Source organism: Periophthalmus magnuspinnatus, chromosome 14, assembly GCF_009829125.3.
Source record: "Periophthalmus magnuspinnatus isolate fPerMag1 chromosome 14, fPerMag1.2.pri, whole genome shotgun sequence".
NCBI lineage: Eukaryota > Metazoa > Chordata > Actinopteri > Gobiiformes > Gobiidae > Periophthalmus > Periophthalmus magnuspinnatus.
Window position 1 is genome coordinate 16,504,545 of NC_047139.1, and position 72,089 is coordinate 16,576,633.

The window sequence follows — 72,089 nt, forward strand, 5'->3', positions numbered from 1 at the left end:
CCGGCCCAAACCCGGCCCAAACCCGGCCCAAACCCGGCCCAAAGCATTATGTGACAACATTTGGCCTCTAAATGCATCCAGCAGACAGTTGGAGAAGCAATGGTGTTTGTGAATAAGCCTAGCCCATCTCACCGTTCTACAGCGGTTTGGTCGCCTCCTTTAGGAAGAGTGCAGGCACTGTGTCGTGTAATACATTGGACCATCTAAAGGTAGTACATGTAACATATCATTCTGATCTGAAAAATACTGTACAATTGCAGGTTCAATTGGGATGCCATGAGTAGCCACTCAATGAGGAAGGTGAAGTAACCAGTGAAGAGCTCATTACATTTTCTGATTAGATAATTGCATAATGTATGAGTAAATTAAATTTTTGAACATGCTTTATATCTGAGGACACAGACAGCAAAGGTTCCTACATGTACTACCTTGAACATATACACCACATGTGCCCTATGTCTGAGCTTTAATGTCTACAGCTCTGGGACGAATCCAGACACTTCATGTTCTTGTGTCACTAATGCAGATGTGAAAGGCCTAACTGAGAAAACCCTTGAAGGATGTATGTCAATTATACACTTTTTATACTAATAATGCAGAGTGAGAATCCTGTGTTTAGCTCCACACTCCTGGGCAGATTCTCACTACACTATGTGGAACTGGACTAAACCAATCCCTCTCCCACTAACACTGTTACTGTGCACAATCGGACTAAACCACTCCTCCTCACACTAACATTCACTATGTTTACATGCACGCTAGAAAAAACAGATAATTGGCCTAGTCTAGTTTAAACAGATATATTAAAATGCTGTAATCCCGGGAACTACAATTGCGGTATTGTCAATCGAATCTCAAAGATCCCAATAACACATCTGTAGAAGCTGATACGTACTCGATACCTGCTGCATGAAATAGCGCTGTCCAGTTTACATTAGGAATGGACAAGGAGAGGTGTTCAGCTGCACGAGGTGCAGTTCCTTTGGGGTAAAGACTATTTGAATTTAGTTGTTTAACGCACTTTGGAGTTCTCTGCAGGAATGCACTGACCCAATACTGATATCGGTGCTGATGTGGGGAAAAAAATTCTGGATCAGATTTCAACTTGCAAATATTGATTTATCCATTATACTGATTAGACATATACATGTATGTAAAATGACAAAAAGTCTCAGTGGTTGAATTTGTATTTATACAAAGTTGTTTTTTAGTGATAAATAACAGCTACATAAGACATTTGGATCAGTTCTTTCATTATATTTTTAAAGTAAATAGATGCTGTTTTCTCTCTCTGCACTGGTATCAGTTCATATCGGTTATCGGCAGATATTTAAAGCTATGGTATTAGACTGAAAAAGCTGGATCGGTACATCCCTAGTTCCCTGTGCATGTAAACATAGTGAGTGTTACTGTGCATCTGGACTAAACCACTCCTCCCACTAACACTGTTACTGTGCAATGCTTATTTTAACACCTGACTTTCACTGTACCTCTTTTTATGTCTGAAGACTGAAGATGTCCTCGCAGCTAGAATGAGAGCAGGAGTCTGACTCCCCTGTCTGGGTCATTTTAAAGGTCCTGTAGTATGACCGTTTAATGTGGATATATTGTGCTCTTTTCAGGTACCCCAATATTGATATTTAATATTGGGGTACCTGATTGGTGATACACGTAGGATTCTGCTGTGTTGTGTAGTCATTTTGGTACATATAAAAAAAAAAAAAAAAAAATCTGCCACTCACTAGTGTCATGTCCAGGTCCAGTCAACAGTATGCTGCTCTTTGTTAATGACATTTACGGTGACTTCAGCTCACATTGGGCACTTGCGGGTTTCCAACCTTGATTTCAGTGGACTTGTTTCTTTTATTAAGTTTTTTTAAGATTAATATTATGATTTTAAAATGCCCAAATTATGCCATAATGATCCACAGATGTGATAGAGATAATAACTTTATAGCAGACAAAAGCACAGATATGTCTGCTTTAACTAGCAGCTATTTAGCCTCTTTCAACACTGCTTCACTCCTCAGTTATGAATGATACATACTATAGGACCTTTACACTGTATCTGACCTAAAATGGTGTGTTGGAAATGCTCTCCTCTTATGTCCATTGTTACACTTTGTATTGGAGATTGTCAGTGTAATGTAGCGGCTCTATATCCGGTAAGCCCTTGGTTAGTGGGCCTCGTCTCTGTCAGATTATTGTGGCCTACTGGAGTTTACAACAGTGCTTTACCAGTGTATGCTACTCGCTCATCGTGCCTTCTGTCATTCACACAATACCTTCTGCTGCCCCAGAGGACTCTCTTGTTCCCCAAGTACGTTCTACATATCTGTGCCACTGATGGCCAATAGGCTGCGTTCATCTGAAGCTTATAGTAAACATTTGCATTGGAGGGTCAATTTTAAAGACTTTTTGGAGCTTTTAACCATGTGATACTGTTGTTTCCTAATCAAAAACCTACCTGGAGTTGCATTTTGTTTCATTCACACTTGTTGCACAAATCTATTAATCTTAAAACATTTTCTCTGAGCCTCAAAAATGCTTTGATTGGATTTTGCCAGTTTTGTTGCATCATAGGTAAAAATCCAGACTTCTACGCTGGTTTTAAGCCCTTAATCTATATGGCCTGCATTTTTTTACTTTCTAATTGTTCGTTCTCGTGGCTGACAGCAGAGGGAGCTCCAACATCTAAATGCCTCATTGGAAACGGAAGTGAAGTTTATAAAGTATATTTTCAAATGCAGAGATTATTTTAAGTTGGAAAATGTGAAATACTGATTCCAAAGTGAAAAGAAAGAAAACTGAATCCACAAGAAAGCAACATATGTGTTCTTAAATGTAGAATCTGATGCTAAATATTTCAGTGCAGATGTTTCGACCTGGTTCATACAGCTTTAATCACTTGGCATGTTCACATGAAACAAAAAATGGCGCAAAGCAAAAAGTAACATTTTGTTTAAGTTAAATGTAGATTTTCAGTTTGAATTGTTTCTGTCAAAAGTGATTTTGACTTCTGCCCTCCATGTGAACAGTGCAAACTTGGAACGCAGCCTATTGTCTTATGGGACTAAAGGCCAGAGGTTAACACGCCTACTAAAGCATTACATCATGATATTGTCATGTTACTTTGTGTAAATATAAGTTTATTTATTTTTCTTAAATGTCCTTTCTATTCATTGTTGCCATGTGTCTATGCTAAAGCCATTAAGATTTGTAATTAGTAATTAAACAGTATTTTGCGTAACACTGGATCCTGTCTATTTCTTGTGCAGTCTTATAAAACCGCAGTCAGTTTTGTTCACTGCGGTTACTACATTTATTAGAGTAACTTTTACAAAGAAAATGTAGTTAAATGTATTTCTTGCACATCCTATATTTTACTAGTACTTGATGAATATTATTTTGAAGTAACACTACTACTTCACTACAACATGAAACAAATTCTCCAGTTTAATGAGGTATTGCAGGTGAGCCTTGTGGAAAAGTGTCTGGAGTGACTTCTGATCCAGCAGAGAAAGCAAAACCATTATAAATCCTTAATAAAACAAAAAAAAAATAACAAACAGGCAAGGATAATATTAGCTTTTTTTTTTTTTTTTATTAATTTCTAAATAGGTTCAGTTTAGTAAGTTTTGCATGGGAAATGTGCCACAACTCAAATAGTTTAGTTTATTACAAAATGACAAAATATACAGTAAAAACATTAAGCACAATTTAGCAAATACATTTTGTAAATGGGACACACTGAAGCAGTCTTTCGCTTATTAATGGGGCCCATAGTAATTAAAATACAGATGTTAGTTACTCAAAACCCACAAAAGGTTGAAAAACACTGAGGAAAGTTACACTTTGTGGTCCCTGCAGGAAGATTTGTTCCGCATTTGACCCATCCTTCAATGCCGCTGGGGCATCTCTAGATCTTGAGTTTGTCTTGGTTAGAACAACCTTAGCTGAGGATTTTACCTAAAACCTACTCCTTTTTATTTGTTCATTTGTTTGGAAGAGCATCTGGAAGAAAAATCTGCAACATCACAACATGACTTTTTTTTTACTCTTGCAACAAACAGAATGAAACTACTTGATTGTATAATTTCGAAAAACATACTACTAAAAGCATACAATTGTTGTGTCCTTGGGCAAGGACGAAATATTTTACTCACCTTGTTTACAGTATATGCATGCGGTGTGTGGTGGTGGGGTCTGGACTGCGGTGTACAGGAGTAGCAAGGAGTGAATTCAAAGTAAAAAACAATTCCACCAGTACTTCTTCCACCAAAATGGTGGAAGAAGTACTCAATAAAATGACAGATACAGGAACAAAGAAGTAAAAGCGTCACATAAAAAAAATCTACTTAAGTAGGCCTACATGCTTAAAAATGTACTTCAAGAGAAGAAAGCAAAAGTATTTTAGACAGATTTTCACAATTTAAATGCCAAATATCTTGATTTTGATGAAGACAAGTGAGCAAAATTCTTTCATAAAAACAACTGAATCTATTTCTCATTTTTCATGTGGTTTTATTTGTATATTTTTAGTACCTGTTACTTAAGTAAAGTACAGTACTGGCGATGCATTCGTGTTTTTTGGCTCCTCTCGCAGACACTCCCGTCTGCAGTCTGTTATTCCAGATTTGGGTTAAAAAAACATTCTTGAGTATTTTAAGTGTCCACAGTGAGTAGTACACAGTGAGTAGTCCACTGTGCGGGGCTGTGTGCAGAGCCGAATGTGTTACAGATGTGAGAAACCCGAGCTACTGTCCCAGTCACTTCCTGAGTTCTGTCCAACCATAACCATCACACGCACACACAGGCTCAGTTCACACTGCACTTTATTTGGTTCTCTTCAATGCAAAAATATATAAAAAAAAGAACATCACAGTCAGTTTTAATTTACACACAAACAAAACGATAAAAAAAACATCCAGGGTCAAACATGTTTAAATACATTTCAAATGCCCAGAGATAAAGTGGAGACTGTACAGAATGAGGAGGCAGGAGGACGCCTTGGTCCAGCTGCAATGGCACATGAAGCTGCCTCAGTGAAAGCACACCATCCAAACACAGGTCAAACACATCACAGTGAAACAGTATGTCCCCACTCCCCACGCACCTGAATGCACCACGGACCCAACAGAACCTGAACGCATCACTCATCTAACAGAGTCTGAACGCACCGTGGACCCACCAGAGCCTGAACGTATCACTCCTCTAACAGAGTCTGAATTCACCACGGACCAACCAGAGCCAGAGTGGACCCGACAGAGCCTGAATGCATCACTCATCTAACCATGCCTGAACGCAGAGTGGAGTGTGCTCAGGTCTGTTGAGCTCTGGACCACTGTGGCAGAGTGCTGTCCTGGGACCAATGGACCAATGATATGTCAGTGCTACAAAACACATGTAAGGACTTTTTGTGAACCCCTCAGAAGTACCTCTGGAGTACCTCAGGACAATGGCTCAAACTGACTGAGGGTGCATATGAATTTCAAAGGTATAAAGACAATACTTTCCCATTAGTATTATTTAACCTGCTGATAATGAGGGTTCAAGCACCCCTCTACAGTACTTCAGGAGTACCTCAGGAGTATCTCTGGAGTACACCTCCGGAGTACCCCTGTGGACTACCTCTGGAGTACTCCTTAGGCATACTCTAAGAAATAGCTCTGGAGGGTGGCGTGTTGCAGGGACAGCAGTTACAGGCCCAGTGCGTCACTGAGCTTCAGAACAAAAATCAAATTATTTACATTTTCAGTCTCGAACAATGAACAAAGGAACAGGAACAGGGGTAAGTGCCGCCAGACTGGTCAGTGCCCTCTTGTGGCCCTGTGGTCAGCTGCAGCTCCAGTGCAGAAAAGCATCATGGGAATGTGCTCCGACCCCATCACTGTGGACAGAGGACAGAGTCAGTACAGTCTGACTTGAGCCTCACACTGCTCGTATTGTCTTCTACAGAGCCTGTCTGGGGATGCTGGTCTGAGCATCACTAGACACACTGTGTAAAAGAAAAGCACACATGTGTATGGGTTAATTTAAGTACAGTATGTGTATTTCTTGTCTGGTCCTGAGGGGGCGCTGTACCTGTTCAGTGGGGGCCCTCTTGTCTCCGTTGACCGCTTTGAGCAGAACAGACTCTTCAGTCTTCATCTCCACCACAATGTCCTTAGTGTTGCCCTTCTCTTTGGTTCTGCACAAACACATGTTTATCTGTCAAGGCTGTTTGAGGTTCCATAGGTTTTATATATATGAGCCAGCAGAAGTAATATCAGCTGTAGTAGCAGTAGTTAATAGCATAGTAGTATGAGCAGTACTCACATGCTCTGTTTGCCTGAGCGGCCGCAGGGAAGTCGGTTCTTCTTGTGGAGGAAGTAGATGACACTACCCAGGATGGCGAGCAGCAGGAGGCCCAGGATGATGACCACGATGAAGACTCCACTGCCCTCAGCTGTAAACACACAAAGAGAAGAGCTCTACCCAAACAGATACAACAGAAAGGACTACTTATGACCACACATCTACCACACAACAAACTAGGTATAACCAACCAACAACCACACGAGAGTTACAACTCGCTCGGTAACTACCCTCTATTCTGTGGTAAGTTTTTGCTGTGATTGAAATATTGTTCTCTGGAAAGCCTATTGTAAAGGTGAAGGCTTACCTGGAGAGAAGGCAGCAGGAGCAGTCACCATGGGAACTGTGGACAGAAACAAACTGATAAGCTTTGCTCAGCTGTTTATATGCACATACCAAAATCTGATCATTATCTGACTTCTGGAGTAGTCAGTAACTTCCATCTAATGTGAATAATCTGATTTCCTTTTGGCTGCTCACACAGGTTCTGACAAGGTTCTGACTGGAAAAGTTATGTTCATGACTGAAAGAGTTATTTTAAAATTCAGCATTATCTGGTAGACAGCATGCGTTTTTGTAGCATGACTGTATGGTCCCTGCTTTGATGTGCGATTTGGTGGGATAATACTGAACCTGCTTTGACCTGTGTTTTGGTGAGAAAGTACTGAACCTGCTTTGATGCTGAAGACTCGCGCCTCAGAGCCTAGGTCGTTGGAGGCATTGCACACGGCACTGAAGTCTGCGCTGACCCGGATGGACACAACGCTGAGGGAAGAGTGAGAGAAGGAGCGAGAGACCACCTCCTCCCAGCTCTGGACAGCACAAGACACAGGCATCACACCACAGTTTAACTTTTCATCTATTAAAGTGCATGTTTTTCATGTTTTTTTAGTTATGACTTGGTTTGGTGGGTTAGTACCTGTCGTAAATATTTATCATAGCTTTACATCGTTTAAGTGACAGACAAAAAAAACAGAAGTTGCAGTGAGTTCGGAATACTTCTACCTGTCATCAACACAGAAAATTCAATCCAAAATGACAGTTTTCTTTTTTAAGGTTTAAAGGTGATGTCATTTATTTTATGTCATTAAATCATGAGACATGTTTTGGCCCTGTTAAAGTATTGCCTACACTTATGTCATATCTCCTACCTGTCTTATCAGGAAGAAAGATTATAAACTTCACCAAAATAAAAAAATAAAAAAATAAACTACAACAGATTTTTGGTAAAATGTTAAGTATAATTGTGGGAATTATTTTTCAGTGAAATGTGTGGACTAGGTCAGGTCAGAATACTTGGTGAAAGTTGCCTTTTCTGTCAAAATGCAGATGTTTCGACCTAGTTTATGGCAACTGTCTGTAACATTGACACAAGAACTGGTAAACTTATGGACCCCAGTACATTTGTGCATTTCTAGTTCCTTATAGCGATTAATGAATACCTAAATGAGTTATATAGGCCATCGCATGTACACGTTATAGAGGAATTACATGCATAACTTTTTTCCATTATCTCTGTAGAGCTTGGGTTGTCCATGGGTTCTGCTTGGGTTGCATGTGGGCTGTGCTGGGGTTGTGCTTGGGTTCTAGTGAGGTTGTGTTAAGTAACGGGTCATACCTGGGCTGCAGAGAGGCTCCAGGACAGTGTAGGAGGGGGGGATCCTTGGGCCTCACAGCTCAGGTTCAGCACTCGGCCTGTGGGCTGCTCCATGCGCACCTCCTGCTCTGGGGACTGCATCTGTGGAGCACCTGCCCACAACACATACAAATGAGACCACAAAACTAGCACCACAGTACCGTTTAAAAGGAACTGTATGCAGCCTGCACTCTTACGGCTTAAAAAAAACCAAACTGATATCACAATCTACAATCTGAAAACCACCTGTACATACTCCCAAATGGGGGCAAGCATCTGTATTAAATATTACTGGCTTATAGAATGTAGTGATGTCATCTGAGACGGACAGAGGACACATATGAGGTTTTCTCATTCTCAGTATATGGACAGGTCTCATGTGAAAGCTCAGAACCTCCAGAACTCACTGAGCTGCAGAGGCTGCACTAGCACTGACTAGTCCTTTAGTCCTCCTGACGAGTCCTTTTAGGTTTAAAGCAACTGGATTTTAGTAATGAAACTGGCAACACAAATGATGGCAAGATGCTCAAAGTTTTTGTAATTAAGAACAAATCAAGACCTAAACCAGAAGTATATCAGGCCTAACTTAATTCACTTAAATCTCTTTTTCCTGCAGTTTGTGGAACATTGTGGATCATTTATTACAGACTTTTCACTGGTTTGGTCCTGTTCAGCCTCCTATCCACATACAGGTAGCTATAATTAGGCATGGGACAATATTGAAATTTGGTGTCATGATTATCATTGTTAAAATAATTGAGAATCATAAAACCTGTCATATGCACTTTATGTTTCAAATGGATGACTGCTGTTCCCAACCTTAAATGTGTATGTGGATGGAGCATGTCTCACCGTGTACGATGATGTGCACCTTGCTCTGAGTTTGCAGAGCGGGTAGAACGGGCACCGTCACCTCACACACATACTCCCCCGCTGTGTGGTATGATGCATCCTGGAGGAGGAGACTGGATCCAGTTCCCACTATGCGCCCGTCCTGCAGAGAGGGGACAGACAGAGACACAGGGGGCAAAGGAGACATGGGGGATTTAAAAGTCAAGATTCTGTTCACAATGCACATTTTACACATATGCATTTAATATTAAACTACAGTGTTAGTGGGGTCTTACTCTGTGTGAAAGCTACTGAGACACAGGGAGGGCATCTGACACACAGAGAGTAGTAGGTCTTGAAGTACAGTGTTAGCAGCTTCATACATTAAATCTCATGGTGAAACAGGGACATTAAAGAAGATATATTATGCTTTTTTTTATTTAGTATTAAACTATAACATTTGTAGATCATCATTTTGCATTTTGTTCATCATAAACCACAATAATTACCTAAAACAGGTTAATAATACCTCATTATACCCTGGGCCATTATTAGTTTGGGGTCTTTTGTTTCAACTGTACCCAAGACTTCAAAAAATCCTTCTTTGAAACAAGATTTAGACAGAATTTTGTGAGAGGTGCTATAGTAATAGTATCATCTTGTATCGTTAGTGATCCCTTCCAGCCCAAAGAAGCCACCACTGTATTCCCTGTAGGGTTGTCAAAAGTATCAAAAATAATATACTAAAAAGTCCCATTCACAGGACAGAAATGAACCTTTCCTGAATAGCTTTAGAAAAATGTTGAGCTGTATCAGAAGTTAACGACCACATACACTTATATACGCCCACAGACCACTGTGTTGTAGAATGTTGAAAATCACATTCTAGTCTAAATAAAGAGTGTTTGTTTTGTTTTTTTAAATTATCATCATGGTATCGGAATCGGTATTGAGTATCCAATCTATTCCTTAGTATCGAAATTGGGTTTAAAAATGTAGCATCGTGACAACACTAATTCATGTTCATGTCATTGTTGGTAAGTGCATGTGGACCGCAGCAGCAGACCTTGTACCAGGCGGTGGTGGTTGGAAGGGAGGACAGGGCGTTGCATGTGGCCGTCAGAGCCTCTCCTCGGAACATGATCTCGGTCTCTGCTGGGACCACCACTGCAGCGTCGAGGTCTGGAACACAGGGGGCAGTAATGAGGGGCAGGGTGTGTATTTTAAAATCCTATCCACCTGCTTATAGTTTGGGTTCACGTGCCATCACATCCCAGAATCTCTATAGTTTAAAACTGATACCTTTGCAGCTGATCTTAACATTCCCTGGGGGTGTGATGCTAACTGTAGGCACTGCTCTGTCAGAAACTCTGTTAGACTTTAATATGAAATTTGTTTAACCGTAATCTGACCAGAAAGAACTGCATTATCTACAACTATAACAGGCAATATGATTTGTGTTGTTAAACAAGTCTCTCACCATTTGTTGAAAACCAAATGTCTAAATAGGACCATGAGTGCTCGTATTGATCACAGGCTCCTCAAAATGTGTTGTTTCAATCAATCTTGTATTTTCTCTTGAGCTTTAAAGAGATCGCTTATGACTGTGTGTCACCATTGTAACTATTGAACCTTCCCCTCATACACATATATGAAGGGGGCCTCCTATAAACTCTGCATTTTGTCCGGCTTAGCGTTCAATGTCAATCAAAGCAAACCAACTGCTGTGTGCTGTATTTTCTCTGGAGACTGAGTTCAGTTCATAATCAGCTGAGGGAATCACAGCAAATATTAAGCTTCAGCCACATTGACATATACAACTTCAACCACATTGATATATACAATTAACTAATACCTTTATTTATAACTTTTATCTTTTATCTAAGAAATTATAGCTCAGTTTTGCCAAGACAAACCTGTCCCAACACCCTTAGCGTACCTGTTCCTAAACCTAATCCTGATCCTAACCTTAACCAAGGAAAATACACACACACACACACACACGCACACACACCCACCCCCCCACACACACACAAGTGGCATGTGGTACTCACAGTGCACAGTGAGCTGCACTTCTCCCTTGGCCTCAGAGGAGCTATGTGGGTTTCCAGGGCGACACTGGTACAGGCCGCTGTCTTTACGGGACACAGAGGACAGGATCAACACATCCCCCCTGCTGTCCAGCGGGACGTCCGGCTGCTGCAGGACACATAAGGTTAAGTTAAAGTCAATGCAACACAACAAAACATGTACAATTAGGGATGGGCAATATGGTGAAAAAAAGCTAATTGTGATCTCATCCATGTGACAATCTGCTTTTTTGGTCATATCGTCAGATCGTGATTCAGTCATCTGTTTAATGCACCTCTATCCTCAAACACAGACACTTTTCCCCACCCACTCCTCCTATTGGTCAATATCCATAAGGCTCTGTGTGAGTGATAGGCGCAATCAACCAAAAGTATATTACAAAACAAGCAGATGACTTTACTTAAAGACATTATACTAAGTGAAAGAATTTTTAATTAAGATCTGTCTCAATGAAAATTATGATATTATTTTTGGCATATTGGCCCCTATGCACAGTACATAAATACATTTACACATGATTTTCTTTGAGACATGAATATGATTGAAGTTCACATGGGAGTGGAGTAGCCAGAAATTGTACTCAGTAAGAAAGAACCACCCAGCTTATCTAATAATATTGTTTTGTGTAGCATCATACTGTCCTGGATGAGCCAAAAATGAACTTGTATGTACTCAAGACAGATTATTATCCTGTGATTGATGTTTCATTATTTCTCTCAGAAGGGGTGAGGAGCCAGAGCAGAGGGCACAGGGCTCACACTGTGGGACTGTCCTCTCACAAAGGAGTGTGTGACAGTGGACCGGCCAACTCTGAGTGGGACCATGGGAACACATCCATCCTCATGTCCCCTCCATAGACTGTGTGTACCTCTGGATAAAGCTAACGCGCTAGCTGCTGTGATCCAAATAGGAAGTGACCATGGGTGCAAAGTGGTTCCGTCGAGGTCTGATTTCTATTGAAAAATGGAGGCCCTCTCTCTGTAACTGCTGCTGTCAGGATTCTCATTCTGGCCTTAAAATGTTCGCATTAATCCACGCTACATGATCCTGGTGTTTTGATTTTGCTACAGTATTTGGTAAATCAAGATATGAACCTCTTTGTCAAAGCTTGATCTCATCTGATCTCTGAAGCTAAGCAAGGTTAGGCATGGAGAGGTCTTGGATGGGAGACGGCGCCTCTTTCAAAAACTGTTGCTGTGAGTGTGAGTGTTGCTGATGGTCAGAGAGGCTGATGGTGCAGATTGGCAGCCTCACTTCCGGCAGTCTGTTCCAGGGCAGCTACGGCTACAATAGATCATCACTACCGAGTGTGGAGTGAATGAGCTTCTGGAAAAGTGCTGTATAAAACTAAAGCATAATGATGTGTTTGAGTGTTTGTATAATGCAGATAACAATGATCAAAATACCATTACACTTAATTTAACTGTAAACTAGTCATGATTACTCTGCCCTACTCAAGCCCTTCTCATCAAGCCCCTCTCACACACAACCTTGTACTCCCCCCTGATACCACCCTCACACACATCTCTCATGTCCCCCCATAACACTCTCTAATCCTCTGTGCTCCCACAACTCCCAACAACTACTACTCAAATGTTCCCTTTTACTGCTACAGAAACTAAAATAACTACTACTTGTGTTAAAATTCAGGTAGTACTTTTCAATCAGATTTAGTTTACTAAATTTGCATGATGTTTTGTCAACAAAATCTCCATAAAACTAAAGACTAATCATGAATGAGTGATGTAACAAGTGGCAACAAACTGCAATGAACAGCTCAAAAGCCTTTCTGTGGACCATGAGAACCACACCCCCTCCTGCGCTCTGTGTGCTCAGTGGGGCCGGGTGCAGAGGGGGCGGGTGGGGTGTGGGGGGCAGAGGAAGTTTGGGGTACAGAGGGGGTGCGGACGGGGTAGTATTTCCTCTGGAAGATCTTCTGCCATATTTGGCATAAAAAGTTGAAGCATCTCAGAGGTCCATGGCTAGCTGCTAAGCTAGGTTCTTGCACGGTCTCCATGGATACAGTACCGTTCATTTTACAGAATACCACTGTCCACAACTTCTGTCTTTTTAACTCCACAAGCTGCACAACTTAATTGGTTAAAATCCCAAAGAAGATTTTCAGATGCTCAGTGTGCACAGTGGGTTGGCGTATACACTGGGGGTGATGGGGTGCAGAGGGCGTGAGGGGGGCCGAGGGGGTGACAGAGGGCAGGGGGGGTATGGGGGAGCAGACGGGGTGTGGGAGTGCAGAGGGGCACAGGGGGAAGAATTCTTACTTGTTCTCTGGTGAAGACGAAGGTGGGTGGGGGGTGTCCGTCGCCCTGGCAGCGCAGTTCCACAGTGTCCCCCTCTCGGAGCAGCCCGGGGGGAGACTCCTTCCACAGCTCCACCATGGACGTGGGGTCTGGACAAAGCACCAGGGCATCAAGCACATTCTCAACACATGTCCTCTTCGATTAGTTACTAGACACCTTATGTGAGATTAACCCATTAGCTTGCATTAGGTAGAGTTTTGTTGTGATTGACTGATAGATGTTTGAGTAATCCTGTATTGTCCGGCATTTGAAGCTTCAATGCTTAGAAAATTTCACCTATCCTTTATCCCCACCCACTTGTGATTATTCAAAAAAATCTGACTCCATACATGTAGGGTTCAAAAATGTCACACAGCCAGTCTGTTGCTTGCTTTACAATTAACACAATGTAAAATCATGATCCATATATGTTAGTTTCATACTTAATACCTGAAAAGCCATATGTCTCATGTGAAAATGAAACTATTTGGAATATACTGAAGTGTGCAAAGATAGTATGTTATTTTTGGGTCACAATTGTAATTGATTCTGATTTATAATGGCATAAGAGAAACTTAAAAGAACACATATTATGCAAAGTTGACTTTTTTTAGTCATAACATTGTTCCCTCATCAAAAACATACCTGGAGTTGTATTTTACTTTATTTATGGTTGTTTGATGAATCTTTGTTTGTATGTCCACTTGTTCTAAGCCCTATAAACCCATACAATTTTGAATGTCCCAGTTTTGTGACGTCACAGGTAAAAGTCTGGAAGTCTCTTGCACTGTTTTTAAGTCCATAAATCAAAAGCATAGCATTTCTGTCTTCAAATCGTGTTCTTTGTAACTGCATTCTTTTGATAGCATGTCAAAAAGTGGAAAAGTAGCTAACCCTATTTATGGCTTGTTTATTGAAAAGTGATTCTCCCTACTGCCAGTAGTTGGCATCCTAACCCCAGTTCCCAGTATTAAAGTGCACCTGTAAAAACAAGGTCTCTATTGTCTGAAGATAAACATTTTAAGTTCCAAAACATGAAATGCCAAAGCAAAGGTACTCAAGAGCATGTTTAAAGGCCAATAACAACACTACTGTTGTATAATATTTGTTCTTTAATATGAAGGAATCTATAATTTCAGGTTGAGAATTACATTGCATGGTCTAAAAGAGTTTATTTTATCATTGTGGTATTTCAATCATCATCAAGTACTGAGCCATTTCCTTCTGTTTGAATATTTGGTACTGCCATGACATGTCCACCAGGACGCTGGACACAAAGACACAGTGACAGCCTATAGACACTACTATGTGGACACTCACAGTGGACAGTGACATTGACCGGGCTGGACTCCAGGCTGCGTACGTCCCCAGGCACAGAGAAGCTGACCCTGCATGAGAAGAGAGCGTCTCTGGTCTCCTTCTGGACACGCAGCAGCAGAGTGTTCTGGACAGTGAAGAGGCCCGAGGAGGAGCGCCAATGCAGGACCAGGAACTTCACCTCTATACAGCGCACACAGGGAGGGGTGGGACAGGGGGAGGAGGAGGAGCAGAAGTGAGGAGAGAGAGGGGGATGAGAGGAAGAGATTGGGAGAGAAGAGAGGAAGAGAGGAAAAGGGAGGAGAGGGAGAAAGGGGGAGGGAGAAGATGGAGAGAGGGGGGGCGAGGGGCAGGGAGGGGAAGGGAGGGGAAGGGAGGGGAAGAGAGGGGAAGGGAGGGGAAGAGAGGGGAAGGGAGGGGGAGAGAGGGGAAGGGTCAAATTTGTCATCTCCTGATAGCAGTGATCAGTGATGGGACATGATCTTATGCCAAGACCTAGTGAGATTTTATTATCTCATCTAATTACATTTTGCTTGGACAAAAAAAGAGTTATGTGCCAGTGAGCTCTTGAAACCTCTCTATGAAATAAACAATTGAGAGGCCAAAATTGTGAACATACCTGGCAAGTTCAGAATGATACATCTTTATATATTTTACATACAAATGTATTTGTAGAATAAATTGAAGTAGCAAATCAACATGGCTATGCTTCTTTTGTAGGGAGTATTATACCTCTGTTTTCACAGGATAAGAGAAAAATGATTGAGCTGGCAGTGTGGGGCTGGCACTGCACAGAACTTCTTATTTTTCTTTCTTTCTTATTTTTCATGTCCCTGATTGTGATTGAAATGTGTAATCTGTAGACATGTACACATGTACACAAGTACATGCAGGATACTCACGGCCTGGGCTGGACTCCAGTAGCTCTCCATTCTTGTACCATGTGATGTTGGGTTTGGGGAAACCATTCTGAGCCTCACACACAGCTATCTGCACTCAAAGTATAGAAGAATATATGAACATTCTCAAAAGACAGATAAGTGCAGGGTTAGAGGCACAGACAGACAGATGTGGGGTTAGAGGGTCCGACACACAGGTGCTGGGTTAGGGGGACAGACAGGTGATGGGTTAGATGGACCGACTGGGGGACAGACAGGTACCTTGGCTGGTTGCTCTTCAGTCACAGATATCCCATGAGGAACTGCCTCAATGACTGGAGCTTCTGGAGGAGCTGCTCATAGAGACACACAGGTTTGAGATGTGGAGGTTACAACAGAAAAGAGGTGATAGCTCCTCTGTGTTTTTAAAGTGGGACTAAATACCTAAACTCCTCCCACAACCACGTTTCAAATAGATCTGCTAAACTGGGCAGTAACAGAATCAGAATCAGAAGAATTTTATTGGCATCGTTTGTGAACATAGTTCACAAACTAGGAACGTATCTAGAGAGTTAAAGAAAACAATGAGGGGAGAGGATGGGTGGGGCCTGGGGGTATGAGGGACCATGCCATTGGTCTAACAGGTATCCACACTTCAAACTCCGCCCCTATAGCTAGGTGTTTGTAATCTGAAACACGTGGCTATAATCAGGGCAGTCCTGTGTGATGTCACGTAGGGCTGGGCACCATTTGATTTTTCTGAATACCAGTACCTTACACAAATATACCTGCTTTTCAATACGATTCTATTTTTGGTGCCTGTACTCTTTAAATGTAAATTAATGGCCAATATTATTTTACTACACGGTTACCTGGGCGGAGGAGGAGGGTTAGGATGAAGTTTATGCGAACTTGTTTGACTGCATCTTTACACACACACACACACTCCACAATGGATATATTTGCAGCACCACATTGATTTGTGAATTACACTTTTACTGGAACCAAGGCGAAGAAGGATTTTGGCAAAGTTATGGTTCATATTATCTGGTCAGCTTCAACTTGAAGTGGACAAGTGGACTTGGCTGAATCGTTACGCAAACGCACGCTACACACTGGATATCCACTACAATGTGGAGGAGGATTTTGGCAGAGTTTCGTTCATAATATCAGTTTGGCTTTGGTTTTACACAGGCACTGCAGAGTGTCACTGGATGTGGATTTGACACATGTAAGCTTATCAGTAGCTTTCAAGTTAACCACTACCTTTGAGTGCAATCTCTACCATTCAGTAAAGTTTAGTAATTCCAGTGTTGAAATCATCCAAATGATTCTAGTGAAGGTGTATGGAGCTGAAAAACACACAGGAGCACTTACTGTACTACCACATGACATCACAAGGTGGAGCAGAGTGTTTCCTGTTTGAGAGACAAACTCAGCCTAAATTTGTGGGGTCTGTGTGTTAAATATGTGTGAATGAAACAAAACACAACTCTAGGTATGTTTTTGATGAGGAAACAGCATTATAGCTTAGATCACAAAATAGCGTAATATGGGCCCTTTAAACTCCTCCTTACCGAAGACTCTGAGCACGGTCTTGCCCTCCGCGCTGCCCGCTGCCAGCCCATTGACCTGACAAAAGAACTCCCTCTGGTGGTCAGACAGCCTCACGTCCATAATGGTCAGCACGCTGCGATTTGTCTCGGAGATGACCTCTACACGCTCGCTGTACTCCGTGTTGTTGTCCACCAGCTGCTGACCGCTGTCCCCATAGAAGATCCGCGCCCGCGAGCTGTTCCCAGGAGACCGCTGCCATTGAGGAACAAGGTGATGTTATTTTATTTTTGTGAAAAATTTTGCTAATTTTTTTGGTTAAACAGTTGTATAATTCTGTCACCTGTCTCTCAGCCAATCTCAACCAACTCAATACTAGCGTTGCACAATATATTGCAATCAAATCAATATTCTGAATTTTTTTCACCAAATGTGGCAGTAAATGTGGCAGAAGCACTTCCATGGGAAACATTCTGAAATGTTCCAGAGGAAATACTGAGTGAACAGCTAAGAGTTAACTATTTATTTATTTATTTATTATTATTTATTTATTTTTAAATAGGGACAAAACACATTAATGAACATATACAAGATATGTAAATATGTTGTCATATTGTAGCCCAAGGCTAATTTCCATCTGCTGTCCCTAGACAGGTTGATGTAATCATAAAACAAATGCACACAGTAAAAACAATACACCAGAGAGACAATACAATAAAACAAACAGACATAAAGAGATGGACTAAGGAGTTAGCTATGCTACATACTTTTTACACCAAATGTGGTGAAAGACCTCCCAGAGGAGATAACAAGTGAAACCACAGCCCACGTTGGTTTATAGAACTACTTCTGCTAATGTTCAACAGCTTAATGCCCACAGCAGTGAAATCAGAGACTCTGATTGGGCTCTGTATTACCTTCACTACTTCTACTGTAGCACTGAATTGTGGTGGCTATGAAACACAATTTCATTTTTATGTACCATAGAAATGACAAACTTGTCTATTCTAATTATCAAATCCCAAAGGCTGGAATTAGTTTGACAACAGAATGTTCTCAAAAACAACACACGTAACTTTCTGGAGGTTGTGCGTCAGCTCCATGATTCCATGGAAATAGAAAGTTAAAATCATATTTTGGAAAATTCTTTGTGAAGATAGATAAGATTATAGCCAAAGGAACAACATTTTCAAAAAAACCAGGAGGGGGCTGTCCTCCAGGCCAAATCAGATGTATCTAACAGATAGTTTCAGTGTAGTAGCTTCAGACAGATATAGGGCAGTGACTTATCAAATTTGTGGTAAAGAAGGAGCTGAGCCGGAAGGCGAAGCTCTCGATTTACCGGTCAATCTACGTTCCTACCCTCACCTATGGTCATGAGCTCTGGGTAATGACTGAAAGGACAAGATGGCGGATACAAGCGGCTGAAATGGGCTTCCTTCGCAGAGTGGCCGGGCGCACCCTTAGGGATAGGGTGAGGAGCTCGGTCACACTGGAGGAGCTCGGAGTAGAGCCGCTGCTCCTACACGTTGAGAGGAACCAGTTGAGGTGGCTCGGGCATCTGCTCAGGATGCCTCCTGGACACCTCCCTAGGGAGGTGTTCTGGGCATGTCCCACCGGGAGGAGGCCCCGGGGAAGACCCAGGACACGCTGGAGGGACTATGTCTCTCGGCTGGCCTGGGAACGCCTTGGGGTCCCACCAGGGGAGCTGGAGGACGTGTCCGGGGTGAGGGAAGTCTGGGAGTCCCTGCTTAGACTGCTGCCCCCGCGACCCGGCCCCGGATAAGTGGAAGAAAATGGATGGATGGACTTATCAAAACCCTGTCATAACAGAGGAAGCCTCTTGGATGAGTGGTAAAACGCTTGTGTCCAGTTAACCGATTTGAATTCTCTTTTACAAAGTTTTGGCTTCAAAGTTACATATTATGGCTTTAAAATTCAAACCAGGCAGCACTGGATGTTTAAAAAAGAGAATATTAGGAGGATATCCAGTTTGAGTTGGGGTAATTAAATCAAATGGTGAAGGCTACAGATTTAGATCAGTGGTTTCCACTCGCTGTGTGAACTGTGTGTCTGCAGTGATAACCCCCCTCCCTCATCACACTCACCACAAACCACTGCAGCATGACGAAGGGGGGCTCCTGGCTGCTGGGGCCGAAGCCGTAGTGACAGGGGATGAGAGCAGGGGCCCCCAGTAGCACCTCCACACTGTCCTGCACACTCAGCTCCAACTTGGTCCACACTGCAACACAAGACACGTCAACATGGCAGGAACCAACGAGAGAAAGAAAAAAGTACAAAGTTTTGTTACTTCAGTAGAGAGGTGCGTCGAGTAGCCAAAAAAATGTGCTCAAGTAAGATTAATATCACTTAAAAATAATAAGTAAAATGTAGAAGTACAAAGTAGTGGTCCAAGAAATTACTCAAGTAAGTGTAAAAAAAGTATTTGGGGAAACTAAGTACGTGTACTAGTATGTGTACTTTTCAGTCACATACTCAAATGTGGCAAAGTAAAAAGTATACATTGTAAAATATAATAAAGTGAAGTACAGATACCTAAAAAGTACTTAAAAATGGGGTATTACACTTCTATGGGGTATTAACTGCACACATTAACATAAAATATTTAGATCACCATGTTACCTTTTGTTGTTTAGAAAATTCACCGAAAACAACGTATTAACATTTTTAGTTTCAGTTTTGTTTTTCACGCTCTGGGTCTCTCCTCCCTTTGCTCTCCACGCTAAGTCACTCTTCCTTCAGAGCCTGCATCTATAATGAAACTACAGCACATCGCTTTCACTTTACCATTTTTGTCACATTATTGTGCAGTTTTGAATCATGCTTTTGTATATTTATGGAGAATTGTCATATGGGAGCATGGGTGACGTAGGCTTGTGAGCTGAGCATTGTACAGTACAGTTAACTACAAGGAGGGTGCGAATAGGGCCCGGGAGAGATCGCTAAAATATTCAAAGATGCATGGATGACATCTAAAACCTCAACAGGCATGTTTTGATTATAATACTATAACATGGTCGAAACCTCAAAAAAGTTGATTTAGCAAAGCAATACCTTTGTTTGTCTTTCAACCACTCAAGCAGAATGGTGCATAAACTGCAATGATCTAAGTCTGAATCAAAGTGGGCTGTTTGAGACACAGGAAATGAGTGGTTTAAGCTTGAGTAGGCCGAAGTAATCACCATTAAATCTAGCTTTGTATTTGGCCCCACAACCAGAACACCGTCACCTCAACCGCACAAAACAGGTAAAACAGATGCATCCCCAGTAAGGTAGAAGGGGCCCCAGGTCACACACTGCTCCTGACGGGGGGGCCCCTTTGAGAAATGGGTCAAATGCAGACGACAAATTTCTTTTCCTCCCTCACCTGTCTGTCTGTACCACTATGGCTGTTAATCTGTGGACAAATAGTACTGTCACAATACTAAAAAGGAATATACTTCATACTCAATATCGATTCTGATACCACAATGATAATAAAAAAACACTCTTTAGACAACAGAATGAGATTTTCATTATTAAACCGTACCATACTTACTTTGATATTACCATGTGACCTTATACCTGTGTAAACCCTCAGTCGTACAGGTTCCATAGTGGTCCATGAGTGTATACTAGTCTATGTGGTCTGATAGAACTAGGCCTGTAGTGCTTTAGTCTTTTGGACTAATGATTTTATTTGCATTATAAGGATTTATATGGGACATGAGCAGAAAGGAGAATTTAGTGAACAAATGACTGAACAGGAGATATGGTATTTTTTGGTATTTATATGTAAAAAGACAGAGTTTAATCTCACCTGTCTGCCCTCCCGCACCCTCATCTGTCTACCCCCCTTCCCCTGTCTGCTTGTCGGGTCTTGCCGTGGCTCAGATGTGCTCCGTAGCCAGGCGTGCTGTGCTAATCTGGTCTGATCTATGAGTGCAGAGGATTTCCTGGACAAAGCCGGGCTCAGAGCCTCTTTTCTGCTGCTATTTAGTCTCCAGACCCTTTATCTGAGGAAGAGGACCCGACAGGAGCTCAAATACATGTGTGTGTACATAAAACACACATTTGATATAGCATATTCATAGCAGTGTTGCCACAATACTATAAATACAAACTTGATTTTGACATTAAGAAATGGACTCAATACTCATTACTGATTCCGATAAAAAAAGTTTTTATTTAGACAATAGAATGTGATTTTCAATATTAAATGGTAGTACTTTTCGTTTCTTTTACCATGTGGCCTTATATATGTGTAATCCCTCAGTCGTCCAGGTAGGTTCCATAGTGGTCCATGGTTGCAGACTAGTCTATGTGTCTTATTACACTATTTTGGCAATCTATGTTATAATGTTGTTTCCTCATCAAAACAGACCTGGAGTTTTGTTTTGTTTCACTCACACATGTTTAACACACAAACCCTGCTTCTCTAGTTCTTCTCTCAAACAAAAAACAGAAAAATAAGAAAACCGGAGAAATGGCATAGTCTAATTTAAACCAATTAATCAAAATGCGGTAAACCCATATGATTGAGATGTTGTTAATCAAATCTCAAAGATCCCAATAACACTGGAGAAATGAAGACACACTTGAATACCTGCTGCATGTAACAGTGCAGTCGATTTACATTAGTAACAGTCTAGGAGAGCAGTTCAACTGCACAAGGTCAGAAAAGTATTAGTCATGTATTTGTAGTTTACTCACTTATTTCAAATCTTCAGAGTTGATTAACTACAGTGAAGCAACCACAGACTAGCATACTTTTTTTTTTTAAATTTTGGTCCACAACATTTAAGTGAAAGTGAAACCTTCACGCTTCAATTTTATTTGTGCGGAAAGCAGTTTCTAGCATGTCTGAAAATTAAATGCTCAATGTAAATGAGATAACTTGATGATGGCTGCCAAAAGTGGTGGTATGTATGATAACTGTTTTTACTTGCAATTATAGCTGTAAAGTTTGAGTTTTAACGTTAAATACGAGAAACCCCTGAACAGATATGCCCTTGGCCCTGGTGTGAGGAGCACTGACACTGACAGCGTTGCAGAATCTGAGCTGGGCAGATATACTGCGCTTTCATCTCAGGATTCTTTTACATGTTTTTCAGATAAACTATAAATTTTTGATCTGCACGCTGAGTGAGCGGCCTTCGTTAGAGGAGGTACATTAATATTTCATGTGTATGAAATACACTGCCGGGCCCCCATCACTGGCCCCCACCAGTTCTGCCCCCTGCAGAGGTGAAGGGAGCTGCAGGACTCACTGAAGGTTAAACTGCTGAAATATAAGCAGAGGCTGAACTGTGGTTACATTAGACCAGAGTGGGCAAAGTTTGACACACGGGCCACAATGGGTTCTAAAATTTGGCAGAGGGGCCGGGCCAGGGTATATATATATATATGTATTACTATAGAGATTTGGCCTGTAACATGTAGCAAAGCATGAATATGCCAGACTCATTGTACAAATTAATTTATTAAATTTCAGTTAAATAAACAGAGCAGAAAAAACTTTGAACAAGGTTTAGCCTTACCTATTTTAATAATTAATTATTTGGTTACATTCGGCGGGCTGGATTAATGAGCCCAAAGGGCTGTGTGTGGCCCCCGGGCCGTGGTTTGCCCATGTTTGCATTTTTTCTCATTCTCAGTATATGGACAGGCCATGCCTCATGTGAAGCCTTAGGACCTCCAGATTTCACTCACTGAGCTGCAGACGCTGCACTAGCACTGATTAATGCAGGTGCAGGTGCAGGTGTTGGGATTTAGGTAGTGACAATTCAGATCAGAAAGAGTCCATTTAGGTTTAAATTCAGCATTGGAACTGGCAACCCATATGACAGACTTGTGAGGCTCATTCCGCTTTTTGATTGGATAATCATCTTGAGAACCAAATTATGACATAAACAACTTGGAGATTGTGTCCAGTGTTTTAGGCTATAATAGCTCATGTTTATGAAATTTAAAATATAAAATGTACACAGTTCCTTTACATAATGCACAAAATCAGGTATTTTTCAAAGGATATAGCCCGAGCTAAATCATATCTGAAGGAGCGCTGCAAGAAGAAAGAAATAAAATAATTTCATATTGTCAACATGAAGCTTTTGTCACTTGTAGATTTACTCACAATGGGAAGAGAAACCAAAACTTTAACTCAAGTAAGAGTACTGTTACACTGTACAATATATTACTTGAGTAGGAGTCAAACCACTCTGAGAAATGTAATTTTATTTAAAAATTACTCAAATAAATGTTGAGTATAACTTCCGAGTTTGCTTTTTCTCATGATAAAATGGGCTGATATTACGATGCAGACAGCACAAGTGTGGAGTAGATACTATCCAAAGTTAGCAAGCTCCCCGAGGCCCTTGATGTTGCTATGAAGGATTAGCCTGGTTAGCAGTTAGCGGCTCCAGTCCTGGTACGGCCAGAGCATAAAAGTGTCTCCTCCTCCACAACTTCAGAGCAGAGTGTTTGATCAGACTGGAGATGTGATCCCAGCTCAGAGACTAAGAGCCAAGGGAGAGCAGAGCCAAGGCTGCCCTCAAAGTGTGAGAGGGAGGAGAGGGGGAGGAAGAGGAGGAGGCAGAGAGGAGAAGGATAGAAGAGAGGAGAGAGGAGCAGGAGGAGGAGGAAGAGGGGAGAGGCAAGAAGAGGAGGAGGAGAATGAGGGATAAGAGCATAGGAGGGGGAGTGGGAGGGGAGGGAGCAGGAACGGAGGAGCGGAGGAAGAGGAGGAGAGGCAACGGGGGGGGCAGGAGTGGGTAAGAGGGGGAGGACAGAAGGAGAGGGGAAGGAGAAGGAGAGAAAAGAGGGGAGTGGGTCACGGGGATAAGGAGCAGGATTGGAGGAGAAAGAGGAAGAAGGAGAGGAGAGGGGGGAGTAGGAGAGGATGAGGTGGAGAGGGAGAGAGAGGAGAAGGAGAGTAGAGACAGGGAAGGGGAGGAGGAGCAGGAATGGCAAGAGTGGAGCTGAGGACAGGAGGGGCAGGAGGGGGAGCGAGAGTGGAGGAAGGAAGGAAAGAAGGAGGGTAGATAGAGGAGAGAAGAAGGAGGGGAGAGGGAGGAGGAGGAGAAAAGGAGGAGAGAAGGAGGAGAGGAAAGAGAGGAGGAGCAGGAAAGGAAGAGGAGAAAAGGAGGAGGAGAAGGAGAAAGAGGGCATTGATCATGGGTAAATGAAGTACTACCTCAGTGAAAAGTCATATATATGTTTGATACCTCCTGGTACAGCATTATTGTACGTAGAATTCACAAGCACAGACATGCTTTTAAAAGAGGGCGTATTACACTTCTGAGGGGTATTAGCTACTTACAGATAAAATATTTAGAATGCCATGTTACCTTTTATTATTTTGAAAAGGCTGTATTTGCCAGTGTTAAGTCACTCCCCCTTCAGAGCACTATCACAACACTGTCAGCGTAAAACTACTGCACATTCTAGGCTTGTGAGCTATGCATTGCAGCTAATCATAAGGAGGGTTCAAACAGTGGCTGGGAGAGATTGCTAAAATACTCATCTTCTAAACATCTAAAACCTCTTCAGACATGTTTTTGATTATAACATTATAACATGGTAGAAGGATAAAGTTGGTTTAGTAATAGTTGATTCAGTGTATTTTGTATAGCCCTAAATCACCACATGAGTCACCTCACAGGGCCTAAAGAGGGGGAATCACGCAAAATGGACATTTTGGAGCTCATGCTCCCTCATCAAAAACATACCTGAAGAGTTTAGATGTCATCCATGCATGTTTGAATTTTAGAGATCTCTCCATATTCATATTCAAGCTCTCCTTATGGTTAGATGTAAGATTCTGTGCAATGTTCAGCCCACAAGCCCATGTCACCCATGCTCTCCCCATACATATACAACAACATGATACAAAACTGTACACAGCAACTGAAAAAACCTGATGCAATGTGCAGTAGTTTCTGGTTGTGTACAGTTCAGTGCTCTGAAAGGGACAGTGAGAACAGCTCTATCTTAATTCTTTGGAATATAACAGTAATGTAGCCTCAAAGGTTTGTTAAGGCTTTTTGGAAGGAAAAAGTAGCATTTCTTCAATTCTGTTAATGTATTTCTGCTAAACCCTAAAATGCTCATCAAATATTTAATCTAACTAGGTCTGAAAATAATAAAAATAACTACTCTGTCTATTTCCATCATAAGGTGTACTGTGTTTTAAGAACAATTCTCAGTATCACCAGCAGAGGGTGCTTGGTGCTTTCACTGACAGTAGCTGACACCCGGGCAGAAGAAGTACAGTCAGTGAGTACAGCACAGACCAGGCATCATGCCATGTCCTGTATTGAGTTTTGTTATTATCTTTTGCAGAGCTCATTATTGTGAGAAGCATCTCCATAACACTGCAGGGACAAGTGTACAGTGAATATGACAGCATCATACTATGTGATTTGCATATCGTTACATCTGTGCTGCACAGTGCATAGATGGGAATGAGTAACAACAACAGTAACTTTACATGAAAACCTCTATTAGTTTTAATGTCAAGAAGGTTTCAGAGGTGGTCATCTGGACACTGTTTTTGCAATCACAAAATTCCGTCTCACATCCAGAAGGCATTTTTAATTTGATGGTACTACATTGAGTATCCTACAAGCATACTACAAGACTGTGTGTGACTAGCATGCAAATACCATACTTCCTGGTTCTTAAGACGATAAAATATAATAAGTAAGTATATGTAAGTATGAAGCATTAAACCCACAACTGCATCTGGGCCCTTCTTAAGCAAATAGCTCTAATATATTTGTGAGAGTACTTCACTACCAGCCTGTTGCAGTCCACTTACTGCCTTTATCTAGCTGACAGTCATTTTGTTGTAGGTCTGCGATGTGTCCAAAGTCACAGCAGCCATAGTACCTGCCAGGTATAAATAGGCAGTACAGTACAGCAGTATTTATACCTGAAGGCAGGTATAGTACAGTAGTATTTATACTAACCTTAACCCTATTACAGTAGCAAGTGTTCACGCATGTCCTGCATTGTCTCATTAGTGACCTGTGTTCTATTTGTGAAGCCATCCTCACTCCTGGGGTCCTCAGTGTTCCAGGGCCTGCTGAGGAGCATATGCCAGGCTTATCAGAGCACAGGAACCACCCTGGGGCCACTCCAGAGGGGGCAGCATTTTCTCCAGCACACAGGAAGCTAAATTAACACTGACTAAATGCTACGTAAGAGCTAACTGCTGCTTCTACTACAGAGAAGACAGACTATTTTTAAACAAAGTCAACCAAAGTGAGTTGCTTGAGTTTATGAAGTGCAAAGCAAGTGTCACTATAAGCAGCTCTCTTAATGCTATTGTCCCTGAGCAAGAATGTACCGGGGGGCATGACAGGAATTGCAACTGATGTAAAAACTCAAATCTGGCTGTGGCTGATTGTTGTGACTATTGACTACTGTTAAAATGTGATCCATTACTCACTATATAAACATGCACGCCAGGAAAATCTGTTTAAACTGGCCTACTCCAGTTTAAACAGATATATTAAAATACATGTAAACCCAGAACTATTTTTGAGGAGTCGTGAATCAATTCTCAAAAGATCCCATTAACACATCGGGAGAAACTGATACATACTCGATACCTTCTCCACGTAACAGCACAGTCTGATTTACATTAGGTGCAGAGAGGCGTTCAAGGTAAGAAACAGCCAGATTGCTTATTAGCAATTATAGCTGCAAAGTAGTTTAGACCTCAGATGCCCTCCTTGTATCTCCATGGGGTCTTATTCTGTGTAAACGCTGTAACTCCTTTAGTGTAGACCTTTACAAATGTTCTGAAATGCATGGGATTCTTGGGTTAGTTTAAATTTCATATTTCAGTCTTTTCTCAAATGCTTGAGAAATGAATGTAGATATTACAAATGTAACAGCAGTCAGCATGTTGGACCAGCTTTATACATCTCTTTAAATTGTAGTAGTGTCCCTGCGGTGGGAGCAGAGGGCTCTTCATTAGAGGATGAGTCTCAGGCCAGTGCTCAGTATTGATGCTGTAATCACATTAGAGAAGGACTGAGGGCTGCAGCTTCTGCCTAACACCATCACTCACACACACACTAACACACACGCATACACACACGCTAACACACCCCCATACACACACACACACACACACACACACACACACATGCACCATCACTCACATAAACATAAACACAAACACACATACACACACGCACAGAGACATGCATACACACACAAACATCTACATGCACCATCATACAAATACAGATGCATCACTTGCTCATACATAAACACACACACGCATGAACACAGTGGTTTACCTGTCTTATGGGGACATTACATTGACTTCCATTCATTCCCTGGAGACTGATGCTTACCTTAACCACAGACACTAATTGCATAGCCTTAACTAAACTCTAATCTTAACCTTAACTTATTTAACCAATATCTGAACTTCAAATCATATTGTTGATCCAATGATAAAGGGTTGGGATCTGATTTGTCCCCATAAGAGAGGTGGACCTCTATGATGTGAGTGTGTACAGACTTGAGTCCCCACAGTGTGATAAATATCCTCACACACACAGACTGGAGGGGGGACCAAGGGAATGTCCTGAGCTTTTGTCTGTGGATGACTCCTCCATGAGCTCATGTAAGTGACTCTGGAGCTACAGGGGACTGAAGGGCCAGCTATCTCAAAACTGCTGCTTTACAGCTCACCTCAAGAGCTCAGGTTCCACCACAGCCCGGCCCCCAGGGGCCCCAGTATTTATGTCCTGTCTGAGCTGAAAGACAAGCACACAGGAGCAGGGCCATCACAGTCCAAGCTCACTATGGAAGAGCTCTGTCCCACTGACACTTTCACGTCCACAGGACTGTCCCACAGAAAGTCTGCATGAGTGTCCCGCATGAGTGTCCCACATGAGTGTCCCGCATGAGTGTCCTGCATGAGTGTCCCACATGAGTGTCCCGCATGAGTGTCCTGCATGAGTGTCCCGCATGAGTGTCCCACAAGACTGAGTGTTTCAGAGGGCTGCATGTGACAGTAGACTAGAGGCTGAAGGGAGCAGAGGATGGGAGTGAAAAGGCGGGAAGCCCCGGAGCAGTTGGTGTAGTGTGTCTGCAGAGTGTCTGTGTAACTTGAGCTCAGACTAATCCTTCTTTGGCTCCTGAGCTCAGGGGCCCATAGAGAGGGGCCCCACAGAAGGGCCAGGTGTGAGCGGCTGCTGCCCGAGCGTGGACACAGATAAAAGCCAGTGTCAGAGCACGGCAGCATGTCAATGAAGAGTCCCACCAGCACCCACGGGCCCCACGCCAGCATCCACGGGCACGCTGCCAACACTCACACTGTACTCCAGAGCCATGTGTCCCACAGATGTCCCCCAAACATGAGGACAGGGACAGACGGAGGGTCCCGCTCATAGCCATCTGTACCAGCACTATCACTACACAATCAGCATACAGCATGAGCCTGTTTAATGGGTGTACAGGCAGGGGCTGTTTAAGGAAATACCACTCGAAAATTGAAGCATGTAACAATATCAATATCTAACAAATTAGTCTCTCCATAGTGTCTCCAAACATGTTCAGAAATGCCTGAGATTCTTGGATTAGTTTAAAGGCCAACGCATCAAAATGCTTTGATGGGCCTCCATTATTTTCTATGAGCCTGCACAAGCTGGGCGTAGGCATACAGCAGCACTTGACACTGTGCCTCGACTAAAACTTGTTGAATTTGGACGCAGCATCAGTGCTGAAAACACCTGAGGCTTTTGCACCTATCTGGTGAGTACAGACAGGTCTCTGCTCTGTGGCTGTCAGAAACACCATTGTAAACCATCACCTGTTTCTCTCAGTGCAGGAAACTCTGGTCTCTCACTAAACTCACTATAAGTGCTCGAACTACTTCCTCCCCTTTCACTGCCTCTGCTGTCTCTCACTTCATAAACAATCTGCAGAGAAAACTCCCATTTAAAACATAGCAATAGTTGTTTTAAATCTGTTTAAAAGCCATGACACACAACGTTAACTGTGTGTGTTGACATGTGTGCTGGTGTCTCTCTCAGATGTGAATGCTCCTGGATGGGTTTAAATGTGCTCAATTTCAAATGGTCTTCTATAGATCTTATGTTATCGGTACAGTTCTGGTACAGTGTCCCTTTGTTTCCTCTCAGCTCTGACAGGAGCAGGGGGGGCTGGGTAACAGAAGCAGAGGGCGCAGGGTGACAGGGTGGGCAGGGGGAGCTGTAGCTAGGTGACAGGGGCAGAGGGAGCTGGTGGCCGGAGCAGGGTGGGCCTGGTGACAGGAGCAGAGGGAGTTGAGTGACAGGAGCAAGGTGGGCAGGGTGACAGGAGCAGAGGGAGCTTGGTGACAAAAGCAGGGTGGGCAGGCTGACAGGACCTGGGTGACAGGAGCAGGGTAATGGGTGCAGAAGGAGCTGGTTGCCAGAGCAGGGTGAGCTGGGTGACAGGACCAGAGGGAGCAGGCTGACAGGAGCAGTGTGGGCAGGGTGACATGGGTGTGAGGGATTGTAACATGTGTCCTGTCCCATGACCGCACCTGTTGTCTGCTTGTCCACAGTCCACACAAAGGCCATAGAAGAGCCTATAGGAGAGCCCATAGGAGCCGGACATGACAGGGACAACTGTTGGGGCAGGGGCAGGGAGCGGGCCCTTTTGACAGACTCTCTCTGAATGTACAGAAGTGGTCACGGCTAACATTTCAGTGTCAAGTTTTAGGGTGAGAAAAATAGGATTGTAAAACATAAACTAGCAAATTGCTTTAACTATCATGAATGGAGTAGCCAACATTTGACCCACTGCAGCCCTCAAGTCACACATGAGTTCTTTATATGTACAGGAAAAACTCATTGGACAAAGTTCTTATTAAAATAATCACAATGGTGATTGAGGTTACCATGCCAAAGCAAAATCGACTTTTATTCAAGTTACAGTTGTTTCTCCTTCTCATTAACCCTCTGAAGTTGTGTTTAAAGCGATTCATGCCTGTTTGAGTAATCTTTATTCTCCTGTATTCATGATATCATTGCTCCATTTTCACCTACACGCCTAGTGCTCTGTACTTACATTGTTCTCCAATTTTATTTTCTTAATTAGTGATTCAAGAAGGATTCTGCAACATATATTTTGGCACAAGTGAAAAAAAATGCTGCTCGCTAAGGTGTGATCTGCAGTAATCCACAGGAGGTGCCAACAGCTACAAGGGTTTTTTTTTTTGTGATGAGGTTACAGTGACGTCAGCTCCCATTGGGCACCGCAGTTTTCTAACGCGGAAGTCAGCGGACTTCTGTGATTTAAATGTCTAATATAATTATCCATGACTGTCATAGATTATAACTATATAGCAGATACAAGCACAATATGTCTTACATTGTCTCATAATGAGTTGAATATTAATCTTTTTAAACAGAATTGTACCTAGTTATCCATTGTCTGACTATTGTCTGGTTGGACATCAGAGGTAATTCCAGTTCTGTTGCAACCATACTGTAGACAAAGCCCAAACATGTCTAATTTACACAATAATTATTGTTCGACAAATAAAAATGTAGGTTTAAACTGTTAGTAAAATCCGTTCCTTGTGCATACATTTTCTCTGCATTTGAATAGAGTTTTGTGTATTAATAGGAAGTGGGAGTTGTTTTTTTTAGAACTCAGCCCTATCTACTGTAATTTTCAACTTTTTTTTTCATTTAATTAAATACACTGAATATATTTTTAAATAATAAAAATGTAATAAGTACAAGAAGATGTAAGCCGTCTGCACTTCAGGTTTCATTACAGCGAGTGAGGCGTTTGTGGCACTGTGCCTCTTGGCAATGCACCATTAAGCAATCTGTTACCACGGCAGCGGGGGAAAATGTCTGCTGTGTGAGATCAGGGACAAGACACACAAGTGAGGAGGAATTAGATACTTTAAAGAGGGGGTATTATGCAAAATTGACTTTTTGGAGTTTTCTACCATGTTATAACGCTGTTCCCTCATCAAAAACATGTCAGAAGAGGGTTTAGGTGTCATCCATGCATGTTTGAGTAATCTAAAAATCTCTCCCGGGTAGGCTTAGCTGTACGATCCTGTACTGGGCTCTGCCCACAAGAATACATCACCCATGGTCGCACATGACAATTTTCCATAAATATACAAAAAAGATACAAAACAACACATTCAAACTTCACAAACGGATGCACACTGATTATGTTGTGATAGCATTGTGAGGGAGAAGTGATGAAAGTTAAATTTGTATAACATGTTAATTATACATTGTTTTTGGCGATAATAGTATTTCTGTTAATATTAATTAATTCATTCATTAATATTCAATTTCATTGAAGTAAAATACCCCCTCTTTAAAGAAATGTGACTGTTATAATAAAATAAAATAGTAAGTAAGCCAATGATTTGTGAATAGATTTGCAATTTATGTTGGTAATGTAATGTAGGATTTAGGGATGGGACAATATACGATAATATCATTAATCGCGATAAAAAAAGGTCCGCAATTAATCGTTCGTGGCATTTTTTAATAATCGCGATCATCGCGCACGATTATAATCGCCTTTACGGCACCACACTGCCTCATGTTTCCAGTTCCAATACAACGTTTAGATGTTAGTTCTGGTGTTTGCCCACTCTGACATAGCAATGACACTTGTTAGGTTCTGTGCTTATCTCTGTCTGAACTATATTCTGCCAAATATCAACAATAAACAAAGTCTGATCCGTAACTTTCCACAGGAACGTGCCAGTGCGCACCTCACCCGTGTGCACAGATGAGATGCTAATGTGTGCACATCTTATATTTTTACCTACAATAATGCAAACTGCAGAATAAAACAACACCTTTTAAACAATAGACAAATTAAGTCTAATTCATACAGCTGAACACAAATGTGCCAGAGCGCATGGTCCGAATGCGCACTATGTGCACAGAAGCAAAGCTAACAATTATACATGGTATATTTTACCTACAATTAAGTTAATAGCAGAATAAACCACGCTTACCGATCGAGAACAGCATCCAGTCCATCAAAAAATAAGGTCCTTTACTCCTGAGTCCACTGTGGGATCTTTACTCTTTGCCAGGTCAGAGATGCCTCTAGTTTAACTTGTACAAACATCCACAGTGTCCTCGATCACGTCCTTCCTTTGGTTTGTTCGTTTCGTCATGTTTAAAACGCAAAACAACAGTGCGTAAAATGCGCTATTATGCACAGATTTCTGCATCCACTCAGCTTCGGCCGTTTCCCAATTCACTAAACTACCTTAATTGCATCGTTTTAAGTGTTCGTCGACGGGCACTTGCGTCAAGGACTGGTCCATTTCGCCAGCATGGCATTGAGGAGTACACATGTTCTTCCGGGTACGTCTGTTTACGGAAAACCATGCCATGTGATACATCATCCTGTCCCGCTGCTCATTGGCTGTAAGGGGAAAACGTCACTAAAAGTGTGTGATGTAATTGGTTGATTCTACAAGGGGAAGAGTGGGGCGTAAACTTTCAGTCATCTGTAGCACTGATTCGCTGTCTGCGGCCTCAGAAACCCACAACCCCCACCTCCGTGTGTTTAGCACTGGGGAACAAAGTTGGCGCTGTCAGACGTTTATTATGCCTGAAATCGACAAAAGAAATGCAAAGAAGTGACGGAGCAGATTTCATATTTGGAGTACTTTCCTGCAGCAGATTGTACATGGAGGATCTTATTTTGTGAACATAATTTCTTGACTGGAATATATTCTCTGGACCGTTACGGAACAAATGAGACCAACTTTGTGTGAATATGTTGATGTTTGGCAGAACCAGAGCGCTCAATGGTAAGTGAAGTCCAGATTCACACTTTGTGACTTTTCTGTAAAAACGTCTTTCCTGTCAGCACTGTGGTGATTGCAGGTGAAAATGGTTTGCATATCCAGAAAGACAAGCGCCGCAGCTTTCATTTGATGTGTAGATTGTTTGTGTGGGTGACGAAGAAGTGTATATACATTGCTGTAAAATTGTAAAGTAGGCCTGGGCCGTCGGAATGTTGACAGGTTAATAATTATCGCGATAATATCGTTAATCGCAATTATTTTGGCCACAATAATCGTGAGTCTAAAATTTAATATCGTCCCATCCCTAGTAGGATTCGGTTAAAATTTCACATTTTTAACATAAGGTAAAAGATCATTAACATTTGAGGGAAGACTGACATGACATTTGTACAAATGTACAAACATTGCACAAATTTGTACTTGAGTAAAACATTTTCTTTCAATTAAATGTAAAAGATGAGCTCTTGTGTCTTTAGGCAAGACATTTGACCGTCTGTTCATGTAGTGTTGACCTCATACTGCAATATGCTCTAAAAACTGTTTAGCTTGTGCTTTGAGCCACTGTGTATAAATGTGTGTGATTAATTACTGGCTTCACTGATAAACAAAACACAATGAATCACTGCTGCTGGACACTAGAGTCACCTCTGCTTGTGTCTGCTATACAGTTAGAATCTACGACTTCCAGGGATCCGTATGTAATTTGAACATTTTAAATCACAATATGAGTCTAAAACAACTTAATAAAAGAAACAAGTCCACTTATTTCCGCATTAGAAAACTGTGGTGCCCAATGGGAGCTGACGCCATTGTCAACGTCATCACAACAAAGCGCCTCATGCTGTGGGCCCCTCCTATGGATAAATGCACATCACACTAGTGAGCAGCGTGTTTGTTTTGCATTTGTACCAAAATGCAATGTTGACCATTTCTACGCATATCACCAATAAAATTGGACAACAAAGTAAGTAGAGAGCAGAGGGTGTGTACCGGTAAAAACAGGGGTAGATCAGCTATATGGGGTCTTGAATACAAAAGAATAAAGATGAAACATGCATGAATCACTCCAAATACAATACATACTTCTGTGAGAAGAAACGACTACGTATAACATGGTTAAAAACTCTGAAGTCCATTTTGCAGAAGAGATCAACTTAATGCTTATTGTTTAGTTATACAATCGTGATTATTAATCAAACATCATTAAGAACTACAAACGTTCACAGAACACATTCATTAAGAAAACTTAAAGCCTCACCATGTAACTTTTTAACCAAAAAAATAGACTAAAATAAATAAGAATAAAACCATTTTGGTTGTCCTTGCTGTGAGCAGGCTTGCATCTCCACAAACCTGACTCTTAATTGGCCTGGAGGTGGGCCTCTTCCTGCCTCTATGGAAATCTTGTTCTTTTGGCTGTAATCTTCCACAGAATGGCATAAAACAATGGTGTATGGGTTTAACTTTCCACTTCCATGGAACAATGTAGTTGATGTGCCACCATCAGAAAGTTACACAGTATTGTTTTAACATTTGACAGAGACTGAAATCTGAATTTTAAATTAATCCAAGAATTTCATGTGTTTCAGAACATGTTTGTAGGGGTCTAAACTACAGGGTTAGCAGCTTTGACTCAGAATAAAACACCATGGAGACGCAGGGAGGTCATCTGACACATTTCTGACACCCAGGTCATCTGGGACATTTCAGAACATGTTTGTTGAGGTCTAAATTACAGGGTTACAAATTCTTTCTCAGAAAATAATGATATATTTTGTTGTTTGCAGAGTTCATCCTTGAATATAAATTACTGCAACCTTTGTCAAATGTTAATTGCACAAACTCAAATAGCAGTGTATTAGGCTTGTAGTTGACCAAAGAAATTCATGGTTGACTAAAGACTTGTCCTGCAAATCAATTAGTCGACTGAAAAAATGGTGGCAAAATTCTCAAAACTATTACATATCTCTATGTATCTGACCCAAACTGCACTCGCAAGACTAAACCTGCACAGGGAGTCCAGGCAAAAAAACAATTTATGCAGAAAAAGTACTAGGAAACCATATATTTATATAAAGCCAGATTAATTTTGTGAATCATTTAATCTGACTTTTTACATATAAATACACAAAATGCCAAATCTTCAGCTAAGCCCTCACTTCTGCTTTCTGCTGTCTCATATAAATCCTTATAATCTAAATAACATGATTAGTCGACTAATACAGATTTTGCTCTGCTAAGACTCTTACAGCCTTAGGCTTACAGCCCTACATTTTATACATTTTATTTCAATTATTTGTGCAGCTCTAATGTGCAGAAAGCGCATCCAGGTTTGCCAAACAAAGAGAGTAAAAAAAAAACAAAAAAAAAAAAAAAAGCAGCCAACAGTTCTTGTCCATACATAATAAAATATTCAACATAAAATCTCCAGCGGCGCCGTGAAGACAAATCTGTGATATACTGAGAAATCAAACCTACAGCCAGGATTTGGAGGTCTGAGTCAGAGAGCCCCTCCCCCTGTGTGTGCTGCTCTGGAGCCAGCCCCGAGGCAGCTGCTCTGGAGTTTGCAGTTTGATGCCCGGCCGGCCTGTTGGGAGCAGAACTCACTGATATCGACTACTGTTCAAAAAACACAAAATCTGCAGCTCAATGAAACTCAGAGACCAAACAGTACAAGGCTCCACCAACCCTGCGACTGCAGACAGCAATGAACTCAACAAGGTGAGTTCACTCAATGCACAATCTGGAATCCTAAGAATATTAGGAAATCCATTTTAGGCTTTTCACATTAGCATATTTTGAAGTGTGATATAGTGGTTCAGAATATAGCATAATAAATGATAATATTTAAACTACTGGGGTTGTCAAAAGTGTCAAAATCAGATAGTAATCAATGCCAAAAGTTGTATGAAAACTATATACTCATTTGAGCAGGTATAATACTAAAAAAGTCACACTCAAAGGATAGAAATGAACCTTTCCTGAAGTATAAGACACATAGACTAGTATACACTCATGGACCACTACGGAACCTACCTGGACGCCTGAGGGATCACACTGTGGGTGCTTTTATTTGTCAAAATTACCTTAAAAATATACATTATGCCAGTGAGCAGCATCACCATTCCACAGATCTGACCTGGTGATGTCACTTGCTGTTTTCTATTGAAATAGAAAAGTTTAATGCCATTTTATGGAATTTTTTTTCACCGATATCTTTTCTGCACTACCCAAGTCTATATGCCCATGTGTATCAGATTTGTCTTTGTGAACAGACTCAAGGGATAATATGAGTTTATATCCCAGATAAATACCTTTTGCTATTATTTTTACAAAAGCGAAAAGTTCATTTGTAAACATCAATATAACATTATAAATTTGGTCTGTACTTTATTTTTAAAAGTTTAAAATCTATATCTACAAATATCAGTTATCGGCCACAACAGTAAGACAAATATCATTTAGTGGTATCGGCTCAAAAAATCCCTATCAGTCCATCGCTAATCTCAATACCATATATTAAATGTGTATACATACATATATTAGGGTTGCAATTGAAATTGAAATCCAAACAAAATATACTGTTTTAAAAGCTCTGTACCTCATTTATTTCCCAGCTATTTGAGCAAAATTTGCCTTGGCCCAGTACAGATATATTGTATAAGCAGTTCTTAAGGTCAACATAAGTCCACTGTGTACTGTCTGCATCTAATTACTCTCTGAGAATCAGGAAGTGCACATACGCATGCTAATTGTTGTTAGCATTACAGTGACAGTAAAACTCCACTCTGGTCTCTGAAAGCTGTGAAATGTGCTTATAAACTCATTGCAATTACAATGTCCAGAATGCATAAGGTGAGTGAGGAATAACTTTGGACCACTGCAAACCCTTTAAAATGAACTAGTTCTGTTTTTCATATTTCTGAGACAGTAAAAACACAGGTACAGTGCCTTTAATGTAAATAAAAGCTGCTAGCCCTGTAGATTAGATCTCGACAAACATATTCTGAAATGTATGGGATTTGCTTGGGTTTGATTTCAGTCTTCAGATCAATTTTCCAAGCTGTAAAGAGATAAACCAGCTACACAGGCTGGAAAAAGTTGAAATAGGCTGTGTTAGACCTTAGTAGAGTCATCAAAAGTATCAAAAATCAGATACTAAACAATACTAAAACTAGTATCAAACTAGATACTAGATTTGAACAAGTATCGATCAAAAAAGTCGCATTCACAATCCAGAAATGAACCTTTCCTGAATAGCTTTAAAATGATCTTGAGCTGTATAAGAACAAGTATATGACCACATAGACTAGTATACACCCATGGACCACTATGGAACCTACCTGGATGACTGACAACTCCACATGGTAATATAAAAGAAAGTACTTGTTGAAAATCACATTCCATTGTCTAAACAAAGAGTGTTTTTATTATCATCATGGTATCGGAATCAGTATCGAGTCTATTCTTTAGTATCGAGTCTATGCTTTAGTACTGAATTTGAGTTTGAAATTTTAGTACCATGACAACACTACTCACATCCAAAGACCAGTGTACACAGACGCTGGAGGCAGAGCGTTGGAGTGCCTTGCCCAAGGACACAACAGCAGAGTGTGTAGGTGGCTGTACCTGCTCAGCTTCTGCCACCCACGTGGACCATATGTTTATGTATTAAGGGCTTCTCAACACAATGTCTTTAGAAGTCTATGAAGAACAATATGTTCCAGCGTGTTCGTCTCCAGGCGTTCCCTATTTTATCCATTGATACACTGGCAACCCCACTGTCCTTCTCCTACCTATAAGCTACTGTCTTATAAGGAAAGATATAATCATGTTTTGGTTAAAGAAGGGGTATTAGACAAAATAGTTTTTCTTGAGCTTTCTATCATGTTACAACATTGTTTCCTAATCAAAAACATGCCTGAAGAGGTTTTAGATGTCAGCCATGTATATTTGAGTTCAAACCCTCCTTACGTTTAGCTGTAAAATTCTGTGCAATGCTCAGCCCACAAGCCTACGTCACCTATGACCCATATGACAATTCTCCACAAATATACAAAACATGAAACAAAACTCTACACAACAACTTGACAAACCTGAGTCAATGAGCAGTAGTTAAATTAGTGGGATGTTGTGCTAGTGCTCTGAAGGGGAGTGACGTAATGCAGGTGAAACTAATAAAACATGTTAATACATTGTTTCGGTCAAATATAGCATAAACAATAAAGGTAAAATGGTGATTTAAATATGTTATGTGTTAGCAGTTAATACCCTATAGAAGTTAAATACCCCCTCTTTAATAAAGTTGTTGTAGAACGATGATATTTAAAGAGGAGGTGTTATGTATAATGATCCCTCGTCAAGAACATGCCTGAAGAGGTTTTAGATGTCATCCATATATGTTTGAGTGCTTTAGCGATTGCTCCTGGGCCCTGTTTGAACCTACATGAGTCCTACAGACACGGGGAGGCTCTCTGCTTAATGAAAGTGCTCTGTGCTCTCTGTAGATGTGTGTTGGCCCCGAGCCACTGTTCAGTTTAATGGTCGGGGGCCATTGATTGAAGATGTCCGCCTTTGTGAAGGAGGCCTGCTCCAGTGCCTGTGTGCTGCGCTACAGTAAGACTAGAGGATTTACAGGTGTTGCAGTCTGCTACTGAGTGTGACCCAAACTGCACTCACGAGTCTACTGCCACATTAGAAATGTACAGTGTATTCATAGGTAGATTAACAATTCTCTCTCAAATCTTCAGTTAACTCACTCAAGATAAGGCTTGTCAAAAAAAAAGAAAATCAGACACTAATCCATATTAAACCTAGTATCGAAATTAGATGCAAGTATCCATACAAAACGTCACAATCACAGGACAGAAATGAAGCTTTCCTGAATAGCTTAAAAATGATCTTGAGCTGTATCAGAACAAGTATAAGACACATAGACTAGTATACACCATGGACCACTGACGGATTACACAGACATGAGGCCACATGGTAGCATGAAAGAAAGTACTACCATTTAATGTCGACTCACATTCTATTGTCTAAAGAAATAATGTTTTTTGTTATCATTGTGGTATCTGTATCGGAAATGAATCAATATTTGGAAGCTGATATCCAATCCAGTATCGGATAAGCTCATCCCTAATTGAGTATTGAGTCTGTTCCTTAGTATCAACATCAAAATCAAGTTTTAAATCTTAGTATTGTGACAAGACTGCTCCAGACCTCCTTTCTTAATGAAACTACTGCACATCACATCACATCAGGTTTGTGAAGTTATAGTGTATTATTTTGTATATTTATAGAAAAACCTTATAACAGAGTAGAAAGCTGATTTTGCTCTTTAAAATGTACGCCTATACACTTGCTATTCAATTTTTTTATATTTACAAAACAACAATTATGTGTAGGTCATGGGCTAAACATGTGACGTTTTATATTATACCCAAGTCCCACAGTATTTTTTGTTTATATATAGAAATGAAATGGTTCTTGGGTTTCTTGAAAAACAAAGAAGAATGCCTACAGCTGTGCGCCTTTCTGTCTGAAAACCTCAAATTTAATCACAACTTTTATTCAATTATGTCATTGGGTGTGTGGTTTATTTTAACAATGTCTGCTACTAAAGTAAGCCACAGACAGAGGACGAGCCTGCTAAAAGCTTCAGACTACTGCTTTATTAGGCTATACTTTATTATACTACTGGTTTAGTTGTAATGTATTCCTGGTTTAGTTCAGTTTAGATCATTTTTAGTGCTGGTCTGCGTTTCTTCTGGTTTAGTTTAATCCTTAGTCAGTCCTGGTTCAGTCCTGGTTCAGTCCTGCTCTAGCCCTGGTTTTAGGTTACAGTTCTTCTTACATCCACAGAAACTAAAAAAACAAACCAGAATCTTGGTTTTGTCGTGTCAGATTTCATAGTTTACCACAAGAATCATCATCCCATACTTTGGAAGATCTGTCAGCAACCAGGAGTCCACCAGAGCAGACAGACCAATGGAACTACAGCCTACGTCCTTCTACAAGTTCAAAGAGAAGGGCCCGAGATGTGGAGTCCTCCTAATCCCAAAACAGACAGCTTTGCCCCTTGACAGAGGGGGCTGGATTAGGCGGATCTAACCCAATTAAGAGCCGGACTGGAAGGGGGACAGGTCCAGGGAGGTACCAGTGTTATGCCATAAAACTACCCCCCTGCCAAAGTCTGACCCCCTCTCCTTAACAAACCTTTTCTACACACTGTCTCTGGGTAATACGAATAAAAGAAGAACAGCTCCTCCAAAGACTTGACTAGTTTAATGTCCCATATTGTGTCTTTATTCGATGAAACAACATATACAATGTCAATAATATCCTCTCCCTTCTCAGTATTAAAACAATTATTATGGCATACTCCACAAACCCGATAACTACGGAGCAGTGACATCAATGCATCTCTTTTAATGTTAATTTTATGATAATTATTTGTGATTTTTCATGTTTGTATTTGTTGTATTGTAATTTTAATGTTTTTCTTATTCTGTAAAGCACCTTGTGTACGAATTGTGCTATACAAATAAACTTGCCTTGCCTGATTAAGGTCATATTTACTAGCAATAGTTCTTGAAAAAAAGCACTAATCATTGTCTTGATACTGAGATATGAGATAACGTTTTTAATTCAAATGACTTCAAAATAGATAATTGTATCATGTACTATAACTATAACTTCAAATAAAGATGTAATATGACATGAAAACTAGTCAGGACTCTTGAGAAGTCATTTACATCCTCCAAATTTTACCAGGGGAGTGTTTTCGGTCACAGAGGTCCGGATCCTCCCACTGGAGCGACCCGAGCGCGTGTGGGAGGACCATCCTGGAAAAGCACTTTGCAGGACCGATTACTGTGAGTGAGTAAACGGCTGTGGTTTGGAAAGGCAAGGCAAGTTTATTTGTCTAGCACAATTTGTACACAAGGTAATTCAAAGTGCTTTACAGAATAAGAAGGACATTAAAATCACAATACAACAAATCAAGACATAAATAACCACATATAACCATAGAAAAGTGCAGAATTTAAACATTTCAGTCATCTGCACAGCTAAACAGAACCGTCTCAAGCCTGGATTTACACATTATCAAAGTTTGGAGCAGCTTTGTTACGGGTCAGGCGCATAACAACAGCCAGGGTGGCACGCTCGGGGGTCATGTTTTCGGACTGAAGCTGTTTCTCCAGTTACGCTATTTCTGTTTGTGCGTAAAGCGTTTGCGGCACGTCAACAGCACGCGCACATTTGATACACTATATTGACAAAAACATCTCTTTAAAAACGCATCAGGAATGTGCTAAAATGTGCTTTCTTTGTCTTTGTTGAGGTTTAAGTCCAGCAGAACACGTGGAAGAGCCCTAAAATTACGTGCCAAAATATCACTTTACGCCCTTGTTTGGGATATTATACTACATACTTCTTATTTAGGACAATTTAAATAGTTGTAGCACGTTTATAGACGATGCACTCATAATTCTACTTTTGCCTAGGTCCATAACTATACGATCAATTGCATGATATCTTGCAAATGTTCCTCCTTTAAGAGACTATAGACTACACAGCGTAATTATGAGTTCAAGCGCCGCGTTCCTCCAGTCAGACTTGCAGACACCGCTCTGTTGCTGCCCATTGCCAGACTCACTCGCCGTAAACTTTGTAATGAAAAGCCCCGGGACGGAGCAGTCACTCACCGCTGTGCAAAAGGCAGGCGTGCACGAAGACCAGCGCCAGTCCTCTGGGAAGTACAGTCATGTTTAACCGGGAGCCGTGAAAAAAAAAGAAATCCAACGCGTAATCCGTGCGTCCTGCTCCGGTGCAATCCAAAACCAACTCCGCAGTGTAGGATGAGAGCGAGACTGCACCGGGAGGCTGAGCGCGAGGAGGGGGGGCGGTGTGAGAGGGAGGGGCGAGGGAGCACGATACAGGGGGCGAGGGGGGAAGAGGGGACAAGAGGGAGAGGGAGAGGGAGGGGAGAGAGGGATTTTCACTCTCTTTTCAACACACTGGTCAACATGTTTTTGTTTTGGGTTTTTTTTGTCTTTGAGGGTACTACTTTAGCCTAATAATGTATTGTGTCTGTAGCCCTAATATTTAATCTTTTACAACAGACTATATAACAAAACTAAAACAAGAAAGTGATTGAAGGATGCATGGATTTCATTGCACTGGTGAAGAGACTAGAGTAAGTCTGTTGTACCATAATGCTTTGACACACCAGACAAAACATGTTATCATCCATTTCTTTGCATGTATGCAGACTGTTATCTATATCTATATGTATATACCAATATCTATAACTGAATATTAGTAGCACCTTTAGAAATGTATGACTAAAATGTGTGTTTACTGTTACGGATCATTAGCACTATTGTCAGTCTGAGTGTTTGAGTCTATTCCCTGTACACAGAAGAGGGTAATAGCCCAAAATAGTACTCAAGTAAATGTTACATTAAAATAATATGACTGAAATAAGTATAAAGTATGTATAAGTATAAAGTATTAGTCCGAGATATTACCGAAGTAGAGTAAAAATGTTTTACTTTTCTTCAAACCAGTCTCTTTCTCTGCCTAATTAAAAGACTATAATTCTAATGACAGTACACAGAGGTACAGTTTTTGAATCATTATGAAACAATGGTTGAAACAGTCAAATAAAATGTATGGCTTGATTAGCTGCTAGACTGTTTAGCTGCAGAAATCCACTTCTATCAATCTGGAGCTTTGTAAATCTAATAAAAGGCTTAGGCTTTCTTCTGCCCTTGGTAATGCGCACATCCCATTGCTCAACAATAATCCACAATCTCTGAAACTCAAATAAAGTTTGTTTATTACAGCAAACGGAGTTAGTTTCTATGGGAATTCTTCCACTACCACTGCCAGTGTGGGATTTGGAGGTGCATGCTCTATCAGTGGTGCCCAATACGTTGATCGTGATCTACCGGTCCATTGCAAAGGTACTACGAGTAGATCACAAGACATATCCCCCCAAAAATGGACTCCAGACGTTTGTACGTTTGTATGTGTGCACAAACATGCCAAATGTGGCAGAACAAAATCAAGGTATCGAGTTATCTAGTCAGATCTTCTGTCTAAACTTAAGAAAGGGTATAAAATGAGTGGGGGAGCTGGACATAAATACAGAAGAAATATTATCTTGAATCAAAGCTCTCCAGCTATCAAGAAGTACAGTTACACAGCGCAGTGAAGCCGTGTCCAAACCAAGCAACTTTGGAAGGATATCGCGGCCTGCGAGTGTTTCTCAATGCACTTGGACGAGTCTACAGATGTGAATGACTCAGATCAGTTGTGTGTTTTTATTCGGATGGTGTTTCCCAATATAACGGCAAAAGAAGAGCTGTTAACATTACTGTCCATGTCTGAACACACGTGAGGAGAGGATATTTTTCAGTCTTTATTGAGAAAACCCAGCTCCCAGTGTGCAAACTGGTGTCCATCACCACGGACGGAGCAACCGCGATGGTTGGCTGATCAAATGGATTTATTGCCAGGTGCAGGGACAATGAGGCTTTACCAGACTTCCTCATTTACCACACCAACAAGTGTTATGTGCAAAAATGCTCAACATGAAAGATATAGTGGATGTAACAATGAAGATTGCTTGTTCTGTTCGTGTTAGATCACTTCAAAGACAGCTTTTCTGTGCACATCTGGAGAAAGCTGACTGCAATCACTCGGAGTTGTTGCTACACACTGGCGTGAAATGGCTTAGTCGAGCGAAATTCCTGCAAAGATTTTGAGAGTTCTGTCCGGAGATTAAGGAGTTTTTCTATGTAGCTAAACATGCAGAATACAAGCATCTAAATGACGATCAGTGGCTGCTAGACGTACCATTTTTTACCGATCTGACCAACATGTTGAATATCCTTAATGTCGAGTTACAAGGAAAAAGGCAAAATGTAATCAAAGATCAGTTAATCAAGTTAATGCTTTCAAACTAAAAATGCAGCATCTGTCATCAAAGATGAAGCACCATGAATTGGAAAACTTCCAGAAGCTTGTATCAGAGTTGGAGACGCAGGGCAAGGTGTGTGCGACTTGACAGTGCACGCTACACAGAGCAGATTGAGAACTTTCTGTCGGAATTTGACAAATGCTTTCAAGACTTTGTTTTATTGGAGCCAATCGCTACATACATCTCCTTTTTCAGGAAGATGCTGATGTTTTTTCACTCGCATCAAAAATTGCATCACTGTTTCACCTGAACTCATCTGGAGTGGAGGCCACTTTGATACTTGAAGCTGACATCCAGCTTAAGTCCAGGGCTCATGGAGAGTTCTGTAATTTACTCACTGAGGAAAAGTACCCCAACATAAGGAAATGCACAACCTCCTTGACAGCATTATTCAGCTCCACCTATTTATGTGAATCAGCCTTTTCCCACATGAAGATTATTAAGTCCAAATACTGTTCCAGTACTGTTTGCATTTATGTGTTTTTATTGTTAACATTTTAGAACACTACATGTGTGGCCCAGAGTCTGAATTGTTTGAATAATCACAACTAAGTACAGAGCAGTGGGCAGAGATAGGGGTTAGGTGAAAACAGATATTTTCTGAGCACTCAAGTCTCAAATGCGGGATATTATAGGATGACTTGAAACCAGAAGTTTAGAAATGCTATGTAAAAATACACTTTTGCTTTTTTTCTCACTGCCTGGCATGAAATCAGACTAAACTTTTCCTGTTTTAGGTCAATGGCAGAATAATGAGAGAAGGACTTATTAGACATTTTTTCATTACATTCTTCAAAGTCAAAAATTGACTTACAGTAAGATTACTATGCCTTTAAACAATTTGGGAAAACCCAGATGATGATATCATGTCTTTGGAAGCTTCTGATAGGTTTATTAACGACATTTGAGTTAATTAGAGACACATCTGTGGGATGTATTTGAAGGCTCACCTGAAAAACACTTCTTCAGGGGAAAGTAAAAAGAAATCAGCCAAGATAACAGGAAGAGAATTGTGGACTTGCACAAGTCTGGTTCATTCTTGGGTGCAATTTCCAGATGCCTGAAGGTGCCACAGTCATCTCTTTAAACAATTATATGCAAGTATAAACACCATGGGAATGTCCAGCCATCAGACCACTCAGGAAGGAGACGGGTTCTGTGTCCCAGATGAACAGAGATGCTTTGCTCTGAAAAGTGCATATCAACCAAAAGCAAAAGACCCTGTGAAGATGCTGGCTGAGGCTGTTAAGAGTTTGAAGAGATTGGATCAATCAATATACAACTCAAACAATAAAAGACATTAGATATTTTGACTTGAGGGAATAAGGAGTGGATACATCAAGGTTTAAAGGGGGTGATGAGACAATAAGAATGGCATCTGTTATTTTTATATGAGAGTGTAAGTATGTGTGAGGCCTAATGTGATGGCCAGAGAAGAGTTTTAGATAAAGCAGATATACAGCTGTGACTGAGCCTCATGGTCCAGTCTTGCCCAGTACACAGATCGAAAGCCAGTCCGCAGAGCTGGACCAATCCCACCCTGGACCAGTCCTCTCACTTCAGGTAATTGAGATCTATCTATCGGGGCATTCAAACGAATTTTACAAGCTGATTGATTTAAGCAAGACAAAGGTTGAACAAGCTGAAAAATCTAACTTTTGTTGCATCCAGTTGAGAGAAAAGCATAGACATCTTCTCTATCCACAAAGTACTAACCTTCTGCACATTTTCACAAACTAAATCGTCGGTATTTTCACTGAAACAGGCTGAAGTACATCTGTCAGCATCACCATGTTTGTTTTGGTTCATTTCGGAGCTTTGCCTTTGGCTCCAAATGATACTAGTATGTGATACATTGAAAATAACTTTTACTCTGCATGACTTGTTATCTGTGGGCCTCCGCTAGAACTAACGTTTTGTCTACAGAATTACAGCATGTGCTCTCTTTGTTTTAAGTGTATCCAATTTATTGCTCATGATAATTGCTTCTTCACCTTCCATGTCCAAGGCCACATTCTTTAGCTAAAATTATCTCTCAAAGACTGAGAACGGTGTGGGACGGCTATCATAGAGAAGGTGGGGGTAGTTTCTGCGTAAAAACTAAATGTACTGTATGCATTTCTTCAGACAAAACTGGATTTAGCTGTGAACAACTTGTCTCCTTGTTTGCGATGCGTGACTCTACTTAAGTGACTCCCAACAGAAAAGTTACATTGTGGACCTTTAAGGTATCAAATGTGTATTCTGCACTTAAAGAAATGAGCAGCAGAGATGGGAGGGGCTGAGTGGTCGCATATAAGATCTTTTAAAGCAAATGCTCAGCTACAGAATGTAAGTACAGAATGCAGCAGCTCCAAATGGTGTTTTCTCACAAAATATATTTCCAAAGGTGCTGTTGACATCTATACATGAGGTCCATACATGAGGTCCATGTATGATGTCCTTATATGAGGTCCAAACATGAGACCCATACAGGAGGCCCATAAATGATGTCCATTCATAAGGTCCATATATGAGGCCCATAAATGCACCTTTGGAAATGTATATTTTATTTTGTAAAAACAGGCCTATGAGTAAAATTTGTGTTTACTGTTACGGATCATTAGAACTACAAGCTTCTTTGAATCAGACAGCGTTGTTCCTGTACAGAGAAGTGGGTAAAAGCCCAAAATAGTACTCAAGTAACCATTAATTTAAAATAATATTACTGAAATAAAGTAGTAGCCCAAGAAATCACTCACAAGTAAAAAGTATTTGGTCAAACTACAACTAGTAATAGAACTGACAGGAGTTAATATAATTGTAAGGACAAAGTTTGACAAAGGACAAAGTTTGATATGTTCAAAGGAGCAACACAAAACTGAAAAACATATTCATATCTGAAGGAGCGGTGCAAGAAACACACATGTTCAAATCATTTCATATTGTCATCATAAAGCTTTTGTCACTTGTAGACTTACTCACAGTGGGAAGAGGAACCTGCACTTTTACTCAAGAAAGTATGGGGTCTGAAAACTACTCTGAGAACTGTATTGAAAAGTTCATCCAGTAAACGTAACTGAGTAGTCGCCCGCAGGTCTAGTACAGGAGGCCATGTTTATTTCCAACTGCATCCACAACTCACCCACTCATTTGAGAGGAGAAGGGAAAACAGATTTGCATCTCTTTTAAGGAAGGAATCTATTGAGGATAAATAATTCAGCAAGCGATGCAGCGGAGATGAGAGGGTCAGGTAAACGGAAGGAGCAGATCCAGAGGAGGAGGTGCCGACAGGTGCAGCTGCTCCTGGGATGAACCAACTGTTTGTACAGAGCCTCAGGTGCATTTAAACAATAGTAATTTTCAATGAATAAATACCAATAAAAGCAGTATCAAAGGTGCTGTACCTGATTTTTACTCTTAAAACCATTCCTCACTTACCTTATGGATTCTGAGCATTGTAATTATTCTCGGTGATGAGTTTATAAGCACTTTTCACAATTCTCAGACACCAGTGCAGAGTTTTACCATGACTGTAAAGCTAACAACAACTAGCATGTTAACACACGGTCCCTGTTTACTGGACAATAAAATGCTTTATAATTATATGCAGAAAGAACACATCAGACTTATTTTGAGCTGCTTATACCATATATCTTTAGTTGGCCAAAACAAATTTTGCTCAGATACATGGGAAACAGGCCTTTAGCTACTTCTGTGTAAATAGTATTTTTGCAGGTCCTAATACTTTTGAGAGCTGTTTCTACCTTTGCGCCTCCTATTACGCTACCAAGAATTTCTTCCAATTACAAGACTATGTAGAACCTTTTAAAATGTATCATATAGATCCAAGTAACAGAAAAATTCAGGCTCAGACAGATCTTCATGCATCAGTCAATTCTGAAGCTAAAAAAACAGTGATTGTTCAATTGTCCTGTGTGTTTATGTCTGTGTGTAATATCCTTGTATTGTTTCTATGTCACCGAGTTGCGATTTCATTGTGAAAGATATTTTGGATCAATGACGTGACAATAAAGTATTATCTAATCTACACTACCTGTCAAATGTTTGGACACATGGCTCATTGAATGTTTTTTTTTTTTTTCTTTATGTTTACTACTTTTTACATTTTAGATGCACATGGAAGACATCAGATATATGAAACAAGATATATGGAATTAAAATATAGAAAAAAAGTTAAATAACTCAACTAAATATATTTAGAAATATATTTTATATTGAAATCCATCATTTTCTTTGTTGACAGCTCCACAAACCCTTGGCCTTCTCTCAGTGAGCTTCATAATGGATCTCCTGAAATGATTTTCAGAGGTGTGCCTTGTCAGGGCCAAGAAATGCCAAAAGTGCAAGCCAGGCTTCAAATTAAAGGGTGGCTATTTTACTTTTTTTTTTTTTTTTTTTTAAGTAAAACTACTTAATTTGGGGTTTATTTTTTGTTCATAAAATTCCATATGTGTCATTTATAGTTTTGACTACAATGTAAATAATCATGGAAGTAAAGAAGAAACATAAATGAAAAAGTGTGTTCAAACTTTTAGCTGTTTGTGTATGTGGATTTTGGATATTTCCTTCCAAAACAGTGAATCTCCCATACAGTTGTAGCAGTGGAGATGTTGTACGTGCATTCCTCAGTGATGTGGAGACTGGCATTTTGTTGTGTTGTTGTTGGATTTTGCTGTACGCAGAGCTGGCAGATGGCTGCGGCACCTCCATGGCACTGCCTGGAGACGGGCCCGCCCACGCCCATAACTCATACACACACACACGCCTCGCTTTGTAAAGCAATCTGGTCTTTTGGGCCTGGCTCCGGAGAGGCAGGAGTTTATACATTTAATGTTCTATGCTAATTAGCACAGAGTTGATTTTGTAATAAGTATTTTCAAGTTTTTTTGCTGTTTACCATGGTAACCAATAAGCTTGATGTGATAAGCTGTGTAATGTATGCAAAGTGACTCCTGCACAATTGTTGCATCAGTTTGGACTTTGAGGACTCATATAAGACCAATGTTGATACTCTGCAGCTGATGTCATCAACATTTCTGGGGTTGTAAAGCTAACTCAGGCACTGCTCTGTCTGAGACTTTGTTCGACTTTAACACAATCTGACCACAATGAGCTGACTTAGTTGGAACCAGAACAGGTTCTGATTTGTGCTGTTAAACAAGTCCCTCTCAAATAATATTACAGTCACAAGACAGCTAACATTAACCAACAGTCTTTTCATTAGTCACTCTCACCTTTTCTGTTGAAAATCAAACTCTTAAACAGGATCATGACCACTCATATTGATCACAGGCTTCTGAAAATGTGCTGTTTAAATCCATGTTGTATTTTTACTTCAGTTTTACAGAGAGATCTTAAAACTTTTTTTGGCAGCGTTTGCTAATGTGTCACCATGGTAACCATAGGGATACATGTAGAACACTCCCAGTGCCAAGTATCAATAACATGATTATGTACAACACATAGAAAAAACAGGGTATTCCTATAAGCAATATACAAGACCAGAAAAAACTGGTCTTATACTGATCCACTGAGGACAGAAGCTGTTTAATCTCCAGCCCCTCCTACTTTCTATTCAAACGCAGAAGAGTCTGGCACCAGTCCCTAGAGCGTAGCAGACAACTGCCCAGTTTTGGGATAGTCCAACCACATCTTCCTCAAAAGCTACAGATATTTCTTCTTGAATTTCCCTGTATCATTCAGAACAAAATGTATAACTTTTTTAGCTGCTAGCTTTCACCAGATATGAGGTAAATATGTTCAAATCAAATATAGCTTTTACTGATAAAACACTGGGCACGATGGTCAAGCTGTTACTGGCATTTTGGTTCTGAAGACGATTATCCATTCAGAAAGTAGAATAAGCTTGAGTCTTTCATTTGGGTTTCTAGTTTCAATGCTGGCAACCCAATACTATCTAAACCACCTGCAGCCAATCAGTGAGTGCTAGTGCAGCTTCTGCAGCTCAGTTGGTGAATTCTAGAGGTTCTGAACTTTCGAATGAGGCTTGTCCATATCATATACAGACTTAATTTTAATCAGTGATACACATAAGATTTGCCAGTGTCATGTCACCAGCTATCCATAGGATGGGCTGAAAGCATCTGGCGCTTTGTTGTGATGATGTTTACATCAGGATTCCATAAAGAGGCAAGCATCAGCTCCTAATTCCTCATTGTGCACCGCACAATGTCAGTGGACTTGTTTTTTTATTAAGTCGTTTTAGATCCATAAGATTTAAAGATGTCCAAAAAAATGTCCAAAGAGATTTAAAATGTTGAAAATATCACATAATGAGATAAGAGAAGCTTTATCTCTCACCTTTAATGATGCTCTGGTGTCATATATTATAACTATACAGCAGGCAAAAGAACAATACTGTATATCTCCTTTAAAGATAACCTTATCAGCAGACCGGTACAGCCCTGTCTGAGCTGGTGTCTTGAGGGGGTGCGAGGGCCCTGTGTGTGTGGGTGTGTGTGTGTGTGTGTGGGTGTGTGTGTGTGTGTGTGTGTGTGTGTGTGTGTGTGTGTGGAGTTAAAGAGTGAAGGAGCCCTGAGTGGGGGAGTCCATGCCCTGAAGCAAACCCTGGCGTTCCCATTGACCTGTGTGTAACAGTTCAGAGGAGCCCGAGTTGTGTTAATGGCCTGATAGATTACACATGCACACACTGCACTCTGGGCCCCTGGGCACACAAGGGCCCCAGGTGGCAGTGGCTCCTAATCACCACAATCTAAGTTCACTCAGAGAGCCTGTGAATCACTCAGAGACATCCATGCTGTGTAACCTGGCTGTGGAGTCCCATCATACGAACACTGGGAGGGCTCTATCTGCCATTACTAAGATGTATAGATACAGTGGTGCAGTGGGTTAAGTGCTTTCACAAGGGGGTACTACAATTGAATAGTATTGAAGTATAAAATCTTATTTGCAGAAATCTTTCAATGTCTATCTTTATTGTGTAAAATAGATTTTTTTTTTTTTAGCTTTCTACTATGTTATAACATTGTTCCCTCATCGAAAACATGCCTGTAGAGGTTTCAGATGTCATCCATGCATATTTGAACCCTCCTTATGGTTAGCAGTACGAGTCTGTCCAATGCCCAGCCCACAAGCTTACATCACCCCTGCTCCTGAATGGCAATTATTCATGAATATATTAAAGCATGATACAAAACAATACACTATAACCTGACAAACCTGATGTGTTGTGCAGTAGTTTCATCAGTGGGATCCCATAACGGCGACTGTTATGGGATAGTGCTCTGAAGGAGAAGTGACTTAGTGTGGAGAACAAAGGGAGGGGAGATACAGAGCGTCAAAAACAAAAGTGAAACTTATATAATATGTTTATATGTTGTTTTCGGTGAATATAGCATTTTCAAAACAATAAAAAGTAACATGGTGATCTAAATATATTATGTGTTAGCAGTTAATGCTCTATATACATGTAATACTCTCTCTTTATGGATGTTTTAGAAGGCTGTTTTCAGTCATTAATATCCTTAAAACAAAAATAATACAATAGAGCTCCTGCACCTACGTGACAAAATTTGACAGGGAAGCCATATTGGTAGTGGTGAATGAATGTAATAAACACACAAAAACATTGATTTAACTTTAGTTTGTGATTTTATTTCAACAATCCACATCTCTAAGCAGTCAGTTAATCTTAAGCAAATAAACAGTATTTAGCAAAAAGCATTTGGGATCGTTTCTCTTCAAACTACTCTCTCTCTGCCTAATTAATGCACTATAATGCTAATGACAATACACAAGGGTACAGTTTTTGAATCATTATGAGACAATGGTTGCATCATTCAAATAAAACAAAAAACAAAAAAACAATAGCGATGTAAAAATACATTCATAGCTTAATTAATGTACAGCTTGATTAGTAATAGGAATAGGAAGATGTCTGTGTAATCCCTCAGTCATCCAGGTCTGATCCACAGAACTAAACAGCCACTCCATAAGAAAATGTGTTAGGAAAGTTATCGGTGTTTAGCTATTCTGCATAACCATTGCCATAGTTTATTATTGTATTGCTATAGTTCATTATTGTAGCAGTGCTTATGAGAAGACAAGGACTTTATTACAGCTGTGTGATGCAGATATATGTTCAGGACATGTACAACATATTCTACATCTATCTATAAATCTAATCAAATAACTAAGCAGGGAAATGACTTATTGATAGGCATGTACTGACTCATGACTTGTCACCCTGGTTAAACCAACAAAATATGTGTCAGCAATTGGAGCAAGAGACAACAAGGATGCTCATCACAGCCTGATAAGACTGTGCCATGTGCCAGAGGCCTGGCTGGCCTGTGCACCAACGAAGAGGCGCTAAGTCTAAACCATGGTTGCCTCCCACTATAGTATGTGTATAAAAACTCATTGTATAGGCATAAACATTTAGTCTCTGCCTGGGAATGTCAGTTGCACAGATTCCGTTTACATAATGCTCTTTACTGGGCGATTGAGTAAATTCCTATCTGAACTTTATCTCTGTTTCAAGGTTATTCTTTGTCTTCGCAGAAACTAACGAACACGAGAGGAAAAGGCTAAATTCCTCAACAAATGTACCGACAGTGTCGCGAGAGCTCCTCCGGACACTAGTCTGCGGTACATCGCTCTGTCAAAGCCACTAACCATTCCTTTGTAGATAGTGAGGTACAGATCTGAGCCAGAGAAAAGAAATGGTTTGAGAGAGGAGTTAAAGAAGCAATTTTTGTTAAGAAAGACAATCCTTCCTCAAACAGGAATGAGGGTCTTAGACATCATTTCAATGTGTTTGGAAGGGTTCATCATTCATATGATGTTTTTTTTTGTGTGTGTACCCTCATGGTCTTTTTTGTAGATTGGTACCTGTTCTTTGGAGAAATCAGACTAGAATAAGTGTGATTAAAGCACTCTCTGCACGTTACCTGTAAATGGGGATTGTTATGATCTGGTTCTTCTCTGGTGCTTCTCTGTTCCTGGTTCAGTTCTAATTTGGTTCTGATCTGGTTCTCCTCTGGTTCTTCTCTGGTCTGGTTCTGATCTGATTGTGCTCAAGTTCTGGTCAGGTCCTGGTCTGGCTCTGACCTGGTCTTGATTCAATTCCAATTTATTTTTGTAAAGCCCAAAATCACAACAGCAGTTGCCTCTTAGGGCTGAACATAACTGACTTAACCAACAGAAAGTTAGAAAATCAACAATGAAACAGAAACAGAGAAGCAAATTAATGAACAGAAAACAAGCAAATGGATAACTGTCTCAGAACATCCCCTGTCCTTAGACCTGATCTGGTCCTGGTCTTGTTGTATTATTGTTGTGCTCTGGTAATCTGGTTTTGATCTAGTTCTGCTCTGGTTCTTCTGTTTCTGATCTGGTTCTGATCTGGTTATTCAGTTCTACTCTGGTTCTGCTCTGGTTCTTGTCTGGTTCTGGTCCGGAGAGAGTTTGGGGGTGCAGATGGAGCAGATGGAGCAGAGGCCCAGTCTGGAGGGTCTCTGCGGGGGTCTACACTTCTCTGGTGCAGGAGCAGACTGTGTTAATAGGGCAGTGCGTGTGACCAGTGGACCGAGGAAGCGACGTGCTGGGAGACAGGGTCAAGGACAAAAGCAGTACACCTTTAGAACTCACAGAGAACACATGCACTTTGTACCTAAATGTGTTTGTATTTAGGGTCTAACTAAAAGGCTGCATTCACACCCTGGAGTATGATGTCATAATTAAATTTTACTGAAGACACTGAAGGATGAGTCAAATGCAGCAGGTGATGTTTACAAGGACAAAAGTGTATGTAGCCTATATATTAATCTTAAAGAGGGGGTATTTTACTTCTATGAGGTATTAACTGCCCGCATTAAGTAACTCCCTCTTCAGAGCGCTATCACAACATTAGCATAATAAAACTACTGCACCTCGCATCAGGTTTGTCAAGTTGCTGTGTACAGAGTTGTATTATGCTTTTGTATATTTGTGGAGAACTGTTGATGGGAGCACGGGTAACATAGGCTTGTGGGACAGTTTGAATAGGGTCTTTGAGAGATCGCTAAATTACTCAAACTTGCATGGACGACATCAGGTGTTAGATTCAGGCATGTTTTTGATGAAGGAACAATTTTATAACATGTTTGAAAGCTCCAAAAAGTCAAATTTGCATATAGCCCCTCTTTAAAAAAAATACACTAGCCCTATGGTTTTTACATATATACATCATTATTTTACATTTTGTTCATTGTAACCCACAATAGTGAAATGGCTTAATAAAAGACACTCCACACCTGATAGGCCCCACCTCTTCATAGTGACATTTCACCATAACTAGCAGCTGACTTAATTTTTTTGTGGTTTTATTTTATGACATTGTCAAACTCTAGCGTGTATGACCAGACACATTCAAGTCTTGATTTTGATTAATTGGTGTGGACTGTAGGAAACATCATCATCATTGTATTTTACTGTTAATGTTAATGATGAACTGTTAGTCTTATAATGTAACTGTAATGAAATGTGTGTTTTTAATGTGTTCACCTGCCCAGACACTGCAGATGGAAAGGAGCAGTAGATAAATCAGGTACAAGTCATCTTTTTTTTTTTTTTGTAAGATTAATCAATTTGTACATTGTCCCTGACAAATAAAGAAAAACAAACAAACAAACAAACAAACAAACAAACAAGCAAGCAAGCAAGAAAGAAAGATAGAAAGAAAGAAAGAAAGCAAGAAATAAATAAAGAAACAAACAAACAAACAAAAATAAACAAACAAACAAACAAAAAGAAACAAACAAACAAAAGAAACAAACAAGCAAGTAAGAAAGAAAGAAAGAAAGAAAAGCAAGAAATAAATAAAGAAAGAAAAGCAAGAAATAAATAAAGAAAGAAAGAAAGAAAGAAAGAAAGAAAGAAAGAAAGAAAGAAAAAAGAAAGATGAACCAAGTGTAAGTACAAAGCAGTGGGTGGAGATGAGGGGTAGGTGAAGAGAGATTTTCTGAGCCCTCAAGTCTTGCATACAGGACAACACAGGTGTACTCAAACATGTGTGAACAAACTGAAATACAGCTCTGAGTGAGATCATGATGAGGGAAGTCCATTTTACATAAACATAACCTTTAACCTTTGAACATGTGACACATGTGAGATACTAACACTCTGCCCAGCCCGTGCAGTCCCTTCTTAACCCCATCCTCAGCCCTGTCATGCCAGTGTGAGTTGCTCTGTTGCTCTCTGGGTGGAGTGAGCCTGCTTGAGGATGCTCTTTGAACGCTCATATGAAAGTGCATGAGGAAGCGGCCTCTCGGTCAGATTTTGGGGTTGCCATGCCAACAGCGTGTCCGTGTTTCAGAAGCGCGCGGCATAATGAGCGGGGACTCCCAGAGAGCGCTGAAATAAAGATGAATTCTGTTTTTTCTTGCGCTGGAGACTATAGGCCTACCCGCTGCTCTCCTCCTCACCACCGGGCGGATCTCTCTCATACTCGCGCTGGTCGGAGAGTGTCTGGGGAGCTCATTTAACTCCCGGGGAAAGTCTTTGATAGAGGCCGTAACCGTGCGCCGTCTCCCGCTCGCGTCCTCTTTGCCGCAGTCAGAGCGCGCGGGTGATGTGCCAAAGTAAGCGCGCAGTGGTCAGAGCTAATAGAAGCCAGACCGAGCTGCAGACTGGAATGTGTTTGTATGAAACCAAAGGCGCTCAAATACACCCGATAAGACAGGATTTTTAAGAGCTTGGGCTGGTGCCTTCTTTACGGGTTAAGATTCTCCCTATCATAATTGCTTAAGTCGTTATTCAAGGTTTTGAGGGAAAATAGAAAAATAAACTGCCTAAGTCATTAAGATGAAAAATGCGTAGCCTGCTCTCTCACAGCTTTAAAATGTACAAAAATAAATGAATGAATTACTGCAATTGCAACTGAACCTGGTTTGTCAGTGCTTTAACCTGCAGATAGAGGACACATACAAGTTTTTCTCATATATGGACAGGCCATCATGAGAAAAGCTCAGAACCTCGGGAATTCACACACTGAGCTGCAGAGGCTGCACTAGCACTGATTAATTGGCTGGAGGTGATGTGGTTTAGGTAGATAGCTCCTCCGGTGGGACCCCAAGGCGTTTCCCCGGTCAGCTGAGAGACATTGCCCTTCTAGTGTGTCCTGGGTCTTTCCTGGAGCCTCCTTCCTGTGGGACTTGCCTGGAACAGAGAGGAGGCGTCCTGAACAGATGCCCAAGCCACCTCCTTTTGACATGGAGGAGCTTGGCTGTACTCTGAGCTCCTCCCATGTGACTGAGCTCCTCACTGTATCTTTAAGGGAGCACCCAGCCACCTTGTGGAGAAACCTCGGCCGCTTGTATCCGTGATCTTGTTCTTTCAGTAAATTACCCAATGTTCATGACCATAGGTGAAAGTAGGAATGTAGATTGACTGGAAAATCGAGAGCTTTGCCTTTGGGTCAGTTTTACCACAACAGTCCGATACAGCGACTGCATCACTGCAGATGCAATAACCCTGAGATAATTGAACTCCTCCACTTGAGGCAAGGACTCTCCACCCACGTGGAGAGGACAAGCCACCTTTTTCCAGTCGAGAACCATGGCTTTGGATATGGAGGAGCTGATTCTCATCCCAGCCACTTCATTCTTGGCTGCAAACTGCCAGTGCCTGCTGCAGATCCTGGCTCGATGAAACCATCAGGACAACATAATCTGCAAACAGATGAGATCCTGTGGTCCCTCAACCAGGCCTCTTTCGGCCCCTCACTGTGCTTAGAAATTCTGTCCATTAAAACAATGAACAGAACCAGTGACAAAGGGCAACCCTGGTCGAGACCATTGTGCACAGGGAACAAGTCTTACTTACTGTTGGCAATGTGGACACAGCTCCTGCTCCAATCATACCAGATTGCTGCTGCGACAGGCACCAGAGACCTTGCAGCCACAGCTATGAGCAGCCGCATTGACAATGGAGGTGGAGAACATGGTGCACTCGGACTCAATGTCTTCAACCTCTCCCAGGATCTTGGAGAAGCTCTCCCAGAGGCATGAGTTGAAGACTCCGCTGACAAAGGGCTCCGCCAGACATTCCCAACAGACCCTCACGATACGCTTGGGTTTGCCACGTCTGCCCGCCTTCCTCCTTCGTCAGTGGATCCAACTCACAACCAGGTGGTGATTGGTTAACAGCTCTGACCCTCTCTTCACCCGAGTGTCCAAGACACGTGGCCGGAGGTCAGATGATACGGCGACAAAGTCGATCATCGACCTCCGACCTAGGGTGTCCTGGTGCCACGTGTACTGGTGGTGTGAACATGGTGTTTGTTATGGACAAACTGTGACTAGCACAGAAGTCAGATAACAGACCACTTGGGTTCAGATCAGGGAGGCCGTTCTTCCCGATCACCCCTCTCCAGGTGTCAATGGTGTTGCCCATGGGAGTTGAAGTCCCCCAGTAGAACAACGGAGTCCCTGGTTGGTGCACTATCTAGTACCCCTCCCAGGGATTCCAAAAAGACCAGATACTCTGCACTGCTGTTTGGCTTGTAGACTGACAGAACAGTGAGAGACCTGTCCCTGACCCGAAGATGCAGGGATGTGACCCTTTTGTCAATGGGGTAAACTCAAACACGTGAGGGCTGAGCTGTGGCGCTTCTCCCCATGGGCAACTCCAGAAAAGTGGAAAGTCCAACTCCTCTTGAAGAGTTGGGTATCAGAACACAAGCTGTGCATGGAGGCGAGCCCGACTGTATCTAGCCCATACCTCTCAACCTCCCACACGAGCTCAGGCCCCTTCACCCCCAGCAAGGTGGCATTCCACATTGCCACAGCCAGATGCTTTGTCCATGGACTGGGTCATCAAGACACCCGTCGCCGACTGCTGCCCAGTCCTCTTTGCACCCGACTATGAAATCTTCTATGAAACTCTCTGTAGGTGATGAGCCCACAGGAGGACCCACATTGTCCTTTTGGGCTGAGTTTGGCTGGACCCCGTGGGCAAAGGCCCAGCCATCAGGCGCTCACATTTGAGCCCCAAACACAGGCCTGGCTCTTGGGTAGGGCCCCGGTTGCGCCATACCAGGCGATGTCACGGACCTTGTATGACTATTCATAGGGGTGTTGTGAACTGCTCTTAGTCTAACATGTCACCTAGGACCTGTTTACCATGGAAGACCCTACCAGGGTTATAATGCCCTGGGCAACATAGCTCCTGTGATCATTCGGGTACACAAACTCCCCCACCAGGATAAGAATGCATCTGTGTCAGCCCTGTGTCAGCCTGTCCCCTGACCCAATTGTGCAGACACTGGAGGGGTGTTGAGTACTTAGTTACATTTACTGAGCTACATTTACTTGAGTAACTTTTTAAAGAAATTGTACTTTTCAGAGTACTTTTTCTAGCAGTATACTTTTACTTCCACTTGAGTAATATATTTATTTAAGTAACAATACTCTTAAAATTTTGGTGTCTCTTCCCACTGTGAGTAAGTCGACAAGTAACAAAAGCTTTATGTTGGCAATATGAAATGATTTGAATATTTGTGTTCCTTGAACCACCACACCATCCTTCAGATGTGATTTAGTTTGTCTTAATTTTATGTCTATACTTCGGAAATACCAGATTTTGTCCTTCCAGCTAGATAAATGTCAAAAAATAAGTCAGATATTACTTCCCGACAGTTACTCTTTAAGTTACTTTAACTTTCCCAAATATTTACTTCAGTCATTTCTTGAACCATTACTTCATACTTCCACTTTACTCTTACTTGAGTAAATGTTTATGAATGAAAAAATAAAGAAGAAAACATAGTGGTTGAGCAAATTCCTTTCCCTCACAGTGCAGACTTGTCTCCTGATCAGGGTCACACACTCCACTCCAATCATTTAATGCCACCATATTATGAAAGATACTGTTGTGTCTTTAAAACTGAAAATGCTGTTTAACATTGTGATGTCATCAGTGGTAATCCAGGATTTTTTCCTCGATGTTTTTAATGTCCACCAGATTTAACGCATTGGCTGTTTCAGAATGTCCACACTATTCCCTACCTACAGGGGCAAAAAGGGGTCACGCCAGTTTTGGTGTCCGAATCAACGTCCAGTGAGTGAAAAAGTAGTGATTTAGACCATCATGAGACAGATACATTTTTTGTCGCCCTTCTCCTATGTCGCTCCTCATGTTTGTGGAGAACCTGGTGCTAAGTCACTTGCAGACAACCTGATTCCCAATTTTCCCACAATGTATCTTGAAAAGCAGTGGGCATCAGTGGTCTCTAGACCACAATGCATTGTGAGAGTTGGGAAAACAACAGCCCAGCGATGGGTCTTTAACTGAATACAACATAACTCAGTGAAAGCAGATAGAAGCACTGATTTATCACACTGTTCCAGTCTGTTTATGAGAGATTCATCTTGACAAAATATAAACATTAACACTAACTCATGAAGTGAACTGTGTGTTGGAATCGCTCTGTGCAAGAGTGTCGTATAAAGGTATTTGTGGGTGTGTGGGTAGGTGTGGGGTAGGTGTGGGGTAGGTGTGGGGCAGCTGTGGGTGTAAGGTAGTGTTACATGTTTGGCCAGGTAGGTGTAGATGTGGGGTGGGTGTGGGGTAGGTATAGGTCAGGTATAGGTCGTGTGCATGCATCCACTGCAGGTTTTCATAATACCTTGTACCCTCCAGCAGTACAGGCTGGTGTGCATTTCGCATGATGGCACCATTGTGTTGTGCACAAAAAAAGAATGCACCTTAAGGGGAAACACTACAGACTAAACTACAAACAGGTTTTATATGGAAGCAACAAAATTATCCACTCTTCACCCAAACATGTTTTAATATTTAATTTAATCAACCTGCCTCCAATTTTTAGGCAATTTTTCACTAAGATTTACTTTGACTAATTTTGGGACATTTCAAGCTTAAAAATAGATGGTGCGAGGTTTAAAGTTCTTGCTTAATTTTGTTGTCATATTAGAAAAAAATACAGAGGGGATTTTGGATATCATATTTTAAGATTTGAGTAATTTTGGTTGTTTTTACACATAAAATGCATTATTTTTATGTTGTTTTTTTATGAAAACATGAAGAAAAACTTGTAGTACATTTTTTTCTTACACTGATGTGAGTAAACTACAGAAGTTTCAAATTGATATCTCTAAATGTAACGTTTCTCTAAACGTAACATTTCTTATTCACCTGCAGTGTCTCCATAAGGGAGTGTTTCTATAGGAGACTTATTTTTAAGGACTAAACAGGTACAAATTTAAACCACTAAACCGTGACTAAGCCATGGTCATATGGCGGTAGACTAAGTCTACTCAGGTCAAACCCAGTGCTCTACAATGTGAGTCTTAGCAATGTTCCTATTCATCTTTGTGCTGCTTCATAAACCTTTGCAATATGTGAACTGTGATAACACAAACTCACCACGCCCAAATCTCTATCTGCACATCCAGGCTTGACCTCCTTCTCAGATCCACACATCCTAAAGCAAAGCCCTCTCCCACCTCCAAGCCCTGTCTCAGTCCTGTCCCAGTCCTGCATCCAAGTCTTGTCCCAGCCCTAGTCCAAATTCTAGTTTTAGTCCTAATCCCAGACCAAGTCCTGACCCAATCCCAATCCTTTTTTTTAGCCCCAATCATAGTCCAAATTCTGTTCCAGTCCTGATCCTAGTTCTAGTTCAAATTCTAGTCCTAATTGCAGCCATGTCCCAATCCACGTCCTGTTCCTGTCCCAATCCTAGTCCTAGTCCAAATCCTAGTCCTACTATTAATCCTAGTCCCAATCCTGTCCTAGTCTAAATCCTGTCCCAGTCCCAATCCCATCCTGGTCCAGTCCTGCCCCTGTCCTTTCCCAGTCCTAGTCCTGTTCCAGTCATACTCCTAGTCCTAGTTCTAATCCTAGTCCAAGTTCCGTTCCAGTCCAAGTCCTAGTCCTAATCCTAGTCATGCTCCAGTCCTGCTCCAGTTCCCGTTCTGTCCCAGTCCCATCCCAGTCAGTTGGTATCACTCATGCCCAGACACAGGACCCTCAGCCGGGTAAGTCAAGCGTCTCTGATCCCCTCCCGCCCACTGCATGAGGGAGCGCAGATAGGAGTGAGCTCCCAGGGGACCACCGGTGCTGCTGCGGTTTAATGAGGCAGATGAAAGAGCCCCTCCCCTGCCCCCTCTCATACACTTTGTTCTGATCTGCCTTCAGCTTTACAGAGACCATTTTACATTTGGAGCCAGTCCGTAACTTTGATCCCTCCCTTCTGCTATCACGCCTACGCCATTTTCACCAGCACAGATCTGAGCACTACCTGTCCAACTTCAGCCTCTGGACATGTGCTCACTGATCGCTATGGAGATAGGTTTTGTCTGTTGGTTTTTATGGTTACCAAAATACAGTTGTTCAAAGGCCCTATTCTCTGGTAGACTGTAGACTGCACACTGAGATTTTAGATAAGCTGTAATGTTTTTCATATCAGATACAGGGGCAGGTAGTAAATAGTCACATTTACTCAAGTACAAGTAGTCACATTTTAAGATGCCATATGGTACTCCTACCTGAGTGATATACTTACAGTATAGCAGTACTCTTATTTGAGTAAAAGTTTTGGTTTCTCTTCCCACTCTAAGTCAACAAGTGACAAAAGCTTTATGTTGACAATATGAAATGATTTCAACATTTGTGTTTCTTGCACCACACCTTCAGATATGATTTAGTTTATCTCAGTTTGCGTCTATCCTTTGAAAATACCAGATTGTGCGCATTATTTAATGTTTTATCCTTCCAATTACATTAACTTCAAATTATAAATCAGACATTACATGTGGCATTTACTCTTTAAGTTGCTCTTACACGAGTAATACTTTTCCCAAATATTTTTTTTACTCTTACTCATACTCGTTGGATCACTACTTTGTGCCTCTACTTGGGTAATTTTATTTTGAAGTAATGTTACTCTTACTTGAGCACAATTTTGGTTACTCTAAACACCTCTGCTGATTGCCATGGAGATAGGCTTTTGTCATACAAAACAGAATAATACTTATTTACATTTACCCAAGTATATTTAGTTTTTAGTAACATTACATAGTAGTTTTCAGACCCAATAAGACCCAATACTTTTACTCCTACCTGAGTAGCTTAATACTGAGTACTACCAACCTCCGAGTAGCCTAAACAGTATAAAAGTGTGCTTCTTGCTCATATATTCTACTAAACACCACGGTCCAAGCACAGTCGAGTAGGCTGTTCTTTGACTGCCCTCTACTGGCGGACAGCGAAAAATGATTTTATCTTGAATCTGAGGCATTCACAATTAAAGTCTTCACTATGTATACAATAAAATAATAAAACAAAAACCCGATATACCATGATACATGTATTAGTAGACCTATATGTGCATGCTGGTCGTCAACGATGCAGACCTAATGTAGAATTATGTGTGTCATGTATTGATATTTTGCAGTGACATCACGCTGGGGGTGTTCAAAATGTATACCTGTGGTGGAATGTTCAGCAGTTACCATGGAGACACAATGTACACATTAATGTGCAAATGCTGCCCAAAACGTTTTAGGATTGTCTGAAAACTCAAGAAATTTTTTTTGTATTTTTAAACTACACATTCTCAGGAGCCTGTGATGAATATGAGTGTTTATGGTCCTGTTTAGGAGTTTGATATTGACCAAAAAAGGTGAGAGTGAACTAACGCTAGCTAGGTTGTGACTGTAATTTTATGTGTGAGAGACTTGTTTAACAACACAAATTATCTCATGTGTTGTAGTTTCAATTAGGTCAGCTCTTTCTTGTCAGATGGTGTTACAACAAAGCTCGAATTAAAGTCTAACAGCCCTCAGACAGAGCAGGGCCTACAATTAGCATCACACTCCCAGCTGTAAAGTATCAATAGGTGTGTTTAAGATGCCGAAATTGTTGACAGGAGTAGATGGCTGCAGCTGTGGAGAGGAGGATAAGGCAAACATTAGCTTGGACACTCCACGAGCCCGAGAACAGCCAGTTGGCCTCAGAGTCAGAGTCAGAGACTGAAATGCACTATATAGAGTAATCCCCTGTAGATATTCTTGATTTGAGACATTATTCCAATAATCTTGTCTTGAAACTAGATATATTGACTGAAGAAAACACAGTTGTGTGTTGTGAGTGTTAGTCAAACATCTCGAAATAAGATTAATACTTGTTTTAAGCCTCTTAATACTTAATATCAGAATTTAAAACTTAATGCCTAGGTATTTTCTCTGAGTAATTTAATAAAGTATTACAATCTTAAAACTAGTAGAGTAATCTTGCATGACAATATTGTTTTAAGCAAATTATATCTTATATATCTTATCAGTAAAAAATACGTATTTTTGAGCTTATTTCAAGTTTCTATATCTTACCAAGATTTAACTTTTTCTAGTGTCGTGGTTTTCTGCTGAATCATTTGGCGAAGCATTAAATTTGATTCTATTTGTAAATCAAAGGTGACCAGTGAGCTCCTTCGTATCATATGTGTCACTGAAAGAAATTGAATTGATTGCACAATTATATTTGACCAGTGTGAGACACAGTGGGGGCGTGAGGAGCAGACCTATATTGTCAGTTTCTGTTTTGTTGCATGAAGAGCAGGCGCAGAGGCACGGGAATCATTTTGTAGATCTTTATTGTCGGTTACAGCAATATAGTCGGATTAAAGACATGATAAAGCAAAATTCAAAGCAGAGTCTAAAGCAGAGTCTAACAAAGTGAAATTACACCAGTTTTTATGGCCTTCCCTTAGTGGGAGTCATGCACTCCTGTATGAAAGGAGGCTACAAACAAGAAACAAAGCCTTGACCAAAATGATTGAAATGTAGCTGCTATATCTCACTTTCCTGTGATTATGATAAATGGCAACTATTGAATGGGAAACAGAACGTTTTGTACCTTTGTAAGAAAGCAAGCATCATCATTTTCTTCCATTTTATGCGGGGCTGGTTTGTGGACGCAGCAGCCTGAGCAGGGTGGCCTAGACTTCTCTTTCCACACACATCTTCTCCAGCTCTTTCAGGAAAATCCTGAGGTGCTCTCAGGTCAGCCAAGAGAAATATTCCCTCCAGCATGTCCTGTGTCTTCCCCGGGCCCTCTTCCCAGTGGGACGTGCCCGGAAACACCTCCAAGAGGCATTTGGACCAGATGTCCCAGCTGGCTCCTCTCAATGTGGAGGAGCAGTGGCTCTACTCCGAGCTACTCCCGTGTGACTGAGCTCCTTATTCTATCTCTAAGGGAGCGCCCAGCCACCCTGCGGAGGAACAACCACTTGTATTTGCAATCTTGTCCTTTTGGTCATTACCCAAAGCACATGACTATAGGTGAGGAATATAGATTGACTGGTAAATCAAGAGCTTTGCCTTTCAACTCAGCTCCTCCTTAACCACAACAGTCTGACACAGTAACAGCATCACTGCAGACGCTGCGCTGATGCACCTGTCAATCTCGCGCTCAATCCTTCTCTCACTCGTGAACAAGACCGTGAGATACTTTAACTCCTCCACTTTAGGCAGGGACTCACCACACACCTGGAAAGGACAAGCCACCTTTTCCTGGTGAAGATTCATGGCCTCGGATTTGGAGGAGCTGAATCTCATCCCAGCCACTTCACACTTGGCCACAAACCGCCCCAGTGCCTGCTGCAGGTCCTGGCTCGATGAAGCCATCAGGACAACATCATCTGCAAACAGCAGAGACGAGATCCTGTGGTCCCCAAACCAGACCCCCTCCAACTCCTGGCTGTGCCTAGAAATTCTGTCCATAAAAACAATGATCAGAACCGGTGACAAAGGGCAGCCCTGGTGGAATGCGGCAAGCACCGGGAACAGGTCTGACTTACTGGCAATGCACTGGCAATGCGAATACAGCTCCTGCTCCAGTCACACAGGGACCGGACAGCCATTAGCAAATGCCCTGGACCATATTCCCGGAGCACGTACGGGCGAATGCCTTCTCTAGATCCATAAAGCACATGTGGACTGGTTGGGCAAACTCTCATGAACCCTCGAGCACCCAATGGAGAGTATAGAGCTGGTCCAGTTTTCAGTGGCTGGGATGAAAACCACACTGCTTCTCCTGAATCCAAGGTTTGACTATCAGTCGGATTCTCCTCTCTAGTACCCTGGAATAGACCTTACCAGAGGAGTGTGATTCCCCTGTAGTTACAACACACCCTCTGGTCTCCCTTCTTAAACAGAGGGACCACCACCCAGGTCTGCCAGTCCAGAGGCACTGTTCCCAACTGCCACGCAATGTTGCAGAAAGCAAACAGTGTATTATATTTGTATATTGTTCATTCTCCCTTTTGATCACATACACATGATTACTAAAAGAAAGGCACCAGTCGCTACCTATCAACAAAAACAAAATAAACCACCCCAAAAAAATCTAAGTCTTAGCTAAAACATAAAGATATAGCTCTGCTACTATTCTTTGTAAAATAGTAGCATTGCTTCCAACCATATAATACTGTATAAAATATGTGACACTCAGATTAATAAAGTGTGTGTCGCTCGGACAGGATGGATCAAACAAAGAGCAGCTACTGAAAGAAACTAAGAACCCCTCTTGACTACTGGCGAGTCAGTAGTCAACAGGGGTTCAAAGGGAGACAAAAGCAAAAATTGAGTGTGTGGGTGTTGTTTAGCTATAGCTTTAGTAGTCATTCAATAAGATTACGAAGGCAGTGTGACAGCATTCAATTATAATAATTATAATAACTGCAATGATAATAATAGTGGTGAAAACAGGTAGCATGTAGAACCAGCCAGACCGGAAATTGCTGGGGATCCCAAAACTTTCAGATAATTCATATGCTAATGAATTGAGTTTAAGCAATTATTCAAATGAGAACTTTGAAGGCCGAAGTGGAGAAGGGTTCCATGTGAACAGTAGTTGAGCATGGGTTGGTCAGTCCTAAGAGATGGGCAAATGCCGTACAGAAGGGTGGAGTGATGGCCTATGTCGCCCCCGGCCGATCGAAAAGGAGTTGGGTTCAGATCCCCGAATCTGGAGTGGCGGAGATAGGCGCCGTGAGACGCCCAGTGTGGTAACACAAATGATCCTGGTGGGAGCCTCAGGGAGAGTTCTCTTTTCTTTGTGAAGGGCAGGGCACCTTGGAATGGGTTCGCCCTGACAGAGGGGCTTGGGCCCCGGAAAGCAATAGCGCTATTTCAGGGGTGTCTGGTGAGCTCTCGTCGGCCTTTGAAAATTCAGGGGAGAAGATGTAAATCTTGCGCAGGGCCGTACCCATATCCGCAGCAGGTCTCCAAGGTGAACAGCCTCTGGCATGTAAGGACAAGGTAGATAAGGGAAGTCAGCAAATCAGATCCGTAACTTCGGGATAAGGGTTGGCTCTAAGAGCTGGGTAGGTGGCGGCGGCAACTATGGATGCATGCCGGGCCCTTCTCGCAGATCTCCCCAGCTCTCGCCCACTGGTACCCACTTGTGCAGGGCCCTGTAGGGTTGCCTTGGCTGGCGCCTAGCAGCTGACTTAGAACTGGTGCGGACCAGGGGAATCCGAATGTTTAATTAAAACAAAGCATTGCGAAGGCCCATGGTGGGTGTTGACGCAATGTGATTTCTGCCCAGTGCTCTGAATGTCAAAGTGAAGAAATTCAATGAAGTGCGGGCAAATGATGGGAGTAACTATGACTCGATTAGGTAGCCAAATGCCTCATCATCTAATTAGTGACGCGCATGAATGGATGAACGAGATTCCCACTGTCCCTATCTACCACCTTGCGAAACCACAGCCAAGGGAACGGGCTTGGCAGAATCAGCGGTGAAAGAAGACCCTGTTGAGCTTGACTCTAATCTGGCACTGTAACACTTCCATCTGGGGCAGTATTGTTGGGAATGTAAGTGCAGCACCTCATCCTGTACAAATCAACATTTACACCTTCAAACTTTTTGGAACAATTGTACCTTCATACATTTGGACATAGTTATGATGTTATTTGTCCCAATCAAGAAAAGGAGAGTCCTCATTAAGAGGTCCAATTGGTTTATGCATTTCTTGTCCAGTCAAAAGCATCTGAGGTGTAAAACATTGGTTCTATTTACACTGTTCCTGATGTCCATCAAGTAGGAAGTGCTGTGGCCCAATCTATTTTGCAAGTTTGCCAAATCTTAATTAGTTTTCTCTTATGTTCAACTTGACCCTGGCTTAAAGAATGATAGATACAACCGAAACGCTTAGAAATGTTTAAGGCCTTTAATGTGTTGCAAAGTACCTTAGCTGTGAAATGAATTCCATTATCTGACCTGATCTGGGACACCAACTCTAGGGGTTTACCTCCTGCACTAAATGTTTAACAACTTCTTTAGCTGACTCTGTTCTGTATTACAAGATAACAAAAACTGCGAACGCACATGTCAGTAAAATCCATCACAATCTTCTCAAAAGGTTTATTTGGGAGCGTAAAAGTGCCACGTGGAGGTTTACAGGTCCTCTTGGGGTTCATGGTTTGACAAGTGTGACAAGTGTCAATTCAATACTGCAAACGAGATTTAATGTGTGAGTGCCACCAAAGGTCAATGTGTTTCAGGAGTGCTTCAGAACTTCTATGTGTTGACCCATGATATTCATCAAAAAGCATCTGTAAGAGTGGTACTGGTGCAACAACTTTTCCTTCATGGTTTGTCCATAGTCCATCTTCATCTTTTTTAGCTCTTTGTCCCGACAGGATGTTCATATGCTCCAGCTGCTTGTTGGATTTCTCTTACATATGGTTTTTCGATGGCTATCTGTGGTGGCATCTCTGGTGCTGTTTCAGGCATGTCTGGTTGTTTGTCCGGTGTTTCTGTGTCAGTTTCTCCATTTGTAGTTGAGAATGTGGCCTGATTTCCTTGAGAAATTAGATCATTTCCTTTAGTGTGAGCTTTGCATTTCATTATGGCCACTACATTCTTGGCAGTTGCACTGCCTCAATGATTTGTTTTGTTAGAGCCTCATGTTTCATCGGCCAATTTGAAGCCATTTCTAGTCCAGCCAGATCAAGACGTTACTGTTTTAAATGCATAGACCAAATCTGTTAGACATTAACAGTGTTTTTGAGATAGTTGTAGGGCTCTCAGCATGGCTGTCAGTTCAGCTGGTTGAGCAGATCCATGTGCGCCTCCAGGACTTCATGTTGTCTTGTGTGTATGGCTGTATCACAGCATATGATGAAATGGTGGAACCACCTATGGCTCTGTGTGAGTATCCATCACAGAACAGTGCAAGTTCGGCTTTAGGTAGAGGTGTAGTTTGTAGGTCTGCTCGTACATACATTTCAGTCTTCGCCTTCTCCTCACACACAATATTTTATTTTACTACATTAAAGGAAAACTATGTATTTTATTTACTTAAAACTTCTTATAAAGACTCTTTTTCAAATGGAAGTACACAATGTTTAAACCCAGTGCTGTAATATACTGGCGCCATCAGGTGACGTTCGCTGTTTTGAGCAGTTTAGATATGAAGCCGCGGGAGAGTGGGAGGGAGAGAGAATATAACGATAATGAATGTGAACCTGAAGGCATTTGCCTGTTGCTACTGGTCATCTACTGGTCATTAAACCACTGTAAATCTACATAACCTGTCTCTTCTTTACAAGTGCAACACTTCTGTTTCCATATTTGAGGCCATGTCGATGTTTCCTCCTTCCAGCCAGACTTCCATAGTTTGTGTGAACTTAAGTAGCGGAGGCTCATACAACCAGGATTTCATTGGGGAAAGGGGACAGATTCAAACACACACCAAACATAACAGACAGATAATAACAAATTAAAGAACTTAAGGCCTAAGGCCAATACCCTCCCCCTTAACTTACAAACTAGTTTTGTAATACAGTTGAAATGATTTTGTACTTACATTGGTGGTGGGAGATTAGGAGGTGGAAAACAAGTCAAAATAGTGCCAGAGTTGGTTCTGGGTAGGCCAGAGATTAGTCCCTACCCTCAGCCCCCATTGAAATTGGCCAGGCACATTTAGGACCGGGCTCCATCCCTGGAGCTGGGAAACTTGGGAAGCAAGAGGAATTTAGGATGGAGCAGGATGTGCGGTTGTTCAGGCCGTTCACCAATCCCCATCTGCTGTACCCTCAAAAACAAATACATACAAAAGCCCTGCAGACATCAGCTACAGGTTATTGACAGTGTTCCACCATCCAAACGCCAAACGCCAATACAGATTTTGAAAAAAACAAGTCAATTAAAGAAACTTACCCAATACAAACCTATTACATTGTTATTACTGCTTTATCAAAGTGGGATAGGGTATTACATCCCAGACAAGCATCCAATTTATTACAACCTAGGTTGGCTAGGGTCAGGGAGGTAATTTAATGAACAGGATTCTAAAAGGCAAAACAAATGTGGACTAAAATATTTATGTAAATGTATAAAACAAAATAACTTAAACTAAGAAACCAAAAATAACAACTCTAACAAAAATGACAAGTTTTGAGTCTTGGAAAACTGGTCACGTAGGCCTACTAAAAAAGTGACAAATTCATGGGACACATAACACAAAATCAAACCAGGAGTCTCCCAAAGCAAGCACAAGTCACATAAACCTACAAACAGAATGAAGTGATGAAATAACAAGAGACACAAAAACATAACTAAACTAGTGTCTCACACACTCTAGACACAGACAAACGAGTGACTAACAACTAAATGAGATACACATGGAATGACATAGTGACCACAAAGGCCAGCAGCCCCAAAACAGGTGGTCTGAATCTCCTTAAATAGGGGAGGCAGTTGCAGGTGAGCCACAGGATTGGCCAGGTGGGAAAACAGCCCTCCAGTCACCAGCAAAGGCTCATACAGCCAGGATTTCATGGGGAGAAGGGGACAGATTCAAACACGCACAAAAAACTTAACAGACACATACTAACAAATGAAGGAACTTAAGGCCTAGGGCCGTAATATGAACCACTAGAGGGCGATTCTGCACAATCTGAGCTGTCTTGTCAATAGTTTTGGTCACGGCTGCCAAATATCTTGCACATCCAGAGTGGGCTTGCTCGTGGCTGTCTAGTTTACATGAGTAATGTTTCGAAACACTTCTCCCTCCTGATCGTGTATGGTATAGCACAGATTGTACAAAGGCTTGCTTTTCAACAGCGTCCAGGTGGAATGGAATAGTATGATCTGGTGCACATAGAGCACATGCAGAACAGATAGCTTGATTTGTCTTTGTGAATGCTTCTTAAGCTTTTGTGTTCCATTTCAGTCCTGCTGTTGGATTGTCCATTCCAAATGGCTTGATGAGGTCAAATGGCTTGATGAATGGAGCCGTCAGCTGAATATAGCTGGGTACTTATTCTCTTGAATAGTTGCAGAGTCCCAAAAACCTGAGCATTTGTTGAGCCATAGGTTTTGATGTTGTCAAGATTGTGTCTTTATTGCTGTCTGCCACCCCTTGGATTCCCTTTGATATCCCAGGACGTGAACTGTTCTTCTTGCTACTTGAACCTTTTGGTGCTTTAGCTTGTATCCTTTGGTGGACAGATGAGTCAGGAGCTTGACAGTGGCTTGTAGCACAACTTGAGATGTTAGACCAGCGTTGAGGATGTAAACCGCATACTGGATTAGAGTGCATTCTGGATTTAGAGTGAGATCAGTCAAGTCTTGTGTCAAGAAATGATTGAAATATCCTGGAGAATGTTTCCATCTTTGCATAGGTGTATTGTTTTCCATTGAAGGTAAATGCAAAGCATTTTGGAAGGAAAACAGAACGTTTTGTACCTTTGTAAGAAAGCAAGCAATGCATTATATTTGTATATTATTCACAATATAAATCAGTATAAAAATACAGAAAGATATCATTCTGGGTTTGCGAGACAAGGGGTGGGCCGTCATTGTTGAGCCCCATGGAGTACTGGATTGAGACGTCACACCTCTTAGAATTTTAAAATGCTAATAAATACTACCTTTAGTGTTTGTTCAAACTTTCCTGTGCTGGACTCTACTTAGTTTCATTTGAAAAGCACCCAAAAAGTGTGAAGATACTGTTCTGTTCACTTATATGCTAAGTTTATGAAGCTGGTCTAAAAGAGCTTTTCTGGCTCTGGAAAGGTGTTGAATAATAAAATCTGTAAGGTGAACCCAAAATGGGGTTATATTGGTTTAAGTCAATAAAAAATCCTCACGCCCTACATGCACAGCGAAACTGACAGATGTATTTCCTCTGTCACTACTGGGCCATTACCCAAACATGGCAGATTTCCATGGTAACGGCCGTTTTTTGACGTTCCTTCCCGAGCTCTATTGTTATATTGTAAATAAATAAATAATCTCATTTCATCACATGAAACATCAGATATATTTTTACGAAATTATCCTAGTTTTTAGAACGCATTACTCTCCAAACTATATTTCCCAACATTCCACGCGCGAGACAACAGGAAGAGAATGTTTAGGGTTTTTTTGGGTTTTTTTTTTTACAGGAAGTGAATGTCAGCGTCGCAGATTCACGTTTTGAAAACATGGCGCGATCAGCCTCTGGTAAAGTAACAAACAAACTATACTGTAACTAATACTTTTATGCATCTCTCTGTTTATGCAGTGTCTTATCTGTAAATTCGACATGCTTAGTGACCACATACCAGCATTACCAATCGCTGAAATGTAGCTAGCACTAGGCTAGTACTCGACTAGGACTAGAAACGTTCTTCTCTCACTGGACATTTGGGTTAATGTTTTTGATGCGTACATACATTTTACCGAAAGTTCCACTTCTTTTGTGCGAGTGCAGTTGATATAAGCATCTCATAATGATCAGAGAAATGTAAAGAAATTGCGGACAAATAGCTGGTTTTCAAGTGACATCTTAACATTCTATAGGATTTAAATTTTAATGGAGTGTAGAGACATTTCTAGTCATTAATTAATCAGCTCAGATTTTTAAGCAGAGTTGTAAAGCCAATCCTGTCAGTAAAAATACGTAAAGTAAAAAAATTGACAATTTTTTTGCTTTACGAAGTCTGAAGTTATTCATTATGTTTAGGAAAAATAATATTTGAAGAAAGCATTTTTTTATGTAAATGTCTGTAAATGAAAGTATTTATTTGTGTGGCAGGGTTTGACAGAATGTGTGCCAAATGTGCCGGCAGAATTGACCAAATTTTACCCACAATTGATATTAAAATGCATAATTAATATACATGATGTCACAAAAAATTCATGCACCAAAGTACTGTGATATTTAGATGAATACATTTTTTTCCAACACACAATATGATAACCCTGGCGTCTTTAACCTTTTCTTTTACCTTTACCGTGGTTGTGTTGATTTAGCTTTGTCACCGACTGC

At 41.2% G+C, this 72,089-nt stretch overlaps 3 protein-coding genes across 5 annotated transcripts in view; 2 read left to right on the forward strand and 1 right to left on the reverse strand.

Moving 5' to 3' along the window:
* Positions 1 to 4,847: 4,847 nt before the first annotated feature.
* mcama (melanoma cell adhesion molecule a) lies at positions 4,848 to 41,628 on the reverse strand. Its single transcript, XM_033977765.2, has 16 exons — positions 41,499 to 41,628; positions 19,070 to 19,203; positions 16,985 to 17,216; positions 15,690 to 15,760; positions 15,432 to 15,519; positions 14,533 to 14,712; positions 13,195 to 13,322; positions 10,879 to 11,023; positions 9,891 to 10,006; positions 8,846 to 8,987; positions 7,976 to 8,106; positions 7,028 to 7,169; positions 6,665 to 6,700; positions 6,319 to 6,448; positions 6,085 to 6,190; positions 4,848 to 5,890 (listed from the first exon to the last, which is right to left on the reverse strand). The coding sequence occupies exons 1-16, from the start codon at positions 41,557 to 41,559 to the stop codon at positions 5,888 to 5,890; spliced, it is 1,845 nt and encodes a 614-aa protein (XP_033833656.1). The 5' UTR covers positions 41,560 to 41,628; the 3' UTR covers positions 4,848 to 5,887.
* Positions 41,629 to 49,583: 7,955 nt separating this feature from the next.
* tmem248 (transmembrane protein 248) overlaps positions 49,584 to 72,089 on the forward strand; it is a 286,123-nt gene continuing 263,617 nt past the window's right edge. The window contains exon 1 of the mRNA XM_055226431.1: positions 49,584 to 49,587. Within this exon, the coding sequence (XP_055082406.1) occupies positions 49,585 to 49,587 (3 nt within the window). The 5' untranslated portion in view covers position 49,584. The remainder of the gene's footprint in view (positions 49,588 to 72,089) is intronic.
* Positions 71,220 to 72,089, forward strand: part of rad51d (RAD51 paralog D) — a 14,543-nt gene continuing 13,673 nt past the window's right edge. Inside the window, exons 1-2 of one of the 3 annotated variants that reach the window (XM_055226432.1) lie at positions 71,220 to 71,281; positions 72,074 to 72,089. The exon at positions 72,074 to 72,089 is cut by the window's right edge and continues 133 nt beyond it. The gene's annotated coding sequence lies outside the window, so the exon portion shown is untranslated. The remainder of the gene's footprint in view (positions 71,282 to 72,073) is intronic. The other 2 variants (XM_055226433.1, XM_033978763.2) reach the window with 2 other exon arrangements.

Bases quoted from the DNA above. Each gene is read 5' to 3' on its own strand.
- mcama (XM_033977765.2), bottom strand. From the start codon at position 41,559: ATGACTGTACTTCCCAGAGGACTGGCGCTGGTCTTCGTGCACGCCTGC. The intron at 14,713-15,431 runs GTGAGTATCCTG...TGCGCTGTATAG, and splicing joins ACTGGAGTCCAGCCCAGGCC to AGGTGAAGTTCCTGGTCCTG. The intron at 8,988-9,890 runs GTCTGCTGCTGC...CCCTCTCTGCAG, and splicing joins CCACCACCGCCTGGTACAAG to GACGGGCGCATAGTGGGAAC.